Raw genomic sequence first — 63,495 nt, 5'->3', positions numbered from 1 at the left:
CTATGTGTGTCTCTGCACATGAGATGGGTCTCCTGAATACCGCACCTGATGGGTCTTGACTCTTTATCCAATCTGCCAGTCTGTGTCTTTTAATTGGAGCATTTAGCCCATTTACATTTAAGGTTAATATTGTTATGTGTGAATTTAATCTTGTCCTTATGATGTTAGCTGGTTATTTTGCTTGTTAGTTGATGCAGTTTCTTCCTAGCATTGATGGTCTTTACAATTTGGCATGTTTTTGCAGTGGTTGGTACCGGTTGTTCCTTTCCATGTTTAGGGCTTCCTTCAGGAACTCTTGTAAGGCACGCCTGGCGGTGACAAAATCTCTCAGCATTTGTTGTCTGTAAAGGATTTTATTTCTCCTTCTTTTATGAAGCTTAGTTTGGCTGGATATGATATTCTGGGTTGAAAATTCTTTTCTTTAAGAATGTTGAATATTGGCCCCCACTCTCTTCTGGTTTGTAGAGTTTCTGCCGAGAGATCTGCTGTTAGTCTGATGGGCTTCCCTTTGTGGGTAACCCAACCTTTCTCTCTGGCTGCCCTTAACATTTTTTCCTTCATTTCAACTTTGGTGAATCTGATAATGATGTGTCTTGGAGTTGCTCTTCTCGAGGAGTATCTTTGTGGTGTTCTCTGTATTTCCTGAATTTGCATGCTGGCCAGCTTTGCTAGGTTGGGGAAGTTCTTCTAAATAATAATGTCCTGAAGAGTGTTTTTCCAACTTGTTTCCATTCTCCCCATCACTTTCAGGTACACAAATCAGATGTAGATTTGGTTGTTTCACATAGTCCCATATTTCTTGGAGGCTTTGTTCATTTCTTTTTACTCTTTTTTCTCTAAACTTCTCATTTCATTTCATTCATTTGATCTTCAATCACTGATACCATTTCTTCCATTTGATCAAATCGGCTACTGAAGCTTGTGCATGCGTCACGTCGTTCTTGTGCCATGGTTTCCAGCTCCATCAGGTCATTTAAGGACTTCTCTACACTGTTTTTTCTAGTTAGTCATTCATCTAATCTTTTTTCAAGGTTTTTAGCTCTTTGCGATGGGTTTGAACATCCTCCTTTAGCTCGGAGAAGTGTGTTATTACTGATTGTCTGAAGCCTTCTTCTCTCAACTTTTCAAAGTCATTCGCCATCCAGCTTTGTTCCGTTGCTGGCGAGGGCTGTGTTCCTTTGGAAGAGAAGAGGCACTCTGATTTTTAGAATTTTCAGTTTTTCTGCTCTGATTTCTCCCCATCTTTGTGGTTTTGTCTACCTTTGGTCTTTGATGATGGTGACATACAGATGGGGTTTTGGTGTGGATGTCGTTTTTGTTTGTTAGTTTTCCTTCTAACAGTCAGGACCCTCAGCTGCAGGTCTGTTGGAGTTTGCTGCAGGTCCACTCCAGACCCTGTTTGCCTGGAAATCACTAGTGGAGGCTGCAGAACAGCAAATATTGCAGAATGACAAATGTTGCTGCCTGATCCTTCCCCTGGAAGCTTCATCTCAGAGGGACACCCAGCTGTATGAGTTGTCAGTCGGCCCCTACAGGGAGGTGTCTCCAGTTAGGCTACTCAGGGGTCAGTGACCCACTTGAGGAGGCAGTCTGTCCGTTCTCAGATCTCAAACTCCGTGCTGGGGGAAGCAGTACTCTCTTCAAAGCTGTCAGACAGGGACGTTTAAGTCTGCAGAAGTTTCTGCTGCCTTTTTTTCAGTTATGCCCCACCCCAAGAGGTGGAGTCTACAGAGGCAGGCAGGCCTCCTTGAGCTGTGGTGGGCTCCACCCAGTTCCAGCTTCCCAGCCACTTTGTTCACCTACTGAAGCCACAGTAATGGCGGACGCCCCTCCCGGAGCCTCACTGCTGCCTTGAAGTTCGATCTCAGACTGCTGTGCTAGCAGTAAGGAGGCTCTGTGGGTGTGGGATTCTCCGATCCAGGCACGGGATATAATCTCCTGGTGTGCCGTTTGCTAAGACTGTTGGAAAAATGCAGTATTAGGGTGGGAGTGTACCGATTTTCCAGGTACCCTCTATCACAGCTTCCCTTTGCCAGGAAATGGAATTCCCCGACCCCTTGTGCTTCCCAGGTGAGGTCATGCCCCGCCCTGCTCTGTGGGCTGCACCCACTGTCTGAGAAGCCCCAGTGAGATGAACCTAGTACCTCAGTTGGAAATGCAGAAATCACCTGTCTTCTGCTTCACTCACACTGGGAGCTGCAGACTGGAGCTGTTCCTATTCGGCCATCTTGTAACCTCCTCCAAAACTTTAAATATTACATACATGGTGCTTGTTCAAAATGCTTTTACATGCATTTATATACAGACAACTCTTTCAGGCATAAATTTTTATCAAATTATGACTGTGGAATGACAAGTTACAAATGTTAAGACAATGCTCAAGCGCTTATACTAAACTTTCAATGAACAGTATGTGCAGTTTCTGTTAATGCCTTTATTTTATATTATGTTTCTTCTGATTGCATACATTGAAATGCAATTTTACATTTATTGAAACTAATAATAAAAAATTTGGGCTTGTATTTTGCACATATTTTCCCCATTTTTCTTTTCTTTTTTTTTTTTTTTGAGACGGAGTCTCGCTCTGTCGCCCGGGCTGGAGTACAGTGGTTGGATCTCAGCTCACTGCAAGCTCCGCCTCCTGGGTTTACCGCCATTCTCCTGCCTCAGCCTCCCGAGTAGCTGGGACTACAGGCCCCCGCCATCTCGCCCGGCTAGTTTTTTGTATTTTTTAGTAGAGACGAGGTTTCACAGTGTTAGCCAGGATGGTCTCGATCTCCTGACCTCGTGATCCGCCCGCCTCGGCCTCCCAAAGTGCTGGGATTACAGGCTTGAGCCACCACGCCCGGCCTATTTTCCCCATTTTTCTACTAATTCATTTTTACTGTATTTTATAGAATTATCTTTTACTGACAGATTGGAAAAATAACCCATTCTTCCCCACGGATAATCTGGGAAGCTGCTCTAAGAGGCTGATCTTGAGGCAGACAATAAAAGCCTAGTAACAGTGAGGGCCGTGGAAAAGCTTCCGGGAAAGTAAAAACCCAAACAAAGTTTCAGTAACTAAGATTTCTTTCCTGGTTAAATACACTCAACCTGTATTTGGGGTGAGTGTTGGCCGCGTACAAATGTAGACAAAGGTTCCAGAGTGCCGCCGCAATCCTCTCCCACAACATGGCTCTGAACTACTCAATTTGAGATTTGCCTTTAGAGAAGAGTGAAGGAGCGGGGGCGTGGCGAGCAGCGTGAGATCATCCGAAAGCGCCTCTCCCGGCGCGTGCACAGCCGGCGCGTGATTGTCGTCATCGTTGCCCGACCGCTTTCCGGGAGACTGTAGTCGAAGGCCGTGAGGTATTTTTCAAAGTTGTACTTTCAGTTTGTCTCCTGCTCCGGTTTAACTCCGCTTTTCCTCTCCTGGGATTCCCCTGTAATCCTCTGGGCAGACTGAGAGAATCGGAGTTTGGCTGCGTAGCCTTCCAGGAATGCAGTCTCGCACAGCTCTTCGTTGGGGCAGCATTGCTGCAGGTCCCCCACTTCCGCTTGTTTTGGGGCTGCTTGCAGGCTTTGGCTTACCCCGGCCCCTCATTTCCCTCTCTTGCCCCGGTCTTTCTCTTTTTCTTAGTTTGTTAACCACCCCCTTCTCAAATCTTGGAAGACGAAGAAATTAAAAACAAAAATAAAAAAACATGACTTCACAGTTTTCAGCTGTCTTCAAATCTTGCTTAGGGAGAGAGGCTAAAGTGGGACGTCTAGGGGAGTAACTTTACTGTGTTAGCTCCGTTTGTCATTCACATTCACAGACTGCTTGCCGCTGCAGTATTAGCCCATCTGAGATAGTGGGCTAATTTCGACCTTTAGCTGAAATCTGTAGTGGGTAATCCAAGAGAGCAGTTTTTCTTGATGACCCGGGAAAGTTCAGTGTAACTAAAACTTGTTTGAAAATAGCTTTAATGTCTTCATGTTTGCTGAATACAATTGTTTTGGCTTGATACAGACGTATTTGTCGCAATGAGATGTCTGCTGTCCACTTATTAACCCATTAGGACTGCCTGATGGTAGACTGAACCAAGACTTAACCGTGATTTTAAAAAAAATTAAATTTAAAATTTTTGTGCTTACATAGTAGGTGTATATATTTATGGGGTACACGAGATGTTTTGATACAGGCATGCAATGTGTAATAATCACATGGAAAATGGGGTATCCATCCCTTCAGGCACTTACCCTTTGTGTTACAAACAATCCAATTATACTTTCAGTTATTTAACCCTGTATTTTTGATTCAGAAATAACAGATTAGCCCTACTGAAGTACAGAGAAATGTTTGTGTTTAGTGGAAATGATAGAACTCATTGTTTTTTTTTGAAAGGTAATAAGTGTGAATAATGATTTTTCAAAATAAAATTCTCAGTCAAAAGATACTGCAGCTGCCTTCAGTTAGCTGTATTGTATGTATCACAGTTCAGAAGTAATGCAATTTTTTTCTTAACTGCTTTTACCTTTTCAAATGGCTCTTCATATATATTATCTCAACTACTGTTTCCAAACAGTTGACCCTTCAAACATGGCTCTACATAGTCCACAATGGATTAGAGTATTTGATAACTTTCTTTTTTTTTTTTTTTTGAGACGGAGTCTCGCTCTGTCGCCCGGGCTGGAGTGCAGTGGCCGGATCTCAGCTCACTGCAAGCTCCGCCTCCCGGGTTCACGCCATTCTCCTGCCTCAGCCTCCCGAGTAGCTGGGACTACAGGCGCCCGCCACCTCGCCCGGCTAGTTTTTTGTATTTTTTAGTAGAGACGGGGTTTCACGGTGTTAGCCAGGATGGTCTCGATCTCCTGACCTCGTGATCCGCCCGTCTCGGCCTCCCAAAGTGCTGGGATTACAGGCTTGCGCCACCGCGCCCGGCCTGATAACTTTCACTTTTAGTAAAATACTATCTAATGTATTGAGTGCTGAGCCAGGCCCTGTTCTGATGGCTTTTATCTACATTATTTATTTAATCTATGCAGCAACCCCATATACTGTTATTTCAGAAATGAAGTGATTGTAATAAGCCACTTCCATATGTTTTGGAAGGTAGTTTTGCTGCTTGATCGATGTAATTTTGGAAATGCTTTGATTTAAACATTGAATAGAAGTAAATTTAATCGAATGTAGTTATTCATCTCAATCTTGAGCAATATCCTCATAATTTATATACTCCTGTATTATTAGACTTCTGGATAAATTTATTTTTAGGTGTTAATATCTTTTTTAGAAAAGGAAGAAGTCTGTATGTACTCAGGAATTGTACTGTGAGACTGAAGGAGAGTCACAGACAATACTAACATGGAGTCACTGTTTGCCCAAGACAGCAATATTTATTGAGAACTTGTGTGTACATTTCATTGTTATTTTCTCCTGAGATAATGCAGTGCAAAAAAGCCATTCCAGTAATTCATTACGAGTGATAGAATCCTGGTGCAGCAACAGCAAGTGGCTCTCAAGTTCCAAAACACAATCATGTTGGATTTATTCTCGGGCTTAGTTCATAACTGTGTATAATTATTTGGTGTAGAGATGGGAGGAGCCCCAGAACGTACATGATCATATGTTTGTTTGGATCCATGTGGTGACTTTCTAGTATCTGTAAGCTCAAACTGTAATCTGATATTAAGAGTTTCCAAAATTAGGTCTTAGGTTACCCAGGTTGGTTTTAGTTAGTTAACAAATAGTTGCTAAATACCTAATACATGACAAGACATTATGTTAGTGATGTGGAGTTCAAAATGTACCTCGACATAAATCTTACCTTGAGGAATAGCCCAGTGAGTAAATAACCAATGGAAAGGTAAGAGCAGAGGAGTGAGATGATCTGACTTAGGTTTATTTTATTTTACTTTATTTTTTATTTTGTTTTACTTTACTTTCTTGTCTGTTCTTTTGTTTTCTTTTGTTTCCTTTCCTGCCCTGCCCCGCCCCACCCCACCCCACCCCACCCTCCTCTTTTCGTTCGGAGTCTGGGTCTGTTGCCCGGGCTGGAGTACAGTGGTGCAATCCCAGCTCACTGCAACCTCCGCCTCCTGGGTTCCAACGATTCTCCTGCCTCAGCCTCCTAAGTAGCTGGGATTACAGGCACGTGTCACCACGCCCGGCTAATTTTTTGTATTTTTAGTAGAGGTGGAGTTTTACCATGTTGGCCAGGCTGGTCTCAAACTCCTGACCTCAGGTGATCTGCCTGTCTCGGCCTCCCAAAGTGCTGGGATTACAGGCGTCAGCCACTGCGCCTGGCCTGACTTAGGTTTTAATAGAATCTTCTCTGGCTTCTGTGTTAAGAATAGTTTGTTGTGGGGTGGGGTAGGTGAAAACCAGGAGACTAATCATGGAGGTGTTGTGGTTCAGATGAGATGATAACATCTTAATTGGAAAGAAGTGAAGGTGGAGAAGCAGTTTAATTTTAGATGTATTTTCTAGGAAAAGCCAACAGAATTGCTTACAGATTGAAAATGAATTGTAAGAATAAGCTTATTGTCAAAGTTTGGGGCTTGAGCAACTAGAAGAATGAAATTACCATTAACTGAGAAGTAGAAAACTGTGGGAGGGGCAGGTTTGTGGGAAGGTTTGGAGTTCAGTTAAGGACATGATAAGTTTGTGATGTCTGTTAGTCATCTAAGCGGAGATATTGAGTAGGCAGTTAAGTATGTTCATTCTGGACTTCAGAGTGGTCATTGCTGGAAACAGACATTTGGGAGTTGTCAGTGAACAGATGGTATTTAAAGTTGTGAGACCAGAGACAGTCGTTAAAAGAGTAAATGTAGACAGAAAAGAGAAGGGGCACAAGGCCTGAGTCCTTAGGCATTTTAACATTAACAAGTTAGGAAAATGAGGAATAACCACCAAATGAGACAGCCTGAGCAGCCAGTGAGGGACAAGGACAATTTTGAGTCTGGTGTTGTGGAATTTAGAGTAGAGTAATATGTTCAATTTTGTCAGGTGCAGCTGATGGATCGGGTGAAATGAGGATTGACACCTTTGGATTTATCAAGAGCTTGAGGAGTGTTATTGATAGATATGTGATTACGTTAAATCAAGCAGATAGTTGCACGGCAGTGTGATAACTGTATTACAGTTATATTCAGAGAAACTTGGGAGCAAAGAGGAAGAAGAGACTACCTTTGTTTGGGAGGTATGGACACCTTTATAGAGGAGGAACCATTTGATGTGGGTTTTAAAGGATTGATAGGCCAAGAAAATGGAGACAGTTATGAAGAGGAGGTTGATATGATTTGGGTGTGTGTCTCCTCCAGATCTCTTGTTGAAATGTGACTTCCAGTGTTGGAGGTAGGCCTCGTGGGAGATATTTGGGTCATGGAGGCAGATTGAATGTCTTGGTTTTTTTTGTCCTTGAGGTAATGAGTTGAGTTCTCACTCTGTTAGTTCACTCCTAGTGCTGGTTGTTTAAAAGAGCATCGAAACTCCTCTCTCTTGCCACTTCTCCTGCCATGTCACATGTCTGCTCCCCCTTTATCTCACCAAAAGCAGATGCTGGCACCGTGCTTGTTGTGTAGCCTGGAGAACTGGGAGCCAAATCTAACCTGTTTTCTTCATTAAATTACCCAGCCTCAGGTATTCCTGCATAGCAATGCAAAACGGAGGAACACTGGTATTCCAAGTAGAGGGAAAGGGCTATGACAGCACCTCAGTTCCCTTCCTTCATGGTCACATCTCCTAGTTAGCTGTTTTAAAGATGTTTTTGCCAGTCCTCTTTCCTCTGTGGCCACTTGCTAATGCCCCATGTTCAGTAGCTCCAGGCCTACTGAACATTGCTAAGGAAGTTGGAGATTCTGGTCACGTGGAGTAGTGACAGGAACAGAAGTTGAGTGTAACGTTGCTCCAGGCCTACTGAACATTGCTACGGAAATTGGAGATTCTGGTCACGTGGAGTAGTGATAGGAACAGAAGGTGAGTGTGACGTTGGGGAATAGGGTAAAGATGGGAGTTAAGGCTGGAAGGGTTACAGGAATAGACTTTCAGGGAGGAACAAACCTTTTACATTGTATAAAAGATTTTGTCCAGAGAGCATCCCACACAAATCCACTCATGGGATTTGTGAGGGATGCTCCTCCTCCATTCGATTTGAGTTCCATTCTGCCGAGCTTTACCACTTACCAGCCCTGTGACCTGTTTCTGTTGTGCCATCTGTAAAGTGAAGCTAATTTTAGTGCCCAGTCGTAGAGTTGTGAGAACTCTCCTCGCCCGCACTACAGTTTTTGTCTGCTTAACTCGTCTCTGTCATCGAGTGCTTTCTTGAGAAAGCATTCTGTCTTCCCTCAGATTAAGTCATGTCCACTATCTCATAGCACAATTTATTTCTTCATATTACTGTTGTAATTTTATATTTCCGTGATTCTTTGATTAGTGTCTATCATCCACACTAAACAGTAAGTGCAGAGCATTCAAGTTTTTGCTTACTATTATCTTCCAAGTATCAGGGCTGCCTGTCATAGAGGCTAATTAAATATCTATTGAATAAGAGAGTCCTTAGTGACTGGCATGTGGTAAATGCTCAGTAAATATTATTCATTTACAAGACATTGTGCAGTAAGTGCTGAGGAGGTATCAGGGATAAATAAAGGAACTGTCAGGCAACTGTCAGAGGACCTGTTGAGGTTGGATAGCATTAATTTATGTCTTTTTTGAATTTCGTTAAGAATGAATGTTCAGTAGCCCTAGAGCCAGAATGTTTGGCTAGGGGGCAGGAAGAGAAGATGAGAACTTGCAAAAGCATCTTTAAACCAGTTGACTGGGATGTTTAGCCATGTAGGAAGCAGGCCAGAGGAGGCTTTTGTACCATGAGACTAGAGGAAAATAGCCACTTGGTGGCTAGACAATTTAGAGGTAGAAAAAACATTTATATGGTTCTTTGAATGTAATAGTGGTAAAGAACGTAGGTTTAATTGTTGCTGCTAAGTAAGGGGAAATGACATTTTTATCTGGTATGTTTGAGAATAAAGTAAATTTCAAAATTTGAGATGATTGAAGTTTTTATTTATAAACTTAAGTATTATGTTACATATTTTATTCTTTAAAAATTGTAATTCAGAGAGTGTAACAAAATGTACTTCCTCACTTTCTTGTGTTTTGTTTCCCAGAAGTGACCACAGTTAACAGCTTCTTTTGGATCCTTTAAGAAAACTTGTATGCATATACCATGCAAATATGCCTCCATACTCATATATCTTATTTTCTTCAAAATAAATAGGATGGGCTAGGTATGGTGGCTCACACCCCTAATCCCAGCACTGTGGGAGGCTGAGGCGGGCAGATCACCTGAGGTCAGGAGTTTGAGACCAGCCTGGCCAACGTGGTGAAACCTCATCTCTACTAAAAATACAAAAAAAAAAAAAAAAAAAAAGGAGCCAGGCATGGTGGTGGATGCCTGAAATCCCACCTACTTGGGAGGCTGAGTCAGGAGAATCACTTGAACCCAGTAGGGGAGGTTGCAGTGAGTTGAGATCGCACCACTGGACTCCAGCCTGGGTAACAGAAACGAAACTTCATCTCAAATAAATAAATAAATAAATAAATAAATAGGATGTTTTATACATGATGTTCTTCAACTTTTGTTCACTTAATATGTCTTAGGAATCTTTATAAGCTGTACCTCGTACCTTTTCACTACTGCATAGTAATTTAATAGGTGGGCATACCATAATTTATTTAACCAGGTTCTAATAATGGATGTGTGGGTTGTTCTGTTTTAAAGTTTACTGTTTTAAAGATCATTGTAGCGGAAGTCCTTAAACATTATCTTGCATTAAAATATACTTTGAGAAGTAAAATTGCTAGGTCAAAGGAGGTGTACATAGGTGATTTTGAAGCATAGTGCAGATGACCCCACAAAAATGCTAAACTAATTTATACCCTGACTAATAGTGAATGGGAGGCTGTTCTCAGCTCACCTTTGTCCATTTTAGTACTATTAATCTCTTTAATTTTTAAAATGGCATCATATTCTAGCAATTTATGTTTCTTTAATTATCAGTAAGGTTGAGTAGCTTTCTTTATGCTTATTGGTCATCTGGATTATTTGTGAACTGTTGATTTTCTTTGCCCATTTTTCTTTTCGATTGTGTGTACTTTTTTTTGTTATTGTTAAATTGATTCATAGAGGCTTAAAAAAGCGTTGTGTTGCATATGTCTTTTTTTAGTTTTTTATTTGGCATTACTCTTGGGTGTTTATTTATTTGTTTATTTTGCCCACATTTTTAAGGGCCAGGTAAAAATATAAGAAATTAGGATTTTTTTTTTTAAAGGGAATTTGATGGGATCAGTGTCTCACACCTGTAATCCCAGCACTTTGGGAGGCTGAGGTGGGCAGATCACAAGGTCAGGATTTCGAGACAGCCTGGCCAACATGGTGAAACCCTGTCTCTCCTAAAAAAATACAAAAATTAGCTGGGCATGGTGGTGTGCACCTGTAATCCCAGCTGCTCGGGAGGCTGAGGCAGGAGAATTGCTTGAACTTGGGAGGCAGAGGTCGCAGTGAACTGAGATTGAGCCACTGCCTGGGCAAGAGAGCAAGACTCTACCTCAAAAAAAAAAAAAAATAAGGAATTTGTGATACTCTTGAAATAAATAGACACTTTAGAATGTCAGCCTTTTGTTGGAAGTGTTAGTAATACAAATTTCATTTGAGACTATATGTTCAGCAAGTATCACAGATATAGTGAGCACCCAGTAACCTTCCTCTTCCTCACCCTAGTTATGTCTGGAATTGAAATGAGATATAATGGAGCTGCTTAAATATTCTAGATGACACCTTCTCTTTAGTTATTCCCCTATATATGAACTGAGTTGTATTCTAAAGGCTAGTTTGTGAGTTAGCCATCTAATTTCACTATAGAAATAATGTACATAGGTTCTTATCTTTTCTCTCAAAGTTGTAATAATTCGTGGAGGCTACTTTTTTTTTTTTTTTTTTAAAGCAAATTCAAAATGTTACGTAATTTTACCCCTCTATACTTCAGTGTGCATCCTCAAAAGACAGGGAAATTTTCTTATATAACTGTATTACTATTATCATTAGATGACAGAATTATCAATAATTTGTTGGTCATCTAATACTTGGTCCATGTTCAGATTTCTTTCTCACAGAACTATCTTTTTACGCTTGGTTTATTTGAATCAAGATCCAAACAAGGTCTATGTATTTCATTTGGTTGTTATGTCTCTTAAATCTCTTCAATCTCTTCTTCCTCTTTCTTCCCCCATTTTTTTTTGCTTCATGCCACTGACTTGTTATAGAAACCTGATCAGTTGTCCTATAGAGTACTGTATTTGTCACTCCATATTTGTTTGCTTTCTTGTGGTGTTAGTTTGTTTCTCTATCCTTTATATTTCCTGTAAAATGGAAGTTAGCTCTGTAGGCTTAATTGTTCAGATTCAGCTTTTTTGGGAGTTGGGAATGCTTTGCAGATGGTGCTGTGTGTGTTATATTGCCTCGCATCAGGAGGTTCATAATATGTGTGTTTCACCTACTTTTCGTGATCTATTGGTGGCCATTGCCTAAACCTATAATTTCATTAGGGGTTGCAAAGTCGTGATTCTTTTTTAAGTTGTCATTTCTTCTACATTTGTTAGCTAGAATTTGAAGTCTAGTTCTGTTACTTGGGAACCTGATAATCAAAATAACAAGCTTGTTGTGGGAAAGTATTGTCAGAGCAATAGTATTTGTGATGCCAGGAATATATCTTAGTGAAATAGTCTTTTTTTTTTTTTTTTTTTTTTAAAGGGGTGCAGGCGTTGCTTTGTTGCCCAGGCTGGAGTGCAGTAGTGTAATCATAGCTTACTGCAGCCTCGAACTCCTGGACTCAAGTGATTCTCTCACCTCAGCCTCCGGAGTAGCTAGGACTACAGGTGCATGCCATCATGCCCAGCTAATTAAAAATATTTTTTTTTTAGAGATGGATCTGTGTTTCCCAGGTTGGTCTTGAACTCCTGAGCTCAAGTGATCCTCCTGTCAGTCTCCCAAAGTGTTGGAATTACAGGTGTGAGCCATGGTGCCTGGCTGTGATTGTCTTTTTAATGTTTCAACTTGGTTTGGCTGTAGCCCGCAGATACTCAGTCAAACATGAATGTAGGTGTTGCTGTGAAAGTATTTCGAAGCTATGATTAAAATCCATAATCAGTTAAGTAAGGGAGATTATTCTAGATAATCTGGGTGGGCCTCATTCAATGAGTTGAAAGGCTTTAGAAGCAGAGCTGAGGTTTCCCTGACCCAAAAGAAGAAACTTCACTTGTAGACAGCAGTTTCAGCTAGTAGCCAAGAGTTCCAGCATGAGTTCCTTCCTTGATAGCTTGCCGTATGTAAACCAGTTTCTTGCCTTAACTCTGTTAATACATATCTCCTACTGGTTCTGCTTCTCTAGTTGAAACCTGACTGGTGCAAAGGGTAACTCCTCTGATGCTCCTGTTCTCCAGCTAAATGGGGTGGGAAGTGGTAATAAGGGTCAGAGAACCTACGTTGTTTAGGGTAACCATAAAATTTTTTTGTTCAAACTGGGACTTTGGAGAAGGAAAGGAGCCGAGTTGATGGCAAGCTGAAACAACAGGCATAAGGTGGAACTGTCTTGGGCAAATTGAGAGATACAGTCACCTTGTGTGTCAGCCACTGGGGATACAATATGAACATGACACAGCCCCTCAAGGAACTTGTAGTCAAAAGGGAAGTCAAGTAAATAAAAATACATTAAGAGATAGTGTTTTAAGTGACATGACAGCTTATAGTTGTTATATTTGTCCAGACAGAGAACATAGAAGGAGAGCATGCAGAGAAGTCTTCATTGGCCGAACTGAAACCTACTTTTTACCTCCAAAGATAAGCAGGATTTGAACAAAGTGGAGTTGGAAGGGCATTTCAGGCTTAGAGTGTCACACAGGTGCAAGTGGAGAGTGAGAGAGCATGGCACATTTGGGAAACTGCCATCATGGCCACAGCTCTAGGATTCAAAGAGGGGAGCCATGAGAGATGAGGTTAGGCAGACAAGCAAGGGCCACATCATAACGGGCCTTGCATCTGTGCTGAGAGGTTTGGAACTATCTTCCATGTGGTAGGGAACTGTTGCAGAATTTTCAACAGAGGAGTACCATTACCAGACTCTTTAAAGCATGTTTTGTAATATTCTAAAACTGGGAGTGGAGAAAAATTGATAATAGGGACACTACTCAAGGGCTGTGGAAATAATCTAGTCAGTGAGAATGGAGGAAGGCTTGTGGTGTGAGGAGATTAAGGAAGCCATATTGCCAGGACTGATTGGATTTGGGGTGCCTCCCAGGTTTCTGCCTGGATTGGCCACCCTGAAGTGGAGAATTGAAGAAAAGAGGTAGCTGATGACTTCAGTTCTGTATGTGATGCTATGCACTCTTCTTTTCTGCTATCGGTACTTTGGCTTCTGTATAACTAGTGAGAAGAGGGACTGAGTGGCAGTAACATCTGTTAGGGTTACTGGGCAGCATCCCCCCAACCCAGGTCCTTAGTCTCAGCCACACCCTACTGAGTGGTGAAGAGAAGCAAGTTTTGTCACGCCTTCTCCGTCTGTCTCTCCCTCTGCAGCCAGTGTTTTAGAAGGAGTGTGTGGAAGGGCGAGGAGTACCTATAGAACCCGGGAGGAGGGTGAGGAGAAGGGCTGGGTGAGTTATTTTCTTCTTTGGAAATTTTAACATGTACAACTTTAGGCATGTTCTTTAACTTCATTGTGGCCCACTTTCTTCATCTGTGAGGTTTAGATGAACAAGTGTATGTGGAATGCTTAGAATAGTGCCTGGCACATAATCAGTGCTATTCAGGTGTTTGCTGCTGATACCGTAGAGTCATTGCTTGATCCTGGGGTCAGAGTAGCTAAGGGGACGGAGGGAAATTTCTGCGCTTTTTCTGTGGAAGGAATAAATATTCAGCAACTGCCTATATAAAATGTTAGTAGAAATCGCTTGAATTAGGAGGAATTTCTCATAATAGAAGAGCCTTTATTTTTTAGTCCCCCTTGCCTTTTCTAACAACAAATAACTGCTTGTTTAATGGGGCTTAGGGACAGGGAATAATTGCAGGAAAAATCTCTACTATGTTCTTCTGAAGAAAAGAAATGTTTTCTAATAGGAAAATTTGATGAAAAAATTCACATTTAAATAAAGACCTTTTGTGTTTTTAAAAAATACATACAGTATTTGTTAAAAGCCAAAATACTTTATTGTGCCTTTATTTAAATGTTTTTTATTAAAAATTTAATATGTGCTTTTTGAAATAAATATAAACAATGAAGAATGAAGAGTTAAAAAAATGAGTCTGCTTTGAACCTATTCCCTAATCCTTGTCTCTTTTCAGAAAAAAATGTCTATTTTTTGTATGCTCCTTCCAGACTTTTTTCTACATGTATGTATATAGTTTTTTTTTTTTAAAGCCAAATGGCATATATTAGGTACATTATGTGTTATATACAATGTTCTCTGTTCTCTGACTTTTTCCTTCTCACTGTGTGTTACTGTATATAGATTTACTTCTTTATTTTTAGAAGACATGTAATATTCTCAAGGATGAATATGCTGTAATTCATTTAACTGTTTCCCTGTCGATGAATATCTAGATTATTTCCAATATTTTGTTATAGTTTATTTCAACAAATGTTTATTGACTGTCAGGCAGTGCTTGTGAACAAATCACAAAAATTCCTGCTCTCATGTAGTTGCCTTTTGGAGGTAGACTGGTAACAAATAAATACATGTTAGTTGATATTGAGGAATGTAAGGTGGGGAAGGAGATAGGGATGAGGGGGAGTGGTGTGCATTTTAAAATAGGGTGGTTAGGAGAGAGATACCAATAGATAACATTTGAGTGGAGATCTGGTGAAGGTAACATAATAAGCTCTGAAGGTGTTGGTAAGGGAGGAAGAGAGGAATAGATTATCCTAGGAAGGAGAGAAGTCTAAAGGGAGGTAGGCATGTGCCTGAAGTCATGGGGGAAGAACAATGAGGCTGTTGTGGCTGGAGTGAAATAAGCAAGGGAGAGTGGGAGATGAAGTCACAGAAGGTGATAGGGAGTCAGGGCAAATTGTATTGAGCTTTTTGAACCCGCTGTAAGGATTTTTAAAAGATAAATACTTATTTATTTTTTTGATTTAAAAAATAGAATTGGGGTCTCGCTATGTTGCCCAAGCTGGTCTTGAACTCCTAGTCTCAAACAGTCCTTCCACCTTCACCTCCCAAAGTGCTGGGATTACAGGCATAAGCCACCGCACCCAACCTATAAATATATTTTTTAATTATAGATATGGGGTCTTGCCATGTTGTCCAGGTTGGTCTCGAACTCCTGGGCTCGAGCTATCCTCCTGCCTTGGCCTCCCAGAGTGCTGGGTTTACAGGCATGAGCCACCTTGCCGGGCCCACTGTAAGCATTTTTGTCTTATTTTGAATGAGGCGACAAGCCTTTGGAAGTTTCTGAGCAGAAGCATGGCGTAATCTGATTTACATTTTTAATGGTCTCTCTGTATTCTTGATAATAGACTTCAGCCAGAAGCAAGAAAGCTATTTAGGAGGGCATTCAGGCATGGTTTGATGGTGGTTTGGACCAGGATAGTAGCAGTAGAGGTGGTAGGACATTGTTAAATTCTGGGTGTGTATTAAAGATGAAGTGAGAGAGAGTTGTCAAGGATCACTCTGAAATTTTGGGACTGAACAATTGGAAAGCTGGAGTTGCCATGAAATGAAGTGATGAAAACTGCAGTAGGCAAGGTTAGGAATTTGGCTTTGGGCAGGTTCCATTCGAGAATTTATTAGACATCCTACCAGAGACACTGAGTATCTCTGGTAGGAAATGTAAATATGAATTTCATATTTACATTTCCAGCTGAGTATCTCTGCAGCTGGAAATGTAAATATGAATTTCAATGGAGAGGTCAGGGTTGGAGAAACAAATGTTGGAGTCTTCAGTTTACTAAAGCAATTTAAAATCCTCAGCTCACCTAGGAGTAAATTAGAGAAGAAAGCGAGTCAGGAACAGCCTCTGGGCACTTCAAGCTTGGTTAAGGGGCTGAGAATGTGAGAAGGCTGCATCTAAGAGACCAAGAAAGGAGCCGGTGAGATAGAAGGGAAACCAAGAAAACCAAGAGAAGGGAGTCAACAGTGTCACTCAAGGAGAACTGAGAATTGACCATTGAATTTAACCATGTGGCAGTGTGGGTGACCTTGCTAAGTACAGTTTTGAGAGAAAAGTAAGATCATATGTTTGTAAGAGATTTGAGAAAGGATGGAAGGAGGGGAATTAGAGACTTAGTATAAGCACCTCTTTTGAGGAGTTTGTTGTAAAAGGGAGAAAATGGGGCCTTAGCTGGGGGGTGATATGAAGTCAAGATTTTTTTTTTTCTTTTTTTGGTTTCTTTCTTAGATGGAGAAGTAAAACATTTAAACTTATGGGTAATAGTCCAGCAAAGGGACAATTTGATACAAGACAAACTGGAGGAAATTCAGAGACAAGTTTAAGGAGGACATTTTAATTTATATGCATATGTGCAAGGATTTTTATAGGCTAGATTCTTAAAAGAATTTCCTGAGTCAAAGGGTATGTGCATTTTAAAAACCTGTACCAATTTATATTCCACTTTCAGTGTATAACCTTTCTAACACTGAACATTCTTAATCTTCAAAATTATTGCCAATCTGGTAGGTGATGATATCTTCATTATTTTAATTTGTTTTATTGCTTTATAGGAACTGTTTAGTCTGTCTAATTCTTTGTGATATTTTGTCAGATACTTTCTCCTAGCTGTCTCTTGCCTTTTAACTTTGCTTATGGTATCCTTTTACCATGTACGACTTTTCAAAAAAGTTTTTATGTAGTTTGTCAGCCATTTCTTTTTATAGCATTTGGGTTTCATTTAGCTATAAATATTTGATATAATCTAATATGTTTATACATTTACATTTTTAATTCATTTGGAGTTTATTTTTGTGTATGTTAAGAAAAAAGTTTTCCATCTTTCTCTATATTCTTAAACAGCTAAATACCATAGGAGTTAACTGTTTCTTGAAGGTTTGAAAGAAATTACCTATAAAATCTTCTAGGACTAGAGTCTCTTTGGAGGGTACGTCTTTGACTACTGTGTAATTCTTTTTCTATGGTTAATGATCTGTATGGTTTTTATGTACTTCTTTTTAGTTTTGGTAATTGATACCTTCCCAAGAATGTCATTCTTTTCATTTATATTTTCAAATTTATTGGTTCAAAATTCTACATAAAGTGAGGAAATATCTAGGCAATAAATGCTGGAGCTGTCCTTTCACAGATCTGGAGATTAGGTTAGCTATTTTCAGCCCTTAATGGCTCTGTTCTTGGGGATATTTCTAAATTCTCATTCTCTTTTGTTTGTAAGGTTTCTTGGCTTTGTTTCCTGTTTCCAGTCTGATCCCATTTGCTCTTTTTTTTTTTTTTTGAGAGACAGTCTAGCTCTGTTGCCCAGGCTGGAGTGTAGTGGCCCAGGCTGGAGTGTAGTGGCACAGTCTTGGCTCACTGCAACCTCTGCCTCCCAGGATCAAGCAATTTTCCTGCCTCAGACTCCCAAGTAGCTGGGATTACAGGCGTGTGCCACCATGCCTGGCTAATTTTTGTATTTTTGGTAGAGACGGGATTTCCCCATGTTGGCCAGGCTGGTCTCGAACTCCTGACCTCAGGTGATCTGCCCGCCTCAGCCTCCCTCCCAAAGTGCTGGGATTACAGCATGAGCCACCATGTCCAGCCCAGTTTGCTCTTTAGTTTACACAGTTTCTACTGTTGAAGTCTACTGGTAGATCTGTGCTTTTCTTGGTTTCCAGCATTTTTATTTTCATGTTTTTATATTTCTTCTGTCATATTGTAGGGATTTGGGGAGGGATGGGAGGCAAATGCATATGTTCAGTTAACCTTTTGAAATTGGAAATCAATTCTTTTCTGTGTAGTTTTCTTATTGCCTTGTTTAATTGCTGGTTGCACAATAGTTGGATAGTAACTTCACAACTCAAGTAGTAATAGATAGACTTCACCCTATTTTTTTAATGAAACCAGATGTCTTAGTGGAATATACTCATTCAGAAGAAATGTTGATATGTTGTCACTGAATACTCAAATAGTACTTTTCAAACTTAAAAGTAATCGTGACATTTAGAACTGTAAGGGACTTTACAGATCGTTAGAACAACTGCCTTATTTTATAGATGAGGAATTTGAGGCCGAGAGAGATTCAGTGATTTATCTCAGGTGACAAAGTTGGTGATCAAGACGGAAAGCCTGAGTCTCTTTACTTCCATTCTGCTATGCTATTTGCTGTCATACACATTCATGCTGTCCTCCTTACCTATGTGATAAAGAGGTATTTCTGTTAATACAATTTTTTTTTTATTCTACAGATGTTACCTATGGCTTAGAATTGCTTCTAAAATTTGGACTTAGATACTTTAATAATACATTGATATAGGTGAATTTTTAAAGTATGGGCTGTCAGAGTATACACTAGCACAAATGAAAACCATATTGTTTATTTGCCCCAAGTTTCCTCTTTTCTGCTTATGGGCTTTATATGATTTACGAACTCTTTGGATTTCCTATTAATATTTTAAAGAAGCTTAAGGAATATAAATATAAATATATATAGGCTTGAAAAATGATTTCTGTGATACATATTTTAGACCTAATATTTTTACTTTTTTTGTTTAATATAACATGCTCTTAGATCGACACCTATATTTAGAAGGACTGAAATACATATTTTTCTTAAAAAAGTGCTTTGCTTACCATTTCTTCAGCAATCATTAGGAGATCTCTTTATCCAACTTTAATTGCTTTACTAATTCAACAGTTTTTTAAATGTAGGATTTTGATTATTGCTATCTCATGTTTGGTAATCATGTCTTTAGTTCTTTAAAAGTTCTTTAAAAATACAAAAAAATTAGCTGGGCATGGTGGCAATGGGCCTGTAGTCCAGCAACCCGAGAGGCTGAGGTGGGGGGATCCCTTGGGCCCGGCAGGCGGAAGTTGCAGTGAGTGGTGATTGCATTATCCTGGGCGACAGAGAGAGACCCCATCTCAAAACAAAACAAAACAAAAATGTTGAGAGTTTGGTGTGCATAGCATTAGTGGGCTTCGGTTGGTTCTTCTTCCACAGCCCCCCGGGAAACTTAAGAAGGGGACAAATTGGAATGTATCTAATCTAGAATTAAATTCTAAAAAGATTTGTTTATCTTCAGGTTTTAACTCTTAGTGCCTTTGAAATACATGATATGACCTATTGATTTTTTTTTTTTTTAAATAAACTAAAGAACAAGCTGTGTCTCTAATATGAATTCAAAGAATTTAATTTTTTCCAGTCAGCCATAATGGCAGGTGAAGAAATTAATGAAGACTATCCAGTAGAAATTCACGAGTATTTGTCAGCGTTTGAGAATTCCATTGGTGCTGTGGATGAGATGCTGAAGACCATGATGTCTGTTTCTAGAAATGAGTTGTTGCAGAAGGTATTTTAAAAATGTAATTTCCTAAAAATGAATTTCATAAAACAGAGTGCTATTTTATGAAACATGTGGAAGAAGAAACAGATTAATGACCTATGCCCCTTTTCCCCTTTATTTCAATTTTATTAGTGTTTGGGTATTTTTAGGGGGGAAACAAAACACAACTCCAGCCTTAGGAAATAACCTCCTGACTGTGTTTTTAACTTGGTTTTGGAAAAAAAAGGAGCACTCACAGTATTCTTTTTGACAGACTCTATCTTTGACCTTTTAAGTATTACAATGATGTGATCAGGGTTTCTGGAAACCCTATAGGACAAAAACAGTAAATTGACTTTGACAGTCTAAAACAAATCTCATTATGTTTCTTCTGTCTTTGGTATTGCCTAAGCATCTTAGCCTGCTTCTTATACATAAATGCATCATGTACAATGTTTATATTGATAAATTACTTTTGACATACAAAACCCAGATCGTAACTCTCGAAATTGAAATAATTCAAAAGAATTTTTCTTGGGTTGTACACTTTCCTTGTCTAACTAAAGATGATACCCTAAGGTGAAAATTTGTGGACAAAAGTCACTTATTAAGAAAACTTCTTTTTACAAATTATTTTCAGATCATTTGGTTATTGGATTATATGAAGTGAAAAAAATTCTTTGATACGTTGTACTTGGTAAAAGTTTAAAATGTTATCAGATGGTGTTCCAAGTTTGTGTATTTTTTTTCTGTCTCACTTTCTCTCTTTCCCTCGCTCTCTTTTTCTTTTTTAACAGTTGGACCCACTTGAACAAGCGAAAGTGGATTTGGTTTCTGCATACACATTAAATTCAATGTTTTGGGGTATGTGTGTTACTTTGGAATTCATTAGAAAGCAAATTACTTATTGTGTGAAAGATGATTTATTTTTAAAATGCTAACAATTTACATACAATTATACTTCATAACAATTTTAATAGATATTTATTTTTAAATCTGGATGCCAGTGAGCCACACATAGATTTAGTATTACATGGAGATTGAATAATTTAAAGTTTAATTGTTTGTAGGACTTTCCTTTTTTGTGAACAACTAGTTTCTTTAATTGGAATGTTTTAAATTAATACATTCACCATTTTATTCCATGAAATTTTTCTATTTTAGTTTATTTGGCAACTCAAGGAGTTAATCCTAAGGAACATCCAGTAAAACAGGAATTGGTAAGATTTTATTTCTTTTTATTTTATGTATTTGCTGTTGTATTCCTGAAGTTTGTCACACTACCTTTGTCACACAAATTAGAGAGAACAGAATTCGAGTTGAAATTATGAAAGTGAGCCAGACCTTAGTATCTTTGAGTTTTTTTTTCTCTTAAACCTTTTTCAGATAATTGGTATTCCATATATTATATAAATCTCAGAATGGGAAAATGTTATGATTCTAGTAATTATTTATAACTTACATATTATTTTTTGTATAAATTCTTGAAATCCTGTTTATCTCTAGAAATACTTTAAAAAAAAAAAAAAACTTCTATATAGTTCTTAAAAGTATATTCTAGTTGATTTACTAGCAAAGACGGGAAAGTTTCTCCCCCCACCTTTTCAATTCCTCCATTAATTCATTTTCTCAGCAGTAAAGAATCCAGTTCAGCAACAAAGCTAAGAGCTTTTTTGGCACCAGCTGTATGTGTACTGTCCAGTAATTCTGCATTAGACATATTTACAACCTGTAATAAATCTTCTAGGTTTGTCTTTGTATTCCATTTAGATGTATAAGTACAGTATGTAAGATCTGGTATCTTGGAGTTTTTGCTGACTTCAAAAATTAAATCAAATCATTCAATTTGAAGAGAAAAATTAGAAATCAAACTTACGGTTACCTTCTTGACTTGGTTTTATGAATAAGAATATTAATAAATTGATTCTTTGTGTTTATAAAATATAAGGCAGATATAGATATGAAATACACTTGACATTGTATTCTTGTTCTCAAGTCTTAGGGTAATTGATATGTATGTTATTTACAACTTAGTAAAGCACTTGGTCATTTATTTTTTAAAAATGAGTAAGCCAGATCTGTTGTGTTCAGTTTTTCAACATGTAGTCTAAGACATTTCCTTCTTTTAAAGTTTTTGCAGGGGGGAAATAAATTTATTTTTAAATAAAACAATTGTGAAAAAATATTTAAAGCAAAAGTGTAAAGCAATATGATACACAGATCTGAAAATAATGGCTTGTATCATCTGTTTTCAACTTCATAATATGGACTTTACATGCAGTTTCTCTTTTTTCCATTAATATGAAGTTATTTGGAGTACTTGATACTGTCTTTGTGAACGGACAAGGTCATTTGTTTTCTTTCTACCTCAGAATCTACTTTATGAAGTAGTACGTTAATATTCTAGATAAGGGTTGGTGAATAAAAAGCATGCATAAACCTGTTCCCCTTTTCTGACCTTGTGTAAATGATACTAATTGATCAGACTTAGTGTGTGATAGGAAACTTATTTGCCATATATATCACAAATGGGAAAAGTCAGTTTACTCATTCAACAAATATTTGAGGGCTTACTGGGAGGTAGGCATTTCCAAGTGAGATGATTCCTCTGTGAATAATGCTGATCCCTGCTCTTGTGGCAGACACCAGACTGTATCTAATGGAGACAAACAATAAACATAATAAAGTAAACAAATAAGAAATATATATGAATATGCAGTATGTTGGAAAGTTATGGGAACAAAGAAAAAGAGTAGGGTAGGGGGGACTGGAGTGCTTTAATAGGACTGCAGTTTTAAATGCTGAAGTCAGGGCCTCAATGACAAGGTTAACATTTGAGTAGACTATAAGGAAGAGAGGGAGTGACTGTATGGGTATTGAGGAAATATCCTTCTAGGCAGAGGAATAAGCAGGGCAAAGACCCCAAGGCAGGGTTGATGTGTGTGTGCTGCAGCTAGTATCTGCCATTGTAAGCACTGTGCCTTTATTCAGACAGAAATGGGGCGTCACTAGAGAGTGTGGAGCAGAGTTGCCAGTCTTTCACAATGAAAACATTATAAGATTCTGCATTTTTCTGTATATGTTTATGTAACTGTTGATTATTTTAATGATGCTTGTTTTTAAGCAGTGATCAGTCTTTTACTTTGCTATTTTATGGCTCGCCTCAACTTTATTTTTCCATTTGAAGCATAAGAGCCATTTATGCTGATTAATGGTCTCAGAAGATTCAGTGGAACAGCAACAGATTATGTTTCTCATCTTGTAAAGTCTGATTAGAACTGTATATTTTAGTAGAAAATTTCATGTATTTACCAATCAAAATTATAAAATTGAATAATTTGTATTTTCATTCTTCCTAATTGTTACACTAGATGGTAGCATGAAAAGATAGTTAAGTACTACCTCATGTATTTCCTGTTTAGAAAAATTTCAGGATAATTTAGTTTGTATTTTGCAAGTATATGAAAGCTCCGGTTTTTTACTTTAGATTCAAAACAGTTAATATATAGATTTGTGTTAATGGTGATTTTAAAAAATGTATAACCACCTAGAAACTTTCAATTCAATGTTTATTTGTGGAGTAATGTCTTAGTGTGATTCTTCCTCTTTGGAAACAGAAGACTTCTGAAATGACTTTTTAACATCTGTCTTTCCCCACCTTCCAACTGTGAACTTTAGGCAAGCAGGGAGCATATTTATCCTATTCATTTGCATTTCCTAGCACCATGCACTTTAATAGGCAATAAATACATATATGTTGAATTTAACCGAGGTGTATAGCATAATAAAATCTAGTGGTGGCGAACAGCTTAGTAAATCTATTGCCTTTCGTTTTTATCTTTAAGGAAAGAATCAGAGTATATATGAACAGAGTCAAGGAAATAACAGACAAGAAAAAGGCTGGCAAGCTGGACAGAGGTGCAGCTTCAAGATTTGTAAAAAATGCCCTCTGGGAACCAAAACCAAGAAATGCATCAAAAGTTGCCAATAAAGGAAAAAGTAAAAGTTAACTTTTTGGTTTTGATGTACACATATTCAAAAAGTACATCTTTTTTTTCCCCCCCACAAAATAATTCTGTGGCAGGACAAGGTTTAAATGTATTTCTTATTGAATTAGTGTGTAAATTTACAGTAAATATGTAAAGCTAAATACTTTCCTTTCCAAAGATTGTTATCTTTATTGATTTGCACGAGGATTTTAACATTGTGATATATTATATATTTATAATTTATCATCTCTTTTGATGAGACTCATTTCTTTATATAGGTCAATCTTGCAAATACCATTTTATAAGCAGCTGTGAAATTTAAGTGAAATGTTCTTTGTAAACATTTGTACTATTTTAAATGAATAATGACCTTATGATGTATGCTATCTGTAGGCTGAAATTATAGGTACATCTGTTTTCACTACATGACATTAAGAAAGCATGAAATGACTTAAGTGTTCATTTTTTTCTGTAGTTATTTTATCATGTTTTCATGATTTTAGGAATTACTGCTTTGTTGATACTCAAAGTGTGAAACTAAAACTTTATGGTTGTACTTTAATTCTTGGCATGTTGCCTCTATGTCCCATTTAAAATAAAATACATTCTCATTAACTTTAGATGGGAAATAAGGTTGTATGTTGATGGATGAATTTTGGCATGATGACCATACTCTCTCAATAAAGGCTGAAAATGTTGTATAACTGACCTGTGTATTTTTATCTTTTGAGTAAATTTGCCTTCCAAATTAGGAAGATAGGTTTTAGAAGTCACCACAAATAGAGAAATTCATGAGTTTTTGTTCCTGATGCATGGTGTCCACAGTTCTTTTTCATCTCGTTTTTTTCAGATTTTTTTATTTCATGTTTTTGAGGCTGTATCAAGTACATACAAGTGTTTTGGAACAATGTCTTATGTTACATAATGCCACTTAAGCAGATGAGAAGTCCAAAGGAGATTACATCGTGTTTATATTGTGGTTTATTTTTCTGGAATATTAGTTACAGAGAGTACTACATAGTAAAGCTTTTTTTAAATGTCTAAGTGCATGAATTTTAATTACATGCCCTTAATGCTTTCAGTGTTTGAATCCATATCATTATGTGTAGGAATGCCAAGTATAGTAAAGTACTTTAATTTTTGAAAAAGGAGTTGTTAAAATTTTCTGTGTGATTAATTCTCCATAAGTAACCTTGAATAAATGGATTTCTTGATTTATGATAGCAGATATTGGAAATGGTCTTAAAATGTAATGGATTTTGTAAAGCATGTTGAACTCTTTCTATGACACATGAAGAGGAAGTCACTGATAGATGCAGAAAGTCTTTTCTAGCTCTGATGTCAGACAGTTTTTGAAGTGGAAGAACATTAATGAACATTTATAGTTATTTTACTCCTTTTTTTGCCTTTGTCTCCAAATTTCTAGCTATTTTAAAAAATAACTTCTACATGAGAATTGTGTTACTGTTAAGATCAAGTGTAGTGTACATGTCTTTGTGTTACTGCAAAGAAATGTATTTGGAGTTCTGTATATTTTCTATTTTATAAAAGAAAAACAGCTTAAATGAAAAATGTCATACAATTGCAGAAAATTGTTATTGGTTTTAGCTGAGTTATTGGTTTATGGAAGTCCAACTCTACATTCTATTAAATTGTGTATTCTTAAGTGAGCAATTCATTTATTATTAGTAGAAATAAAAGTTTGAGTATATTCCATTTTATTATGTATAATTTTAAATACTTAGCACATAATAAGGAGCTGAATGGCTGTAGTGCATTGGGTTGCTTATTTGCTTGTTTGTTCATTCTTTTGACAAATATACTTGATGACATTTATATTGCCAGATACAGTGCTAGGTGCAAGGTTCCAAAGATGATAACTACAGGCTTTATCCTTTTTTTATAAGGTGTTAAGAAAAAAATAGTCTTTTTATTCAATTCAGTTTCTTAGAGTTATGGAAAATTTTATGACAAATTGTGCTCATTAACCTTATTCAGAACCATAAAGGATGATGTGTGTGGTTGATCTATTTGACTATGGTGCAGTTATTGTTAACAGTTTGTTCCACATGATAGTCTGCTCTAAGTTTAGGTGTTAATTACATCTTTTATTAATCTCTTTGGGAATTAACAAGTTGGAGAAGTTGCATCTATAGATATTTTTAAGATTAGAATTATAGTCTATTAATCTTGTACTAAATAATGAGATCTTGCATTGTAATATTATTTTAAGTACAATTTTTTTTTTGTTCATAGTTGTAGGAAATCCTTTTAGTAAAACAGAGTATGTTAAGTGAAAAATTGAAGCTTGAATTATGTTACATTCCTGGAATTAGGAGGTTATGTCAGGTTGATTAGTTTTTAAGACGCGCTGTAGATTAAAGAATCCTTCTACTTAGTGATTAAAAGTGGATTGGCATGGCCGGGCGCGGTGCCTCACGCCTGTAATCGCAGCACTTTGGGAGGCCGAGGCGGGCGGATCACGAGGTCAGGAGATCGAGACCATTCTGGCTAACACAGTGAAACCCCGTCAAAAAGGATTGGCATTATTTCTAATTAAGGTATTTAAAATTGACCAGAAGTGTAGGAAAGACTTCAAAAATGGACAGTGTATTGAACGTAAATACTTTTTTCTTAAGTAGGTCACTGGAGAAAAAGATACTTTAGGAATCACTCAGTTTATCATACAGTAAAATTATAATTTTATTCAATAAATTACTAGAAATTCTGGCTTTGCAAAGTGACATTAACTGAGAAAGATGTGAACAGTGACTCTGAGCCTAATGTAATAGTTAAATTTGTTATATAAAGGAAGAAAAAGCACTGACATCTCATTTTCTCCCTTCATGGCATAGTTAGAAAACCTGCTCAGATAAATTCAGTGACTCTTTTCCTGAATGATCTTGGTAGCAACCTATTTTATATCAATGTGATGTGAATATAATTTACAAATATAAACATTTATCTTTCCCTATATTCTGATCTCCAGTTTTGGAAATACAAGCCATATTTTGTTTGTTTTATATATTAGCATTTTATAGTTGTCATTAACAATTATGTTGGCAGAAAGTATACAGAATTTTATAATGGAATTCTGTAGATATGTTTCATTTGAATAATTTGCTATTACCTGTTAGAGGGATTTCAAGAAAATGGTTTGAATGTTTTTTGGTTTGCAGATTGATTTTCCTATCAAAGTGGGCATACAGCCATATAGACTACTCTTTGGAATAGCCACCCTCTGACTTGATGTGCCTTTTTAAAGTGCTTATTTATGGCATAACTTTTTATTATTCCCTCAAGAAGTCTGAGCGTAATTTTTAACACAGCCAGAAAGATTAGTAAAGTGTTCAGAAAAGACAGCTATAGTGATAGCTATTGGCAATTGAGGTTTAATTTTTAACTTTATATCTCCCTAATCCCTGCCCAGGTAGAAACCTAAAGCAACCAGCTCTGTTAGTCATCTGTTCTTAAAAGGTTGAAACGAGATGCTAGTTTTTATTCCCCCTCCCCACAATAAGCCTTGAAGTTTAGCAAATCTATCATAGAAGAATAACTGCATGCAAGATGTCAATTTTGTAAAGTGATATATTTCAGACAGTATACAAAATTTGATGGTGGGAAAAATAAGCTTTTATAAATGAAACATTTAAGAGACTTTTATTATTTGCTTTTCAGTTTAGTGTTGCCTTTAAGGTGTACCATTTCAGTTTGGCAGCTGCAATAAATGACAAAAAAATTGAAGATGATAATTTAGCATTTCAAGATGCTTCTGCTGAAATGAATGTAGACCTATCTAGAGCTTGAATTTCAAGTTTATTGTAATACAATATTTTAAAGCCAAGTACCCAGGCAATTCATAGTGATATGATTTGAATGAGATTATTAGGAGGAATAGGAAAGAATGCCTTCAATTTCTTGTTATGTAGGTATTATCTATTGAGATGCTATGTTGAAAAATGTTACTGTAAAAAGAGTAGAAGCTTGTTATACCCAATTCGCTATAGAGTACAATTTGTCTTGGACCTTATTCAAAAAACTTTAGTTATTAAAATAGCAAAATTATAACAAGGAATCACCTCTGATTTAGTGCTAGAGCAGTGGATTGCCTATAGACCATCTTCTAATGTGTGTCTGGTATTTTTTTCATTTGGTGGCCTTTAATCTCACTAATAATTCATTCCTCGACTTATTTAAACAAATGATTTGCTTCCCTAGTTTTGATACTTTATTGTTTTTCCCTTAAGAGATAATTATTTAAAAGTTGCTGGATTTTGTGGGTTTTGACATTTGTGACTTTTAACACTTGTGATTTTTACTATTTGTGAGTGACTTTTAGAGGTCCATGGAGTATACAGTTATTTTGTAATTTTGCCAAGACACAATCTTAATTCCTGCTAAATTCCATGCAGGAAGGCATTAGTCAGCTAATGATTTAGCTTGGCTAACCTCTTAGCATCCACAGTTTTTTTTTTTCCCGATTCATTTATTCACTCATTCATTCAACAAATATTTATTGAACTCCTCCTGTGTACCACATTCTGTTTTAGGCATAGGAGATTTCAGCAGTTATCCAAACATGGTTGTAGTGGTTGGGAGTTGTCAAACTTTGTATCATGTGATAAATGGCTTCTATGGCTTGAATTGTGTTCCCCTAAAATTCATACATGGAAGTCCTAAGCCTTAATACCTCTTAATGTGTCCTTATTTAGAAATAGGGCCATAGTAGATGTTATTAGTAAAGATGAGGTCATTAGGGTGGATCTTAATCCAATATGCCTTTATAAAACTGGGAAATTGGGACACAAATAACATGCACACAGGGAGAATACCCTGTGAAGGTTAAGGCAGAGGTTGGAATTATGCTTCTGTAAGCCAAGGAACACCAGAGATTGCCAGCAACCACCAGAAGCTAGGTGAGAGGCCTGGAGCAGATTCTCATAATCCTCGGGCGGAACCAACTTTGCTGATCCTGTGACTTTGGACTGCTAGCCTTCAGAACTGCCAGACAGCACATTTCTGTTGTATAAGCCACCCACTTATTGATACTTTGTTATGGCACCCCTAGGAAACACACAATGGCCATTAGACGAGTTGACACTATTGAGAAGATTAATAATTTGGGTGTGAAAATATGTGTAAAAATCTTTGGCACAAGATGAAAGTGTAATTCTGAAGAAAACCAGAAACCTGGGTAAAGTTATTGAAGAATACTTTTGAACTTGGGCAAAGATCTTAGAACTTACACCTTGAAATGTCAAGGGTCTGTTATACTCTTTCTGAAGCCAAAATGTTCAGTCCTTTCTGACAGATACTGTCAGTTATGATTGAGTGTTGAGTATGCCATCTCTTAATCTTTATCGTGCTTGAAGAAATGTACTTAAAGAAAATCCTGTCAGGTTTCCATGGAGAGGAGATTTTCACCAAGCCTATTATCATCATCTGCCATGTGATCTTTCCCTAATGTAATGCAACAGTCAGGTTCAAATAATGAAAATCCTGAAAAAAATCTGCCAGAAGTTGTGTGAAAATTGTCCTCTTGCATGCGCACAAAAAAATCTCGTATTGGATTCATCCAGATAAGAGATTTCTTTAAAAATGTGTATGTGTATATAAGTTCTTAACTGTACAGTGTGGTATTCAGTTTTCTTTATTTTTTATTTTTTTGGTTTTTGAGACGGAGTCCCAGCTAATTTTTGTATTTTTAGTAGAGATGGGGTTTCACCTTGTTGGCCAGGCTTGTCTCAAACTCCTGACCTCAAGTGATACACCCACCTCGGCCTCCCAAAGTGCTGGGATTAGAGGCGTGAGCCACGGTGCCTGTCCTAGTTTTCTTTCTTTAAAGTTAGGTATTAGACAAAATTAGTAGCCTGGCGTGGTGGCGCATGCCCATAATCCCAGCTACTCGGGAGGCTGAGGCAGGAGAATCGCTTGAACCCAGGAGGGGGAGGTTGCGGTGAGCTGAGATTGCGTCATTGCACTCCAGCCTGGGCAACAAGAGCAAAACTCCATCTTAAAAAAAAAAAAAAGAAAGAAAAAAAAGTAAGTTAGGTATTAGAGAACTCAGAGGCTTGGCGCGGTGGCTCATGTCTGTAATCCCAGCACTGTGGGTGGCCAAGGAGGGAGGATTGCTTGAGTAGGAGTTTGAGACCAGCCTGGGCAACATAGGGAGACTCCATCTCTATTTAAAAAAAAGAAAGCGAGAACTCAGAAGTGGGCTCTTACCCTTAATGATTTAGGGTCAAAGTGGGTTCATACTCTTAATAGTTTGGGCCCAGTTTAAGTTTTTTTTTTTTTTTTTTTTTTTGTATTGTAAATGTTGCTTTATTGGTTTTCAGCGTTTAGAATCAAATGATAGATAAAACAAGAAAGTAAATGAAATTGACCTTGCCAGTATAGAAGTAAAGGTAGAATAGGCAGAAGTGAGTTAGAAATAGGGAATAGATTAGAGGGGCATCCTTATGTGGTGAGAAACAGATGCTGTACAAAACCGGTGGATGAATACAGTTTTACGTTTATTTAAGTTTCAAAGGTAATGGTGATTTATTCTTTTTAATTCTTCTATCAAAAATTGGAAGGAGTTGGGAGAAAGTAGTATAAATTAAATCCTGAGTTTTCAGACTGGGGAGCTAGTAGATGATATCCTAGTGATACAGCAAATGTAGGTGAGTGTTAGCAAGACTCACAGAACTAAAGACAGGAAAGGTTTACAAGTGAGAGTCCCTCACACCAGCAGGAGTGAAGTAGGTCATTTTGTTTCTATTTTTTTCCCCCATCAGATTCTCATGGTGGATGTTTTTGTTTTTGTCATAAACATAATTTCTTTGGTAAAATGAAAGAGAAAAGAAGTTGTACTGACCAGCAACAAAATTCATTCAAAGAAGCAGCATGACAATGAGGTACTCCCGTGAATAAGAGTTATTTAGCTACTGAAATTTTAAGCAGTACAACATTTGAATGATGGGGAAATAATATAAGAATACTTAAATGTGGTAGCAAATATTTCATTACTATATATATATATAGTCTGTAGGCATTTAATATGTTGCCTACATTTAGGCTCAGTTTACTTTTAGACGAGTTGCATTCCAGATATAGTTAGAGAATAAGAACTCTTATTTGGAAGTAGGTCTCTTTCAAATCTGCCTTCCATGGTATTTTGAAACTTCTAAATCTTACCAAGGTAAGTTTAGACACGGCAAACGTAGGGTTATCATATGTAAGTGATAGTGTGATCTTTGCTTGAATGTCTTAATAATGCTAAATTGAAAGGGATTTTTATTGTACCTAATTTTCATCAGGGGAGGTTAGTTTGTAGGAAATGTGTTTATAATCTCTTGTCTCATTGGAACCTAACTGGATTATAATGGAAATTGAATATTACTAAATATTATACCTCACAGAGATGTGGCAAAATGTAACATCATTTTAGAATTTGTCCTAAGAACAATTGAAATTTGGGTTTATATAATCGGAATTGCCAGATTTTATCTATCACCTTTTAAAATTTGTAGACAACACTAATAAAGGCTAATACTTTCTTAGTTGTTGATACTACTTAAAATTTTATTTTAGCAAGGCCAGGCGCAGTGGCTCAGGCCTGTAACCCCAGCACTTTGGGAGGCCGAGGAGGGCAGATCACGAGGTCAGGAGATCGAGACCATCCTGGCTAACATGGTAAAACCCCATCTCTACTAAATATACAAAAAATTAGCCAGGCAAGGTGGCAGCCACCTGTAGTCCCAGCTACTTGGGAGGCTGAGGCAGGAGAACGGTGTGAACCTGGGAGGCGGAGGTTGCAGTGAGCCGAGATCCCACCACTGCACTCCAGCCTGGGCGACAGAGTGAGACTCCGTCTCAAAAAAAAAAAAAAAAAAAAAATTATTTTAGCAAAAGTTGTTGTTTGAGGTTTCCCAGCTATGTGATGTTGCCTAAATATGTAACATTAGAAATACCTGTAATTAAATTTTATTCTTTCAGCTAGGCATTTACAGTAACTTAACATAATTAAAATATATACTTTTTATTTTCTTTTTGATATGGAGTCTCACTCTGTTTCCCAGGCTAGAATGCAGTGCTGTGATCTCAGCTCACTGCAACCTCTACCTCCCGGTTTAAGCGATTCTCCTGCCTCAGCCTCCTGAGTAGCTGGGATTACAGGCGCCCACCACTGTGCACAGCTAAGTTTTGTATTTTCAGTAGAGACAAGGTTTCACCATGTTGGTCAGGCTGGTCTCGAACTCCTGACCTCAGGTGATCCACCTGCCTTGGCCTCCCAAAGTGCTGGGATTACAGGCGTGAGCCACCGCACCCAGCCTAAAATATGTAACATTGAAAAAAGATGTTAAAAGCATCTTTTGGAAATAGTGGTAATGTATGTGTTAATTCTTTTGTGGTAGGTACTATGTACAGCTTAATACATATCTTAAAGTTTGGTTTGCTAAGCTTAATTGTTACATACTGCCTTGACATTTACTGAAACCATTCTATAATTGTGTGGGATTTTTTGTTTTTGCCTGTGTTCCTCTTCCCTTTTGTATATAATTTTAAAAATTAATTAGTAAACTTTATTTTTAGGGCAATTTTAGATTCACAGAAAGTTCCTATAGACCCCAGTCCCCATACAGCCACAACCTTCTCCAGTAACAACATCACATACCATAATGGCACATTTATTACAACTGATGAACTTACATTGACACGTCATAATCACCCAAAGTTTATCATTTACATTAGGGTTCACTCTCAGTGTTGTATGTTCCATGGTTTGGACAAATACATAATGACATGTACCCACCGTTGTAGTATCACATAGTATTTTCACTGAGCTCCACCTAGTCATCCCTCTCCCCACTCCCACCTCTGCCAACCACTGACCTTTTTACTGTCTTCATAATTTTTCCTTTTCTAGAATGTCATATGGAATCATGCAGTGTGTAACTTTTTCAGATTGGCTTCTTGCAGTTAATAATTGCATTTCAGTTTCCTCCATGTCTTTTCATGACTTGATAGCTCATTTCTTTTTAGCACTAAGAAGAATTCCATTGTCCAGGTATACCACCCGTTTATTTATCCTTCACTTACTGAAAGCACTTTGGTTCCTTCTAAGTTTTGGCAAATATGAATAAAGCTGCTGTAAATATCATGTGTAGGTTTTTGTGTGGACATCAGTTTTCAGTTGATTTGGGCAAATACTAAGGAGTGTAACTGCTAGATTCTATGTTAAGAGTATATTCAGTTTTGTAACTGCCAAACTGCCTTTCAAAGTGGCTATACCATTTTGCATTCCCAGCAGCAGTGAATGCGAGTTGCCATTGCACCCCCTCCTCACCAGCATTCAGTGGTGGTGTAATTTGCTTTTCAAACTTTTGTTTATGGGTTCTGCCATACATTTTTGTAGAGATTAAAAAATATGGCCAGGCGCGGTGGCTCAAGCCTGTAATCCCAGCACTTTGGGAGGCCGAGATGGGCGGATCACGAGGTCAGGAGATCGAGACCATCCTGGCTAACACAGTGAAACCCCGTCTCTACTAAAAAATACAAAAAACTAGCCGGGCGAGGTGGCGGGCGCCTGTAGTCCCAGCTACTCGGGAGGCTGAGGCAGGAGAATGGCGTAAACCCAGGAGGCGGAGCTTGCAGTGAGCTGAGATCCGGCCACTGTACTCCAGCCTGGGCGACAGAGCGAGACTCTGTCTCAAAAAAAAAAAAAAAACAAAAAAAAACAAAAAAAAACAACAAAAAAAATGATGTAAATAATCAAATGAGATGTAGAAAAATCTTAAATTTCTTAATGGGAAAATTGGAAAGGAGCTAGGGTCTGGCTCCTGAGATGCTGGGAAATAGAACATTTCATTTGGAATAAGACTTGGACTTTAACTTAAAATGCATCTTGAAATTCCTTGAATTCTCTGACGCACTGGAAGACATTTTCAATATATCCAACTTCCTAAAAGGCAGAGTAAGAATCCTCTTCCACGAATAGATATTTTTGTCAGAGATATATAAGAAATGCTTGTTAACATGTGAGTTGGGAAGTAAAATTGAATTTACTGTTTTTGATGCCCTTCTCAATTGTTTTAAATTTTTGCCTTTTATTATGATAAAGTGAATAAAGTGGAATAAGTGAGATCCTAAAATTCCCACTGGATTGTCATTTTCACATCTGGAACCCAGGCACAATGTTTATTTTTTTTGTACTAGTCTCTGTAACTAAAGTATAGGTTATTAAATTTAATAAATGATTTACAACGGAGTAGAAAGATTCTCCAATCATTCCCTCTGCTCTGAATAGTATCTGTTCTATGCGTGTGTCTGTTAATGCCATGTATGTGTGCATGTGGTATATATGCATTTATGGCAGCTAACACTGAGTTTGCCAGGCACTGTGTTCCTCATTTGTGATCCACACAAGGAGCCAATTGAAGTGGGTATTATTTTCTGTTTACAGGTAAAGTTATCAAGACTCAGGTTAGGCCTTGTCCAAGATTATGCAGTTAGTGAGGCTAGGATGTGGGGCCATTCTGGAGGCTGCGCCTTAACCACTGTTGTCTTCCCTTTAAGCCTAATTACTGGCCAAGGAGCTACATGGAGGAGGTTTTACCGGAGGAGAGGACCTAGGTCAGTCATGAATTCTATTTGCTGATTGGCCAAACTTGCACTGAATTTTCAAACACTTGTCTCGCTGGTTTCAGTTTGGGTTGGAGTGGTGTCAGTGTTACACTTGCATACAGACTACATAATTTGTAGCCACATCACATTTTTGATGGTGTGCTCTATTGCTAGTGTCAGCAATAGAAAAATTCCGACTAGCTTTTTTTTGTTAGTTTCTTTGTAAATTTTGAGACAGAGTCTCACTCTGTCGCCCAGGTTGGAGTGCAGTGGCGTGATCTCTGCTTACCGCAACCTCCGCCTCCTGGGCTCCAGCGATTCTCGTGCCTCAGTCTCATGAGTAGCTGGGATTACAGGCACGCACCACCACGGCAGGTTAAGTCTTGTGTTTTTGGTGGAGATTGGGTTTCACCATGTTGGCCAGGCTGGTCTTGAACTCCTGGCCCCAAGTAATCTGTCCACCTCTGCCTTCCAAAGTCCTTGGGTTACAGGCATGAGCCACCCTGCCTGGCCCTGAATAGCCATTTTTGATAATGTTTGGCAGTTTGTCCTCCAGCTTAGACCATCTTAAAACTATTCAAGAAACATAGTATTGATACACCTGGTTATGTTTCTTAAAAATAATTCTTTCCTTAAACTTACAAACTCTCTCTCCCCCTCCAATTCCTGCTCGCGCTGTGTAAAACTGCTCTGTATAGAAAGAAATCCCCACACCAGGAGACAATTGGCTAAATTACACTCAACTGCAAAAAACTTTGCATTGTGCTTCCCTCGCTCGTGATTGTAATTAGCATTTTAATGAATCAGTTAAGAGAAAAGTTGTGGTAAGCAAGTGTTTCTTGAGTGCCTACTAAGTGCTGATGCCCTGCTAGTCTGTGACAATGGGAGAGCGAAGTTCAGCGTCCCCACTCTTGCTTGAACTTACAATCTAGGGGAGGTTTTCCCTCAATCTTCATGCAACACAGAGGAACATTTTATAATGTAACTATCCCATTGAAAATGTATCACTTTTAACAATTTGGATTTTCATGCTTTAGGCTTTTTTTTTTGAGGCGGAGTCTCGCTCTGTCGCCCGGACTGGAGTGCAGTGGCCAGATTTCAGCTCACTGCAAGCTCCGCCTCCCCTCTCCTGCCTCAGCCTCCCGAGTAGCTGGGACTACAGGCGCCCGCCACCTCGCCCGGCTAGTTTTTGTATTTTTAGTAGAGACGGGGTTTCACCGTGTTAGCCAGGATGGTCTCGATCTCCCGACCTCGTGATCCGCCCGTCTCGGCCTCCCAAAGTGCTGGGATTAACAGGCTTGAGCCACCGCGCCCGGCCTTTAGGCTTTCTTGAAGGTGTATGTGTGTCTCTTTCAGACTCATATTTTTCCGTCTCATGTTAGATTTATCATCATTGCATTTATCAATCAGAACCACTGGATGGCAGCAAAAGAACATAGAAGATTTTCTATCATGCTTTTGTGTACACAAAAATGAAGTGAAAGCTATTCTTTGTATTTCATGGGTGGTGGAAAGAAAACGATACAGTGATTAAAACTTCACTGCTATCTACAGCAGATGAGACCCCAGCAGATCTCATGACTAAATATTAATATGTTACCCTAAGTGTGAAAAGTTAAATTTATGCTTTATTATTACCAAAGCCACAATGTAAATTTCTCCTTTTTCAATTTCTTTTGGTCACAAAAATATCTTCCAAGATTTCTATGCAATAATGGTATTTATAATGGTAAAAAAAAGATCCAAGTCAGATACTAAGTAAAACTAGTTAGTGAGAGCTTGTGAAGAGAGATTTTTAATGACAGGGGACAATGGAAAAAGAGTCTCTTCCTTTGATAGCCTGTTTTAAAGAGCATTCTTAGAGAAAAATCAGAGTTTGGAGAGACCCTGTTCATAGACAAGAATTTTTCATTTTTCTTTAAAAAAATCACTTAGCAAGCAGATTTTAAGTAATGTGAGCCTCTTTGAAGATTTCATACCATTTCTATAAATGTACAATGGCTTAGTTCCGAAGTGAGTACCGTATATATCTCAATACATATAATAAATCTCTCAAACTACAAAGGGGAAATAGTCATGAAGCAGCAATGAAGTAAAAAACTTTTTAGTTTGATTTCAGTACAGAAATTTGAAATCTGTTTAGTTGAAAATAGAGCTTCCTATTTCTCCCAAGTATTTTTCAAGCTTATTTGCTTACTTTAAAATAATCTTTTAATTTTTGGAAAAAAAATATATTTAGCCTAACTTTAAACCTCTGAATGAGTTACAAAAAATAAGTGCAGATTGGAAAAGTTGCTTTTGTCCAGAGAGCTGAGTTTTGAACGCAGCCAAGGTATTATCATTCTGGGGCTTATTCTCAGAGGGTTATGGAAGAGCGGAGTTTGTGTTTCTTCCCCTGTTGAGCTTGGGGCCTTCTGGGTTACTTGGAGCCTGAACGCTTCTTGATTTATTTCTTGTTGGCAACATTATCATTGCTTTTTGATGTATGTATGATATGGATCAGTGGGCTTTATGTTATTTGACTCTTAATGGAAATAAAGTTTGGGAAAAGAAGTGAGTCCTCCCCCAATGCCCTGAAACAAGGTATATGGCCACCAGAGCCTCGATGTTCACTTTCCTTTAATAGTACTCAAGACACTTCAGCAGTATTTATAGGTACTGAGACCTGGACCCGCAATCTGAAACTATAGTTGAACATCTTCCTGGGCTTGGACTACATAGTTTCTGAAGAAGAAACTAATGTAGTCCATCAATATCTACTAAAACCAAGAATGAGGAGAGATAAATAATTATTCTCACCATTCCTTCTGTTTGGATATTTTTTTTTTTGAGGGAGGGCTAGGAGGAGGAACATTTTTATTGTCTTAATGCAAGATAGATTGTGTGAAGCGTATTTAGTTTCTTCTCCAGAAACGATGTAGAGTTACTATGCTGAAAGAGTCTAATTTGCTGTCTCTACTAGTTCAGAGTATTTGGGGACAGAAGTCTCTAAATCCTCTTGGAAATTTTCTAGAAAATAAATTTCTACGCCCTTCTTCAGTAATAATCACTTGTAATTACCCCCATACTTATCATTTTGTCACATTATTTCTATTAGCTATCTGTTAAGAGAAATTATAAATATAATGAGACAAAATTCATTTTGAAAGTCAGTGATGGTAAAACTAAAGGGTAAAATCACATATAATTTGTATGTGTCTTTACAGACCATAGAGGCCTATCCATCAAGTTGCGGGATTTATTTTGTTTCAGATTTATTCTTTTTATGGCTCTTTTAAATTTCACTGAGTTTTGTGATCTAGCCTTAAATCATGATTCCTAAAATACATCTTCAGGTAAATATCTTGGTAGAATATTTTTTAGTATGAATTGTGGAACATCAGAAAGAACATAGCTTTGACTTTTTCATTCTGTCGATGACTGGTGACTTTGAATAGATCACAGAAACTAGGTGTACATTTCTCCATCTATAAAGTGGATACAACCATGCTAATTTTCCTTCATTGCTTATACAAACTCAAATGAAAAGAAGTCGTGTTTTCAGAAGAAAATGGTATTTAAAATGTTAGGTTGGTGGTAGTAAAATTAAGGTGACATTTTACATCAAAACTGGGCAAGTTGAATGAAAGTTTCTCTTCTACTTTGTTCTCTATTTTGTTTTGTCCTGAATAAGATTTCTGAGTTAATAGATGAAAGGGTCGTTTGGGGGAAGTTAGAGTTCTCAGACCTTGCATTTGTAAGGTTCTTTGGCTGAAACCTGACCCTAGAGTCTTACCAACTCTGCGTGGACAGCTAAGGTTTTGCTAGGTGGTTTGAGACCATGGACCAATCTTTGAAGGAGTCAGGTAGTGAAAAATTTCTAACAAAAGAAAAGGACTTTATCTTATATGAGAGAGTATCAGCTCTTCTGTAATTCATTTAGAGAAAGAAGCCCACACTATAAAGAACAGGTTCCCTGTTTTTGCTACTAATGGAAATTGTCCCTTTTGACTAGAGCAACGCAGAGAGCGGTGGCTGTCAGCTCCAGCTCCACATCACTGCGGGAGCTTAAAAAAAATCCCCATGACCAGGCCCCACTCCAGACCAAGAAATCGGGCTTCCTGGGGATGGCCCAGGCATCAGCATTCCTTAAAGCTCCTCAGCATATGTTATTGTGCTTCTGAGGTTGAGAACCACTGATCTAGAGACTGCAGTAGAGAATAACTTGGCAAAAGGCTTACACAACAGAAACGTATTTTAACATCCATTACTTTGTCCTTATTTGTGTTATCTTACTTTTCCAAAAGGGGACCTGTAATTTGAAGACAAATGAAAAATACAGTAGGAAAGAAATGCTGAAAATCTTTTCAGCTAGCCATGCTCTTCTCTGGGACAATCGTAACTTTGCTGCACCACTGTGAAGGAAGGGATGCTTCACTCTTTCCTCCCAGCCTATTTATTATGCTATTAAAGAAACATAAAAATGAACATAAGGTTCATCTGAACCATCTCAGATACTGCTGAATTTCTTATAGACACAAAATGATAAAAATAGTCTTCCCAACTTGAACATGAGCCTACTTGATGATTATAGGTCTTCAGAAATTGGTGTTTTCTCTATTCTGTCTGAAATGATAAAAAGAAAAGAACCCCCAGACCTCAAAACATTAAAAAAATTTAACAAAATTATTTGTATATACACACTAGTGAAAACACATTCAGAAGCTATCAGTTATAGAATCAACACGCTCAATTTCATTGTGTGCTACAAAAAAGATTGACCTGGGAGATAGAAATGGATTCTGGACTTGAGTTGGCCTTAGCTATAGAAATGGATTCTGGACTTGAGTTGGCTTTAGCTAGCTGGGACTTTAAAACTTTCCTAACATTTATTCAACTTTCTTTTCCTCACTTAAAAGGGCATCTATGACTCTGGCAAGCCAGATACCTAATCTGTTACTTCTACAATCCTTAACCACTTCTCAAATGAACCCTGCTGTAGAGACAAGTTCCAATTAGCTATAGACTTGCTTTAGAAATATTCCAACCACAGGTCATAATTTTTGCTGGGTGAGTAGAAAAGAATGTTGATGTCATTTACTATCAATTGCATTTGTCCCCTTTTATGAGGAAGGTAATGCAGACATTGGATTAAATTTCAAGGCTGTCTTAAAAAGACACATTACACAGAGAACTGGGAAATATTCTTTTCACTGATTGTGTTTCAGACAGTAATGTTTAACATGGCACATAAATCAGCAAGGTAAATGAGCAAGAGTCTGATATATTTTTAAAAGGAACTTCGTAATATACTTGTGTGTTTGACGTATAGTTGGTGTTCAACAAATGTTTGTTAAATGGTGAATGAATTTGAAAGATTAAAAAGCAATTTCTTAGTCTCAAATGCTAACTTGAAGAGGTTCTAAAGATCAAAGTTTTCTGGTCATAAAATATGTTTTTTGTTTAAATCATCTTTTCTTAAATGGTTAAAATTTGGGTAGAGTAAAATTGGAAAAACTCATTATTGGGCAGGAATGGCAATTTCGAATTAGATAGTGCTTGAGCTACTATACTTATGTAATGATTTTGAAAAGTTTAAAATAGTTACACAAGCTTTGAAATATCTTTAATCGGTTTTATTAAAATCATAATCTCAAATCCCCGCACTTTGGGAGGCCAAGATGGGCGGATCACAAGGTCAGGAGATTGAGACCATCCTGGCTAACATGGTGAAACCCTGTCTCTACTAAAAAATGCAAAAAACTAGCAGGGCGAGGTGGCGGGCGCCTGTAGTCCCAGCTACTCGGGAGGCTGAGGCAGGAGAATGGCGTGAACCCCGGGAGGCGGAGCTTGCAGTGAGCTGAGATCCAGCCACTGCACTCCAGTCTGGGCGACAGAGCGAGACTCCATCTCAAAAAAAAAAAAAAAAAATCATAATCTCAATGAACAACTTAAAGTTAAATTTTTCTTATGGGGTGTATATCTAGTATTCTTATGGTTATATCAGCGATGATAAACTTTGTGGCTATGGAGCACAGTTTTGATTGAAGTGAAAGTCACATTAATATTCTGACATGACCACTTGTTTGAATTAATGCGTTATAAAAGAAATTAATTTGGTCAAATGAGTATTTAGTTCCTCTAGATTAAGTAATTACAAGTTGAGGAACCATTTGGGAATAGGAAGAATTAGGAAGCTTTTTGTTTTCCTAGCTCCTCTTATTTAAAATTAAAAATAAAGAAGATAATTATATTTAAGTGCATTCTGCCTTCAGTAATGGTAGAGAAAGTAACTCTGATTGACCCTTCTGCTGAGTACAATTTGAAAACAAGCCAACAAACAAATGAAGCACATCTTTCTGCTTAAAGATCCCAGAGAGCTAACAAGATAGTGACGATCCCAAGGCCAGGATCTTGAGATGGGGCAAGGCTCAGAGAGATGATCCTGTAGCTGGGGCTTCTTTTCCTCTTTTCCTGGGAATAGAGTCTGAGAGGTCAAGTGGGTGTGTAATGTTTTTTTGGGGGGCGGACAGAGTCACTCTGTTGCCCAGGCTGGAGTGCAGTGGCGTGATCTCGGTTCACTGCAACCTCTGTGCCTCCAGGGTTCAGGCGATTCTCTTGTCTCAGCCTCCCTAGTAGCTGGGATTATGGGATTACAGATGTGCACCACCATGCCTGGCTAAGTTTTCTATTTTTAGTAGAGATGGGGTTTCACTATGTTGGCCAGGCTGGTCTCGAACTCCTGACCTCAAATGATCTGCCTGCCTTGGCCTCCAAAGAGCTGAGATTACAGGCAGTGTGTAATGGTTTTGATGCCCTATGAAGCTAAAGCAACAGGGATTGGTGTCCAGGGCCCACCAAAGTTGAGAAAGAGTTCTAGTAGTTCTTTTCCCCAGTTTGAGTTGGAACCACAAAGGGTTGCACTCTAGAAGCATGGAAAGGCAAATGAGAAGTTGATCCTTGCAGGTGATCCCCAGGCACCAGCTAAGGAAAATTAAATCTCTCCTGGAGAAACATTGTATCATCATTTAAGGCCTTAAGTTACTTCTACAAGGAAATTTGTAAATACAATATTCAGGGCATACTAAAAAAAAAAAAAAAAAATCTAGATAGGAGGCATGAGTGAAAGCTGACAAAGACAGTACAATGGAAATAGATTCACAAAGGCTCCAGACGTTGACATGATCAGATATAGAATTTTAAATAAATGTACTTTGGTGAAGATGGCAAAGAATGAGATTGAGAATTTCTTCAGATGTGGAAACTATAAATAAAAAATCAAACAGAAAATCTGGTAGAGAAAATCTAATGATAGAAATAGGAAAATATCAGTAGTCAGGTTTAAGAGCAGATTGACACAACTGATGAGGGAATTAGGAACAGGCTGATGGGTTAAAGAAAATATCCAGAAGGAAATACAGAGGTACAGAAAGGATGGAATATGAGAATGGGGGGAAAACCATGAGGATGAAGTGAAAAGCTCTACCTTATGAGTAGTTATAGTTACATAAAAAGAGGAGAAAGGGGATGGAGTGGAAGCAAAATCTGAATAAATTAGAGATAAGAATTTCCCATAAGTAATGAAATTCATCAAGCCACAAGAAGCCCTATAAATCCAAAACAAGATAAATATAAATAAAATCATTTAGGTATATCATGACGATATTACCAAAAACCAAAGTTTAAAAACAAAATGCCAGGTTAAAAAAAAGATTGCCTTCGAAGAAGGAACAATTTAACTCACAATTGACAGGAATGGTGGAAATCAGAAGACAACGGGATCATATTTTGAAGTGCTGAAAAAGAAAATTGTCAACCTTAAATTCTAAGCCTAGTGAAAGTATTTTCCTTTAATGAGAGTAAAGACCTTTCAAGCAAGCACTAACTTTAGAAAATTTGTCATTAGCAGACTCACACAAATGAAAATTCTAAAGGTTGTTCTTTAGAAAGAAGGAAAATTATTCTAGATAGAAGATTTTCCTTCTGTCTAAAGAATACCCAAATGGCTACATTGCACAGCAAAAACTGAAAGCCTTTCCTCTAAGATCTGGAACAAGACAAGGATGCCCATTTTCACCACTGTTATTCAACATAGTACTGGAAGTCCAACTAGAGTAATCAGACAAGAGAAAAAAATAAAGGGAATCCAATCTTGAAAGGAAGAAGTGAAATTATTCCTGTTGGCAGATGATATGATCTTATATTTGAAAAAACTAAAAAAATACATCCCCAAACTATTAGAACTAATAAATAAATTCAGTAAAGTTGCAGGATACAAAAATCAACGTACAAAAAACCAGTAGCATTTCTATATGCTGACAGCAAACAGTCTGAAAACAAAATCAAGAAAGTAATCCCATTTACAATAGCTGCAAATAAAAATGAAATAACTAGGAATAAACTTAACCAAAGAAGTAAAAGAGCTCTACAATGAAACCTATGAAACCCTGATGCAAGAAATTGAAGAGGACCCAATAAAAGGAAGTATATTCCATGTTCATGGATTGGAAGAAGCAGTGTTTTTAAAATGTCCAAGCTACAAAGCAATCTACAGATTCAGCGCAGTCCCTATCAAAATACCAATGACATTCTTCACAGAAATAGAAAAAAAAATCCTATGAAACCACATATGAAACCACAAAAGACCCAGAATAGCCAAAGCTATCCTGAGAAAAAGAACAACACTGGAGGAATCACATTATCTGACTTCATATTATACTGATCTAGTGTAACCCAAAGGGCACAGTAGTGGCATCAACACAGACACAGCATGAGAGATCTTTTCTTACCTCCCGGTCTGGGACCAGATCCGCGTCTCCTCCTTCGGGGGACGGGGCGGGGTGGGGGCGGGGAAGGCCAGGCAGAGGGCGCACCTGGTACCTGGAGATGCGGGTCCCCCTGGGGCCTGGGTCGTTCTCACTGCAGATCCCTTTCCTCAGGGCCTGTCACCGCTGGAAGAGGCTGGTGGACGACGGTGGCTGTGGCGACACGTCGACCTTACGCTCTACACGGTGCGATTTAAAGTCATGCGGCACCTGCTTGGCAGGTACATGGCATCCTGGCTCCATTCCCTGCAGATGGGCGGCTACCTGTTCTCTGGCTCCAGGCCCCCCCGTTGTCTCCTCTCCTGATGAGAGCCCTGGGCCAGAAGTGCCCCAACCTGAAGCTCCTCTGCCTGCACGCGGCCGACCTGAGCATGGTGCCCATCACCAGCCTGCCCAGCGCCCTGAGAACCCTGGAGCTGCACAGCTGCGAGATCTCCATGGCCTGGCTCCTCAGGCAGCCGGATCCCACCGTGCTGCCCCTGCTCGAATGCATCATGCTGAACTGCGTCCCTGCCTTCAGCCACGAGCACCAGCAGAACCTGTCACGCTTCCAGGCCCTGCGCTCTCTGGTGGGGCGGCACCTACCGCCTGACGGAGCAGTGGCTGGACGCCCGCCTGCAGGAGCTCAGCTACCTGCAGGGGCTTAAGGTGCTGGGCTGTACCCTCTCTGCGACAGCACCCTGCTGGCCATCAGCCGCTACCCCTGAGACATGCGCAAGATCACGCTGATCTTAAGGGGCCTCTCTGCCCCTGGCCTGGCTGTCCCGGAGGGAATGTCAGCTCTTGGAGAGTCTGGGCCGGCAGGGTCTCCTCATCACCCTGGAAATGCCCTCCTCCACGGAAATTCTCTCCTCCTGCCTCACCATGTCCAAGTTCAGAGTCCTTGAGCTGCAGTGGCTGGGGTGGGAGAGTCAGGAGGCCAAGAGGACCCTGGGTAAGGGTCTGCTTCACTGTAGGGTCATCGTCAGGGCTTGTCCCAAAGAGTCCATGGACTGGTGGGTGTGACTGCCTCATCTATCCCTGGGACCCATCCCACCTTTTATTGTTGAGCCCTAGACCCTCTGAGCAGCACTTTGAAGAGGGCAGATAATCAGGCTTGAGGGAACTGAAAGCCCCAGCTAGAGAGAAGGAGGCCTAAGGACCCCCAGACCATTGAAATCATTGTTTACCAGCTGTGTGGCATTGGTCATGAGTCAGCCTCTTGGAAGTCTAGTTCCCAGTGGAAACAAGTAAGACCACAGCTACCTCCTGCTACATTGCAAAGCCTTGCTCTAAAAGCTCCCAACCTCCAGAAGGCGCTCAATGAAGACTCATCTTCAGGGTTGTCCTCAGGAACAGGACGATGCATATGGGTGAGATTAAGAGCTAAGGCACCCGAGGAACTGAGCCCCCCTAAGAGTATCCCAGAAAGACTCCCTGTGCATGACACCAACAAGCCCATAGACCATTTATATACCTACATGCATACAAGAGACATAGAGAGACAGGGCAACTGCGACTTGTAGTTTGATGATCAAAATGCTCATAAAGCTTCTCAATTGTATTTTCTGTATTTTCTATCCTGCATTTTCCATGTTTTTCAAGACATATATTATTTTGCTATTAAGGAAAAAAATCATAAAAAGAACAGACTCATACACCAATGGAACAGAATAGAGATCCCAGAAATAAATCCATACATCTAAAGTGAACTCATTTTCAACAAAGGTGCCAAGAACATGTATTGGAGAAAGGACAGTTTCTTCGATAAATGGTGCTGGGAAAACTGTATATCCATATGCAGAAGAATGAAATCAGACCACTCTCTCTCACCATATATAAAAATCAAATCAAAATATATTAAAGACTTAAACCTAAGACCTAAAATCATGAAACTACTAAAAGAAAACATGGAAAAAATTCTCCAGGACACTGGTCTGGGCAAATATTTCCACAAGCACAGGCAACCAGAGAAAAAATGGACAAGTGGGATCACATCAAGTTAAAATGGACAAGTGATGATCACATCAAGCTTCCACGCAGCAAAGGAAACAATCAACAAAGCAAAGAGACAACTAACAGAATGGGAGAAAATATTTGCAAAGCATCTATCTGACAAGGGATGAATAACCAGAATACATAAGGAGCTCAACCCAATAAGAAAAAATCCGATAACCTGATTTAAAAATTGGCAAAAGATCTGAATAGATATTTTTCAAAAGCAGATATACAAATGGCAAACAGGCATGTGGAAAGGTGCTCAACAGCACTGATCATCAGAGAAAGCAAATCAAAACTACAAAGAGATATCTCACCCCAGTTAAATTGGTTTTTAACCAAAAGACGGAATAACAAATACTGCTGAGGATGTAGATAAAAGGGAACCCTTGTACACTGTTGGTGGGAATGTAAATTGGTACAGCCACTATGGAGAACAGTATGGAGGTTCCTCAAAAAACTAAAAATAGAACTACCATATGATCCAGCACTCCCAATGTTAGGCATATAACCAAAAGAAAGCAAATCAGTATGTCAAAGAGATATCTACACTCCCATGTTGCAGCGCTATTCACAATAGCCAAGATTTGGAAGCAACCTAAGTGTCTATCAACAGATGAATGCATAAAGAAAATGCAATACTTGTACACAATGGAGTACTGTTCAGCCATAAAAAAGAATGAGACCTTGTCATTTGTAACAACGTGGATGGAACTGGAGGAGATTAAGTGAAATAAGCCAGGCACGGAAGGACAAACTTTGCATGTTCTCACTCATTGGTGGGAGCTAAAAATTAAAACAATTGAATTCATGGAGATAGAGTGGAATGATTGTTAGCAGAGGCTGGGAGAAGTGTGGGGGGTGGGAAGAAGTGTAGGGGGGATAATGGGTACAAAAATATAGTTAGATAGAATGAATATGATCTAGTATTTGTTACCACAACAGAGTGACTACAGTCAACGATAATTTATTGTACATTTAAAAATAACTAAAAGAGTATAACTGGAATGTTTGTAACACAAAGAAATGATACATGCTTGAAGTGATGAATACCTCGTTTATCATAACGTGATTATTACATGTTGTATGTCTGTATCAAAATATCTCACATACCCCATAAATATATACACCTATTATGTACCCATGTAAATTAAAAATAAAGAATACCCAGATGAAGGTTTGGAGATAAAGAGAAGAATGAGGATCAAAAGAAAAAAAAAGGAAAACATACAGGTAAATTTAAATAAATATTAATTGAATACAATAGTAATAATAATATCTTGTGGGGCTTTAATAAACAAATAAAAATGTATAAAGTATATAAAAAAGCCATGTACATTTTTAAGGGCAGATATATGGAGTTAAAGTATTCTAAAGTCTTATCTATCAGAGGGTAAAAGCAGAAATTAGTATTAAATTTTGTTAAGACAAAGGATGCATACTGCTATCAAAAGACACAACTAGAAGGACACAAAACTTCTAAATGAATAGAAGAAAAGCTGGAATAATAGAATTTTTCAATTGAATTTGGAAAGTGGAAAAGAAGAGAAAAAGAACTATGGAACAGGTAGGTTGAGCGAAAATTATTGAGTAAGATTCCAGACTTAAAATTTAAAATAATCAGTCATTACATTAAATCTAAAAGAATCAGTCATCACATCAAATGTAAATGAACTAAAATTGTCAATTGTGTAATAATTTAAACCCAAATAGATGGTATTTTCAAGAAACACATCTGTCTTACTCCATTTAGTGTTGTATAACAGAATACTTGTAGCTGGGCAATTTATAAAGAAAAGAGGTTTATTTGGCTCATGATTCTGATGGCTGGAAGGTTCAAGACTGAGCAGCTGCATCTGCTGAGTGACTCAGGCTGCTTCAAGTCATGGCAGAAAGCGGAAAGGAAGCAGGCACATGCAAAGAGATCACACAGTGAGAGGGAAAGCAAGAAAAGCAAGAGAGAGAGAAACTGAGGAAGGCAGACCTTAGCAACCTGCTCTCTCAGGAACTTATTCATTACTGAGAGGGTAAGAACTCACCACCGTTGGAGGGCATTAATCTATTCATGAGGAATCTACCCCTGTAACCTGAATACCTCCCAGTAGGCCCCACCTACCAACACTGCCACATTTGAGTTCAAATTTCAACATGAGTTTTGTTGAGGACAAACCATATTCAAGCCATAGCAATATCGAAAACAAGGATACAGAAAAGTTGAAAGTAAAAGATGATAGTGTTCAATGCACTAGGAAGTAATCTTAATTTTGCATATAATAACCTAATCTCAAAATATATATAGTAAAAATTGACAGAAACTAAAGGCAATAGAATAACAAGTGGTTGGAGATCTCTCAGTAATTGATAGAACAAGCAGAAAAACAATTGTCAAGATATGGAAATTTTGAATAACACTATTAGTAAACTTGACTTACATGTCATATAGAATGCTGCAGTGAACACCTGTGGAATTCTTTTCAAACACACATGGAAAATTTTTTTAAAAATTGAATATGGATCTTAAAGCAAGTTTCAAATATTTGAAATTAAACAGAATACATCCTCTGATCATAATACAAACTTGAAAGTTACCTAGATAATTAATTAGAGAAGCATTACTACAAAATCCCCCTGTATTTGGAAATTAAGGATTATACTTCTGAAGAATCCATGAGACAAAGAAGAAATCACAGTGAAAAATAGAAAATATTTTGAACTCAGTGAAACTGTGACATATCAAAAATGATAGCATGCAACTAAAGTAATCCTAAGAAGGAAATTTATGACCTAATATATTAGAAAAGAAGAGAATTTGAGTCAATAATCTAACTTGTATCCCAAGAAGGTGGAAAAAAAGCAAATTATACCCAGAGAAGGACAAAAAAAAAAAAAAAAAAAGCAGAAATCTGTGAAATAAAAATATGTACAATAGACAAAATCAGTAAATCAGAAATTCATAAATAATAAAATCTTTAGCAATGCAGACCAAGAAGAAAATATGTAAGGTACAGATAACCAATGCCAAGAATGGAAAAGAAGACAATTATCAAAAATTATCTCAATAGATGAGGAGTAAGCATTTGATGAAAGTAAGCATTTATTCATGATAAAATTTCTGGGTGAACTAGGAATAGACAGACACTTCCTCAGTCTAATGAAGGGTAACTACAAAAAAGCCCACAGCAAAGATCATACTTTCCCTTTGAGTTTGAGGACAAGACAGAAGTCTGTTATCACCACTTTCATTCAAAATATTATTGGGGGTGGGGTCCAAGCCAAAAAAGTGAAAGGTATAAGAAATAAGAAATAAGGCCGGGCGCGGTGGCTCACTCCTGTAATCCCAGCACTTTAGGAGGCCGAGAAGGGCGGATCATGCGGTCAGGAGTTCGAGTCCAGCCTGGCCATCATAGTGAAACCCCGTCTCCACTAAAAAAAAATACAACAAGTTAGCCGGCTGTGGTGGTGGGTGTCTGTAATCCCAGCTACTTGGGAGACTAAGGCAGGAGAAATCGCTTGAGCCCGGGAGGCGGAGATTGCAGAGTCGAGATTGCGCCATTGCACTCCAGCTGTGAATTCGGCTGTGAATCTGTCTGGCCCTGGACTTTTTTTGGTTGTTTGCCTATTAATTATTGCCTAAATTTCAGAACCTGTTATTGGTTTATTAAGAGATTCAACTTCTTCCTGTTATAGTCTTGGGAGGGTGTATGTGTCCAGGAATTTATCCATTTCTTCTAGATTTTCTAGTTTATTTGCATAGAGGTTTTTATAATATTCTCTGATGGTAGTTTGTATTTCTGTGGGCTCAGTGGTGATATCTCCTTTATCATTTTTTTATTGCGTCTATTTGAATCTTCTCTCCTTTCTTCTTTATTAGTCTTGCTAGCGGTCTATTTTACTGATCTTTTCAAAAAAACAGTTCCTGGATTCATTGATATTTTGAAGGGTTTTTTTGTGTCTCTGTCTCCTTCAGTTCTACTCTGATATTAGTTATATCTTGCCTTCTCAGCATTTGAGTTGTTAGCATTTTGTCAGTCTTACTTCCTTTCTTACCCCCTCCTGCCTCCCACAAGAGACTCTTTTGAAGTAAAATGAGATATTGTATCATTTTATCTGTAAAAACTTCAGCAGAAATCTTTGTTAAGCATAAGTATAATACAGTGATCATATTTAAAGAAATTGAGATAGAATGTTTTTGAATTTCTCCTCTTATTTTATTTGTTAAGAAAATGGTTGTACAGTTTTGGTTTTCCTCCATGATGTGGTTTAATATGTTCCTCCACCCTCTCCATTACCTGTAAAATGGTCAGAGATCTAGAGGAAACTTGATGAGATATGCCTTTTATTTATTTATTTATTTATTTATTTATTTTGCAAGAATGCTTCATAGGTGGCGTAGACATTCTATGGCATCCCAGAGAAGGCAAAGAACCTGCGCTTCTATTTTTCATGACATTAAGATTTATCAGGCAGTTTGTCATCAACTTTTCACCTGCTGGTTTTTAGCAGGCATTGATAATGACTGCTCAGATCTATTATTTCATTAAGGGTTGCTAAATGGTGATATTCTAATTCTATCGTCTTATTTATTGGGTAGAATTCTTCTCCTAAAGAAGATTTTTCCAGTATCAACTACTGATCCCATGGTGTGTAATTCCTGCAAAAAAGCCATGATAAATCCTTGATACTTTTCCTTTATTTGTCAGACTTAGAATAATGAGTTGATTCTCTAGCATCCTCAAAAGACAACCCATTTTTTTTTTCTTTAAGTATCATTATCAACTCTGGATTTTTTCCTTTTACTGTGCAGCAGAGTTTTGGTAGATATCACTCTCTTCGGTGTCTGAGTTGTTCCATCTTTGGCTAGTGTGAGCCTTTTCAACTTGTCATGTTCTTTTGGCATACCCTCAACGAGCCCAGTTCACTGCTTTGCATTTATGTTCTTTTCTGGTCCACGAAGATTTTTATCTTGTTGTTGAGCTCAACTTTATATGTTTGTTTTTCTGTCTTTAGCTATTATTGCTTCCTTTATGGAACAGAGTGGCAAATCAAAGCATCAACTCAGTGCACCATTTTGTTGAAAAGTCTAAAAGAATTGTTGAAATGATCATCTATGTGCAAGATACCTTAAACAAGTAAATGAACATTTCAGTGCATGATGACCTTGGACACAAGTTTTGCGACCATGAGTCACACAGAAGACAAAGGGGTCTAGGAGGACTAGGCTGAAGACATGGTCTTGAGCACAGTGGCAGAGGAGGAGCAGCCATCAGAATTTCATGTTTGCTGTGTATGTTTCCTCCGGGTCAGCCATAGAACATGCTTATATTCTCATTCTAGAGTTTGAGTTAGTCATCTCAACAAGTCATTTTGTCTTTCTTAAGTTTTGGCTTAGAGGATTCTTCTGGATCATGTTTATCTGTAGATTCTCAGATGGGGAAACCTATGTATCTGGTGTGGGTAACAAACAAAGCAGAAGCCAGGAAAAAATATCTCCTCAGAACTCTGTCTCATGAGGTGTATTTTTGTTGGTATGTGCTTTACTTGACAATTATGTATCCAATATTTTAAGTTCTCAAGTGGTACTGCAGAAATAATCCACTCACAGTTTGTTTTTAAAGAATTCTTTTATTTAGCTTACATTAACTATTGAATAGTTAATATTTCAAGAGGATGAGTGGTTTTAGTTAAAATGATATATATTTTATGCTGAATGAAAGTGTCTAAAATATGATCTAAAAAGACAAATGTGTGTGTGTGTGTGTGTGTGTGTGTGTGTTGTTTGAAGTATTCTTTTACCCCATCTCTACAAAAAATAAAAAAATTAGCCAGGCATAGTGGTGCACAGCTGTGGTCCTAGCTGCCAAGGAAGCAGAGATGGGAGAATCACTTGAGCCTACGAGTTCAAGGTTACAGTGAACTGAAATCACACACCACTGCACCCTAGCCTGGGTGACAGAGGGAGATCCTGTCTCAAAAATATATATAATAAATAAAGTTTTATGTGTGTGTGTATATATATATATTTTTTAGAGATAAGGTGTCTCTCTGTCACCCAGCCTGGAATGCAGTGGTGTGAGCCTCCCGAGTAGCTGAGACTACAGGTGTGTGCCATCATGCCCAGCTAATTTTTAAATTTTTTGTAGAGACAGGGTCTCCCCATGTTGCCCAGGCTGGTCTTGAACTCCTGGGCTCAAGCATTCCACAAGTCTTGGCCTCCCAAAGTTCTGGGATTACAGATAGATAGATAAATGGATAGATAGATAGATAGATAGACAGACAGACAGACAGACAGATAGATAGATAGATAGATAGATAGATAGACAGACAGATAGATAGATAGAGGTTTTCATAGATGAGCCACGATTCCTGGCTCATGATTCCTGTAGCCCTTGTTACAGTCTTTTGTTAGAATGTTGGGTGCATTAGGGCTCAGGAAACAGAATCTCTCTGACCTTCTCTTGCCCTCCTTTCACCTGCCCCAAGGCAGGACTCTAGTCTTTACCCAACTTTCTGGCCGTGGGTCTTAAGAATCTCTTCAGAGAGGGTCGCATTAATACCCTGGAGGAAGGAATGCTGATGTTATGAAGCTTCCTTCAAACCCCAAGAGGACTGGGTTCAGGGAGCTTCTGGATAGCTGAACATGTGGAGTTTCCTGGAGGGTAGTGCCCAGGGAGGACATGGAAGCTCCACGCCCCTTCCCCCATACCTCGCCTGACCATCTCTTCCTTGTTATCCTTTCTAACATTATTTATAACAAACCAACTGACATTAAGTAAGTGTTTCCTTGAGTTCTGTGAGCCATGCTGGCAAATTAATCAAATCCAAACGGGATCTTGGAAATCCTGAAGTCAGTTGGTCTGAAGTTCCGATGGTCAGAAGACTTGGACTGGTATCTGGGGTGTATGGGGCAGTCTTAGGGACTGAGCCCCCAGCCTGTGGGATCTGATGCTATCTCCAGGTAGATGGTGTCAGAACTGAATTGCACGACACCCAGCTGGTGTCTGCTCGTTGGTGTGTGGGGAAAACTCCCGCACATTAGGTCACAGAAGCCTCGTGTGTTGCTGTTGTGATGGTGTGAGAGCAGAGGAAAAACACGGGCTGAGAAAGTTTTTCCCTACAGAGCAGCAAACACAGAAATAGATACATTGATAAATATTATTTTCTGAGGTACTTTTGAAGTCTGAAAATTCTCTTTAAATTTACTTTAAATGTCTCTTTTATATCACTCAGTTAAATTCTTTTTAAGTTTAGGATAACTTAGAACTTTCCTTTGATAGGATAGATGCTAAAATTAATTCTAGACTGATTCTGAATTTTTCTGACTAGAATCATAATTTAAATCGATTCACCTTGTGTTAGTTATTACAATTAAATCTAGTTCAGTTGGTTTTTAAAAATATCACATTTCCTTACGATTTCTATCTCCCTTTCCACCTATAAAATGACTGCACATGTCCCCCTTTATTAAAAATAAAGGAAAAAGCTGGGCATGGTGGCTCATGCCTGTAATCCCAGCACTTTGAGAGGCCGAGGCAGGCGGAACACCTGATGTTAGGAGTTTGAGACCAGCCTGGCCAACATGGCAAAACCCTGTCTCTACTAAAAATATAAAAATTAGCCAGGTGTGGTGGAGGGCACCTGTAATCCCAGCTACTTGGGTGGCTGAGGCAGGAGAATCGCTTGAATCCAGGAAGCAGAGATTGCAGTGAGCCGGGATTGCCCCATCGCACTCCAGCCTGGGCGACAAGAGCAAAACTCTGTCTCTAAATACATAAATAAAGCAAAAAAAAAAAAAAAAAAAAAAAATCGAAATGGAAAACAACCCAGACCTTCGAAGTCAGCATTTCTCAAAAGGCATTTGGGCACTTTGGGCACTTGTCAAAAGGGCCCGGGCATCACCATAGGCCTGCTGAATCAGAGTCTGGGGCCCAAGAATCTGCTTTTAAACAGTCTTCTCAGAGCATCCTTGTGCATACCAAAGTCTGAGAACCACTGATCAAGATGGAAGAAGGAAAGTGGATGCCACCAGGAACCTGAGATAAATCACTTGTTCCACATAGTATGGCTGTGGGTTTCGGCTGACATTTCCTGGAAGCTAAGAGAAAAAAAAAAAAAAAAAAAAAGCCGGGCTGGAAGCAGTGGCTCATGCCTGTAATTCCAGCACTTTCGGAGGCCAAGGCAGGCAGATCACGAGGTCAGGAGATAGAGACTATCCCGGCTAACACGATGAAACCCCGTCTCTACTAAAAATACAAAAAATTAGTCAGGCGTGGTGACATGCGCCTGTAGTCCCAGCTACTCAGGAGGCTGAGGCAGGAGAATCGCTTGAACCCAGGAGGCGGAGGTGGCAGTGAGTCGAGATCGTGCCACTGCACTCCAGCCTGGGCGACAGATTGAGACTCTGTTTCAAAAAAAAAAAAAAAGAGAAAAAAATCACTTTGGTTTATGTGGTTTTTAGCTTCTGTCCACAGAATTATATAAGTTCATCAGTAGAGTTCATGCTTCTCAGGAATTAAAGTCATGGTCTTTGTACAGGAAACATGGGGAGACTTTGTGGGTAATATTCTAAGCTCTGATTTTGTAAGATTAACATTTAAGTTCTTTAAATGCACCATCCATTCATGACCTAGAAAGGCTGATTGCATATATTAAGATGAAATCTTTTCTGTAGGTGGTGAACATTGCCCATTGCTTTATGGCAATCTAACTTGTGAAGGGATGGAACTTGGACAATTTGGAAGAATAGTTAGTTGGCACATTCATCAGATTATTGTAAAATATTAATCGAGTATTTTGAGGGAGCATTTGGCAGAACAGAAGTATGGTTTATTCATTACTAAGGTCCCCAGTAAGTATCAGGTGAGAGCCATATGCTTTGCAGTCAGATGTGTGGGGGCAGAATCATCATTTGATTGTGAAACAGCCTCATCTGGAAGAAGGTCCAAGTCCAGAGGGCAGGCCTGAAAAGCAGGGAGTCTACAGGTGGAGGCTGTAGAGCCAGCATTCAGGTTTATAAAGAGTTTAGAGTCTTTGGGCCAAAACTCTATTTAGCAAAGCGGAAATGACTTATCCCCCAAAACGTGTAGGATATATGCCAGCTACTCTATGACTACCCTAACATTTCTGGAAATGAAAGTCAGGGTGATTCCTGTGAAACATATATTCTTAAGAACTATATCTTTTTTATTTTTAAGTTCTGGGGAACATGTGCAGGATGTGCAGGTTTGTTACATGGGTCAACATGAGTCATGGTGGTCTGCTGCACCTAGCAACTCATCACCTAGGTATTAGGCCCAGCATGCATCAGCTATTTTTCTTAACGCCCTCCCTATGCCCACTCCACTCCCCTAAGATATAGGCCCAGGGAGAACTGTATCTTAATAAGTTAACTCCAAATAACCAAATAAATTGATCTGTAAAGTGGAGTATTTTATGACTACTACCAAAACAAAACAAAACAAAACCCGAAAAACCCCAGAAAACCACACCTAGTTGTAACTGGTGCTGAATGAATCCTGTGGGCACTAATAAGCCACTGAGCCCAATTGCTGCTTATGACCTCTTGTAGGCTAAGTAACATCTCTGGGCCAGCCTTTCCCTTTTTAGTTGCAGGTAACAGAAACCCAGTGAGTTAAACAACATCAGTGGCATCACATCAACAAGTAGGAATTTATTGTAAAGATTCAGAGAAGGAAAAGAACATGAAAGAAGTTGCATGATGTTTACAGTTGACAGACTGATCTCTTTTTGGGCCTCCCTAAAATTGTTTAGAGGCTGTGTGTGTGTGTGTGTGTGTAGGTATGTGCATATCTGTCTTGAGAAGTTTGTTTTACAGGAGTGGAGGTTTAGACTATTGGGCATTAAGAAAAAAAAGTGAAAAAGGTTAAAAATAAAATATTTGATGTCTGACAAGGACTAAACTTCCTGGTTATGTTATATATGAATTCACAAACATCAGACTTTGGAAAATGAGGTCTCACTAAATGAACTGGGTAGCTTTGGTTGCACCAACGTTGAGTGAAATCAGTTAATTTCCCTGTAACAGTGTTGTCTCTGCTTGAAACTTGCAGTAATGTTTTTTTTTTTTTTGAGACGGAGTCTCACTCTGTCGCCAGGCTGGAGTGCAGTGGTGCAATCTTGGCTCACTGCAACCTCTGCTTCCCGGTTCAAGCGATTCTCCAGCCTCAGCCTCTCGAGTAGCTGGGATTACAGGCATGCACCACTGTGCCCAGCTCATTTTTGTGTGTTTTATTTTTAGATACAGGGTTTCACCATGTTGGTCAGGCTGGTCTCAAACTCCTGACCATGACGTGATCTGCCCACCTCAGCTTCCCAAAGTGCTGGGATTACAGGCATGAGCCACCGTGCCCAGCACAGTAATACTTTTTTTTTTTTTTTTTTTTTTTTGTGAGACGGAGTCTCGCTCTGTCGCCCAGGCTGGAGTGCAGTGGCGCGATCTCGGCTCACTGCAAGCTCCGCCTCCCGGGTTCCCGCCATTCTCCTGCCTCAGCCTCCCGAGTAGCTGGGACTACAGGCGCCCGCCATCTCGCCTGGCTAGTTTTTTGTATTTTTTAGTAGAGACGGGGTTTCACCGTGTAGACCAGGATGGTCTCGATCTCCTGACCTCGTGATCCACCCGTCTCGGCCTCCCAAAGTGCTGGGATTACAGGCTTGAGCCACCGCGCCCGGCCACACAGTAATACTTTTTAATAAGTGTTCAAATTTTTCAAATTTTCTGGAGAGGTGATCCAAAGCCAGGTATGAAAGGCCCCTGCCTTTGTTTCCTGTTGCCAGGAGCATGCATATAGCCACCAGGAACATGACTGAGAAGATCCTCTCCCACTGCCCCCACAGACACCATTTGAAACTTCATGGCACATGAGTGACAGATCCACAGTGACCCTGCTTCCAACACCATGTGGTGGGTAACCTCTATTTCAAGTTGGGCAAAATACGATTCTGAACTTGTTTGTTCTTAGTTTTGTATTAGGCAGTTTAAGTGATATTATGAGCAACATTTCATCCTATCTTTTAATTTTGCTTTTTACTTTTCCCTCTGGTATTTTTAGTCATGAATGTTTTATTCCTGATATGCATGTAATAAATGAAATTGTAAATGTTCAAACATGAGAGAAATACAATTTATCAAATGAATGTGCCCCGAAATCCCATTGTAGCAGATGCTATTGGTACCCCCATCTGTAGATACTCACAGTTATCAGTTCTATTTACACCAGTCTGACTTTCAACCACCTGCACCTGAGATGCTTTGCCTGCAGGCTTTCTTGGAGATCCCCCCTCTACCTGTGTTTGGGCCAGCTGGAAGTACTGGGGAATTAATATCCCTTGGGGCCAGCCCTCAATGAATGACTGATGAGATGTGTGAGTGCATACCTCAGCTTCCTTGCGTCTTGTTTGGGATAACTGAAGATAATGTTCATATTCTCTCCTGACATTCCCTAGTGGGATAAAGCTTCATTTGCCTGCAGTATTGACTCGCTTGATAACATACGCTCTAATGCCTTCCTTCCCTTCCTGGTCTCTCTTTTCCACTCTCCCACTGAGGTTTCTTCTTTTTTTTTTTTTTTTTTTTTTTTTTTTTTGAGACGGAGTCTCGCTCTGTAGCCCAGGCTGGAGTGCAGTGGCGCGATCTTGGCTCACTGCAAGCTCCGCCTCCCGGGTTCCCGCCATTCTCCTGCCTCAGCCTCCCGAGTAGCTGGGACTACAGGCGCCCGCCACCTCGCCCGGCTAGTTTTTTGTATTTTTTAGTAGAGACGGGGTTTCACCGTGTAGACCAGGATGGTCTCGATCTCCTGACCTCGTGATCCACCCGTCTCGGCCTCCCAAAGTGCTGGGATTACAGGCTTGAGCCACCGCGCCTGGCCTGTTTCTTCTTCTTTTTAAAATTTTTTTCTTCGGGATACATGTGCAGAACGTGCAGGTTTGTTACATAGGTGTATGTCTGCCATGGTGATTTGCTGCCCCTATTACCCATCCTAAGTTCCCTCCCCTCACCCCCCACCCCCCAACAGGCCCTTGTGTGTGTTGTTCCCCTCCCTGTGTCCATGTGTTCTCACTGTTCAACTTCCACTTCTGAGTGAGAACATGCGGTGTTTGGTTTTCTGTTCCTGTGTTAGTTTGCTGAGAGTGACGGCTTCCAGCTTCATGATCTCATTCCTTTTTATGGCTGCATAGTATTCCATGGTGTATATGTGCCACATTTTATTTATCCAGTTTATCATTGATGGGCATTTGGGTTGGTTCCATGACTTTGCTATTGTAAATAGCGTTGCAATAAACATACGTGTGCATGTGTCTTTATAGTAGAATGATTTATAATCTTTTGGGTATATACCCAATAATGGGATTACTGGGTCAAATAGTATTTCTGGTTCTAGATCCTTGAGAAATTGCCATGCTGTCTCCCAAAATGGTTGAACTAATTTACACTCCCACCAACAGTGTAAAAACGTTCCTATTTCTCCATAGCCTTGCCAGCATCTATTGTTTCTTGACTTTTTAATAGTTGCCATTCTGACTGGCATGAGATGGTATATCACTGTGGTTTTGATTTGCATTTCTCTAATGATTAGTGATGTTGAGCTTGTTTTCATGTTTGTTGGCCATGTAAATGTCATCTTTTGAGAATTGTCTGCACATGTCTTTTGCTCACTTTTTGATGGGGTTGTTTTTTTCTTGTAAATTTGTTTAAGTTCCTTGTAAATTCTGGATATTAGACCTTTGTTGGATGGGTAGATTGCAAAAATGTTCTCCTATTCTGCAGGTCACCTGTTCACTCTGATGATAGTTTATTTTGCTGTGCAGAAGCTTTTTAGTTTAATTAGATCCCATTTGTCAATTCTGGCTTTCGTAGCAATTACTTTTCGTGTTTTTGTCATGAAGTCTTTGCCCATGCCTATGTCCTGAATGGTATTGCCTAGGTTTTCTTCTACGGATTTAATGGTTTTGGGATTTACATTTAACTCTTTAATCCATCTCGAGTTAATTTTTGAATAAGATGTAAGGAAGGGGTCCAGTTTCAGCTTTCTGCATATGGCTAGTCAGTTACCGCAGCACCATTTATTCAATAGGAGATCCTGTTGCCATTGCTTGTTTTTGTCAGGTTTGTTGAAGATCAGGTGGCTGTAGATATGTGGTGTTATTTCTGAGGTCTGTGTTCTGTTTTATTGGTGTATTGTCTGTTTTGGTACTAGTACCATGCTGTTTTGGTTACTGTAATCTTGTAGAATAGTTTGAAGTCAAGTAGCATGACGCCTCCACCTTTGTTCTTTTTGCTTAGGATTGTCTTGGCTACATGGGGTCTTCTTTGATTTCATATAAAATTTAAAGTTTTTTTTTCTAATTCTGTGAAGATGTCAATAGTAGTTTAATAGGAATAGCATTCAATCTATAAATTATCTTGGGCAGTATGACCATTTTCATGACATTGATTCTTTCTATCCATGAGGATGGAAAGTTTATCTGTTTGTGTCCTCTCTTGTTTCCTTGAGCAGTGGTTGGTAGTTGTCCTTGAAGAGGTTCTTCACATCCCTTGTTAGGTGTATTCCTAGGTATTTTATTCTTTTTGTAGCAGTTGTGAGTGGGAGTTTATTCATGATTTGGCTGTCTGCTTATCTATTGTGGGTGTAAAGGAATGCTTGTGATTTTTGCACATTGATTTTGTATCCCGAGACTTTGCTGAAGTTGCTTATCAGTGTAAGGAGTTTTTGGGCTGAGATGATGGTTTTTTTCTAAATATAAAATCATGTTGTCTGCAAACAGAGATAATTTGACCTCCTCTCTTCCTATTTGAATACCTTTATTGCTTTCTCTTGCCTGATTGCCCTGGGCAAAACTTCCAATACTATGTTGAATACGAGTGGTGAAAGAGGGCATCCTTGTCTTGTACTGGTTTTCAAAGGGAATGCTTCCAGTTTTTGTCCATCCAATATGATATTGGCTGTGGGTTTGTCATAAATAGCTCTTATTATTTTGAGATATGTTCCATCAATACCTAGTTTATTAAGAGTTTTTTTTTTTTTTTTAACTTGAAGGGATGTTGAATTTTATCAATGGCCTTTCTGCACCTATTGAGATACTCATGTCTTTGGTTCTGTTTATATGATGAATTACATGTATTGATTTGTGTATATTGAACCAGCCTTGCATCCCAAGAAAGAAGCCTACTTGATCATGGTGGGTAAGTTTTTTGATGTGCTGCTGGATTCAGTTTGCCAGTGTTTCACTGAGGATTTTAACATTGATGGTCATCAGGGATATTGGCCACAAGTTTTCCTTTTTTGTTGTGTCTCTGCCCAGTTTTGGTATTAGGATGAAGCTGGCTTCATAAAATGAGTTAGGGAGGAGTCCCTCCTTTTCAATTGTTTGGAATAGTTTCAGAAGGAATGGTACCAGCTCCTCCTTGTACCTCTGGTAGAATTTGGCTGTGAATCTGTCTGGTCCTGGGCTTTTTTTGGTTGGTAGGCTATCAATTACTGCCTCAATTTCAGAACTCATTATTGGTCTATTCAGGGATTCAACATCTTCCTGGTTTCGTTTTGTAAGGGTGTATGTGTCCAGGAATTTATCAATTTCTTCTAGATTTTCTAGTTTATTTGCATACAGGTGTTTATAGTATTCTCTGACGGTAGTTTGTATTTCTGTGGGGTCAGTGGTGATGTCCTTTTGCTCATGTTTTTATTGTGTCTATTTGATTCTTCTCTCTTTCCTTCTTTATTAATCTTGCTAGTGGTCCATCTAGTTTGTTAATCTTTTCAAAAAGCCAGCTCCTGGATTCACTGATTTTTTTTGGAGGGTTTTTTTCTTGTCTCTATCTCCTTTGATTCTGCTCTGATGTTAGTTATTTCTTGCCTTCTGCTAGCTTTTGGATTAGTTTGCTCTCGCCTCTCTAGCTCTTTTTTTTTTTTTTTTTTTTTGAGACGGAGTCTCGCTCTGTCGCCCAGGCTGGAGTGCAGTGGCCGGATCTCAGCTCACTGCAAGCTCTGCCTCCCGGGTTTACGCCATTCTCCTGCCTCAGCCTCCCGAGTAGCTGGGACTACAAGCGCCCGCCACCTCGCCCGGCTAGTTTTTTATATTTTTTAGTAGAGACGGGGTTTCACCGGGTTAGCCAGGATGGTCTCGATCTCCTGACCTTGTGATCCGCCCGTCTCGGCCTCCCAAAGTGCTGGGATTACAGGCTTGAACCACCGCGCCTGGCCTCTAGCTCTTTTAATTGTGATGTTAGGGTGTTGACTTGAGATCTTTCTAGCCTTCTGATGTGGGCATTTAGTGGTATAAGTTTCCCTCTTAGCAGTGCTTTAGCTGTGTCCCAGAGATTCTGATATGTTGACTCTTTGTTCTTTTTTCTTTTTTAGATGGAGTCTTACTCTATTGCCAGGCTGGAGTGCAGTCTCACGACCTTTGATCTTGGCTCACTGCAATCTCTGCCTCCCAGGTTCAAGTGATTCTGCCTTAGCCTCCTGAGTATCTGGGACTACAGGCACACACTACCGTGTGTGGCTAATTTTTTTTGTATTTTAGTAGAGATGGGGTTTCACCATTCCCTGACCCCGTGATCCACCTGCCTTGGCCTCCCAAAGTGCTGGGATTATAGGTGTGAGCCACTGCGCCCCGTGACTCTTTGTTCTTATTGGTTTCAAAGAACATCTTGATTCTGCCTTAATTTCATTATTTACCCAGGAGTCACTCAGGAGCAGGTTGTTCAATTTCCATGTAATTGTGTGGTTTTGAGTGAGTTTCTTAATCCTGAGTTTTAATTTCATTGCATTGTGGTCTGAGAGACTGTTTCTTATTATTTCATTTCTTTTGCATTTGCTGAGGAGTGTTTACTTCCAATTATGTGGTCAATTTTAGAATAAGTGCCATGTGGCACTGAGAAGAATGTATATTCTGTTGCTTTGGGGTAGATGTCTATTAGTTCCACTTGATTCAGAGCTGAGTTCAAGTCCTGAATATCTTTGTTAATTTTCTGTCTTGTTGATCTGTCAGTTGATTGACAGTGGCATTTTAAAGTCTCCCACTATTATTGTGTGGGAGTCTAAGTCTCTTTGTAGGTCTCTAAGAACTTGTTTTATGAATCTGGGTGCTCCTATATTGGGTGCATATAGATTTAGAATAGTTAGCTCTTCTTGTTAAATTGTTCTCTTTACTATTATGTAATCTCCTTCTTTGTGTTTTTTTGGTTTTTGTTGGTTTAAAGTTTGTTTTGTCAGAGACTAGGATTGTAACCCCTGCTTTTTTTTTGCTTTCCGTTTGCTTGGTAAATTTTCCTCCATTCCTTTATTTTGAGCCTATGTGTGTCTTTGCACATGAGATGGGTCTCCTGAATACAACATACCCATGGGTCTTGACTCATTATCCAATTTGCCAGTGTGTGTCCTTTAAATGGGGGCATTTAGCTTTACGTTTAAGGTTAGTATTGTTATAGGTAAATTTGGTCCTGTCATCATGATGCTAGTTGGTTATTTTGCACACTAGTTAATGCAGTTTCTTTATAGTGTCATTGGTCTTTATATTTTGGTGTGTTTTTGCAGTGAATGGTGCTGGTTTTTCCTTTCCATATTTAGTGCTTCTTTCAGCAGCTCTTGCAAGGCAGGCCTGGTGGTAACAAAATCCCTCAGTATTTGCTTATCTGGAAAGGATTTTATTTCTCCTTTGCCTATGAAGCTTAGTTTGGCTGGATATGAAATTCTGGGTTGAAAATTATTTTCTTTAAGAATGTTGAATATTGGCACCCAATCTCTTCTGGCTTACAGAGTTTCTGCTGAGAGGACTGCTGTTAGTCGGATGGGCTTCCCTTTGTAGGTGACCTGGCCTTTCTCTCTGGCTGCCCTTAATTTTGTTTCCTTCATTTTGACCTTGGAGAATCTGATGATTATGTGTTTTGGGGTTGATCTTCTCATGGAGTATCTTAGTGGTGTTCTGTGTATTTCCTGAATTAGCATGTTGGCCTAGGTTGGAGAAGTTCTCCTGGATAATATCATGAAGTGTGTTTTCCGTTCTTCCTGTCTCCTTCAGATACTCCAGTAGGCTTGGTTTTTTATGAAGTTCCATATTTCTTGGAGTATTTATTCATTCCTTTTCATTCTTTTTTGTCTAGTCTTGTCTTCATGCCTTATTTCAGCAAGGTGGTCTTCAAACTCTGATATCCTTTCTTCAGCTTGGTTGATTCAGCTATTGATATTTGTGTATGCTTCATGAAGTTCTTCTGCTGTGTTTTTCAGCTCCATCAGGTCGTTTATTTTCCTCTCTAAACTGGCTATTCTAGTTAGCAGCTCCTCTAACCTTTTACCAAGGTTCTTAGCTTCTTTGCACTAGGTTAGAACATGCTCCTTTAGCTCGGTGTAGTTTTTTTTTTGTTGTTTGTTTGTTTTTTTAACCCGTCTTCTGAAGCCCACTCCCGTCAATTCATCCATTTCATCCTCCGTCCAGTTCTGCGGCCTTGCTGGAGAGACACTGTGATCATATGGGGGAGAAGAGGCACTCTAGCCTTTCAGGTTTTCAGCATTTTTTCATTGATTCTTTCTCATCTTTGTGAGTTTGTCTAGTTTGGATATTTCAGGCTGCTGACCCTTGGATGGAGTTTTTGTGGGGGTTTTTTGTTGTTGTTGTTGATGCTGTTGTTGTTGCTTTCTGTTTGTTTGTTTTTCTTTCAACGGTCAGGTCCCTCTTCTGTAGGGCTGCTGTAGTTTGCTGGGGATTTGCTTCAGGCCCTATTCATCTGGTTCACTCCTGCACATGGAGATGTCATGCAAGGAGGCTGGAGAACAGCAATAATGCTTGTTCCTTCTTCTGGGATCTTTGACCTTGATGGGCACCATACTGATGCTAGTAGGATTGCTCCTGTATAGGTTGTCTGACAACCCCTGTTAGAGGGCCCCAGCCAGTTGGGTGGGATGGGGAACAGAACCTATTTAATGAAGTGCTTTGTCCCTTGGTGGACGGGGTATACTTTACTGGGGGGAAACCCACTCATCTAGGCTGCCAGATTCCTCAGAACTACCAGGAGAAAGGCTAAGTCTGCTGGTCTACAGAGATTGCAGCCACCCTTCCCCTAGGTGCTCAAGCCCAGAGAGATCTGGGTTCTGTCCCTGAACCTCTGGCTGGGGTTATTGGAGTTCCTGCAGAAAAGCCCTACCCAGTGAGGAAGGATGAGTCAGGGTCAGGCCTGAAGAGGCACTCTGGCCACAGTCTGCCACAGCCGGTGTGTTGGGCTGTGGGGCACATGTCTTAGGACCAAGCTGTACAGTCTCCCTTGCTCCAGCAGGGGAAAAGTGTGGCCTGGAGCTATAGAAATGGGTGCTGTCCTTCCCTTGCCCAGGGAGCTTAGCGTATTAGGCAGTTGTGAGTCCCAATGCTGGCTGCTGACCCTCCCACAAGGAGCTCAAATGGCTTAGACAGCAGGCAGCCACAGCTATGGTGCTGGTCGCCCCTCTACCAAGGAGCTTGGTAGGTTAAAGTAGATTCCAGCTGAGAGGCTGTTGAGAATCTGTGCAGCTCTGGGGTTGGGACACTAGGTCCTGGTGGCGTTGGTTCATGAGTAGGATCTTCCAATCCGTGGGTTTTATGAAACTGTTTGACTGTCATAGGAAGTGAGCTACTACATAACCTGCTT

General features: G+C 39.0%; 1 protein-coding gene and 1 pseudogene across 5 annotated transcripts; both read left to right on the top strand.

Moving 5' to 3' along the window:
- The first annotated feature begins 3,236 nt into the window (after window positions 1-3,236).
- Window positions 3,237-24,183, top strand: C1D (C1D nuclear receptor corepressor). Of its 5 annotated transcripts, XM_033239270.1 has the most exons (7): window positions 3,263-3,351; window positions 13,596-13,672; window positions 18,218-18,372; window positions 19,367-19,513; window positions 20,284-20,350; window positions 20,651-20,706; window positions 23,332-24,183. In XM_033239270.1, the coding sequence occupies exons 4-7, from the start codon at window positions 19,376-19,378 to the stop codon at window positions 23,494-23,496; spliced, it is 426 nt and encodes a 141-aa protein (XP_033095161.1). In that variant the 5' UTR covers window positions 3,263-3,351; window positions 13,596-13,672; window positions 18,218-18,372; window positions 19,367-19,375; the 3' UTR covers window positions 23,497-24,183. The 5 variants fall into 5 exon arrangements, with proteins under 5 accessions (XP_033095158.1, XP_033095161.1, XP_033095157.1 ...); XM_033239266.1 differs by lacking the exon at window positions 18,218-18,372 and having other exon boundaries at window positions 3,264-3,351; XM_033239269.1 differs by lacking the exon at window positions 18,218-18,372 and having other exon boundaries at window positions 3,276-3,351; window positions 13,596-13,655.
- Window positions 24,184-37,903: 13,720 nt separating this feature from the next.
- On the top strand, window positions 37,904-43,892 carry LOC117063074 (annotated as a pseudogene).
- The last annotated feature ends 19,603 nt before the right edge of the window (window positions 43,893-63,495 follow it).

Source organism: Trachypithecus francoisi, unplaced genomic scaffold (genome assembly GCF_009764315.1).
Source record: "Trachypithecus francoisi isolate TF-2019V2 unplaced genomic scaffold, Tfra_2.0 Lachesis_group17, whole genome shotgun sequence".
Taxonomy (NCBI): domain Eukaryota; kingdom Metazoa; phylum Chordata; class Mammalia; order Primates; family Cercopithecidae; genus Trachypithecus; species Trachypithecus francoisi.
The sequence above is the reverse complement of the archived record's forward strand: the minus strand, read 5'-3'. Positions and strand labels throughout refer to the sequence as shown.

Coding starts and splice junctions, on each gene's coding strand:
- C1D (XM_033239267.1), top strand. CDS start 19,376: ATGGCAGGTGAAGAAATTAATGAAGACTATCCAGTAGAAATTCACGAG. Junction 19,514..20,283: donor GAAATGAGTTGTTGCAGAAG/GTATTTTAAAAA, acceptor CTTTTTTAACAG/TTGGACCCACTTGAACAAGC. Junction 20,707..23,331: donor ATCCAGTAAAACAGGAATTG/GTAAGATTTTAT, acceptor TTTATCTTTAAG/GAAAGAATCAGAGTATATAT.